Here is a 72,089-nt window from a genome sequence, read left to right as displayed (position 1 = left end):
ATGGAATATCATAAGGTTCCAAATCAAATACGCGACTTAATAGTCGCTACAAGACGGACCAAGTCACAATCCCTATCGGTGCACACCCACACGCTCGTCACCGCATTTATCAAAAACAATTCAAATACCGGGTTTTGTACCCTCAGTTCCAGATTTACAATGGTTACTTACCTCAAACCAGAAGAAAATACTACTCCGTGATGCCTTTGCTTCTCGCCTCGGCCTCAACTCGCGCCGAATCTACCCAAAATCAGAATCATAATATTAGAATACGCTAAAGGATCGAAGCCCAAGCGAAAATAATCAAATTATACCAAAAATCCCGAAATTGGCCAAACCCGACCCCCGGACCCATATCTCTAAACTCGATATAAATCATATCAACGGACTCCTTATCCTCCCACGATTTCATACATACCAATAATACCAAAATTCGACCACAAATGGCCCCTTAAATCCCTAGATTAAAGTCTCAAGTTTCCAAGCCCTAACTCCCCAATTTAAGTTTCAAATTCCCCAAATTTCACGTTTAATTAGGTAGAAATCACAATAGGATCGAATATTAAGTCCAAAATTCTTACCTCCAACAACTTCTCCTTGATTCCCTCTTCAATCTCTCTCAAAAAGCTTCAAAATCGAGTAAAAAATGGTGAACTTAGGCCAAAACTCGCCAAAATGGCCTTTTAAACATTCTGCCCAGCCATCAGAAGTCCTTCTTCGTAAACGCGGTCAAAGCCTCGCGTTCGCAAATCATAAAAATTCCATTGACCAAAATTCTACTACACTAACGCGACCGCATCATCTCGAACGCGATGCCTTAGCCTCACCAACCATCGCGAACACGGTCAGGCATCTCGCGAATGCGATGCTTCCCCATTCCGACCCTTCGCAAATACGGGACCCCCTCGCAAACGCGAAGGCCAAATTTGATGCCTCCCTTCCTGACCCTTCGTGAACGCGAGGGTCCACTCGTGAATGCGAAGAACAAAATGCCTGCAACAGCTGAAACCAAAATCTGCAACTTTTCTTTAACTTAAAATGGTCCGTTCAACCCTTCAAACTCACCCGAGACCCTTGGGACCCCAACCAAAAATACCAACATATCCCATAACCTTATTCAAACTTATACCAATCTTCAAAACACCTCAAACAATATCGAATCAATCTAAACAAATCGGATTCAAGCCTAAGTTTCCAAAATCTTCCGAATTATGCTTTTGATCAAAATGTATACCAAATCATTTCCGAATGACCTGAAATTTTGACAACACATCCCAAATGACACAACGGAACTACTACAACTCTCAGAATTCCATTTCGACCCCTATATCAAAATCTCACCTATCAACCGGAAAACGCCAAAAATCCAATTTCGCCAATTCAAGCCTAAATCTACTCTGGATCTCTAAAATATATTCCGATCACACTCCTAAGTCCCAAATCACCTCCCGAAGCTATTTGAACCATCAGAATTCACATCCAAGCTCTCTAACATATAAGTCAACATCCGGTTGACTTTTCCAACTTAAGCTTCCTCAAAAGAGACTAAGCGTCTCAAACCTTACCAAATCCTTTCCGAACCCGAGCCAACAAACTCGATCACATATAGAACCGATAGACAAAGCAATAAGAAGCAGAAATAGGGGAAACGGAGTGGTAACTCATGAGATGACTAGCTGAGTCGTCACATTCAAACTAGCCCATAATTGAAATGTATCTTTCAAGGTTAAGTATTCGCTTTTTAACTCTTCATCGAGATGATGACAAAGGAAAATCATGGCTTTTGCCTTATCCAAACTTGATGCTTCATTTTCTTCTTTAATAGTGTCACCAAGACCTTTAGCGTCAAGGTGAATTTCATCATCAAGTACCCATAGCAAATAATTATTCCCAGAGATGTCAAGTGCCACGAATTAATGTTTTGACAAATTCGACATAGTGAAAACTATAATAGAAAATAAGTGAATTAGAATGGTAAGAATTATTATCAATGAAAAATTCAGTGCAGTAAATAATTGTGTGTGTGTGTATATATATATAGTGAAAATTAGTTCTGCACTATGTCAAATTTGTCAGCACGAGGTTTATTACAATAAGCACTGAAGTATACATAATAAGCACCTCTTTTAGGAAGAAGATAATATTAGTGAGAATTATTACACACAATTATGTACTGCACTGAATATATATATATATATATATATATATATATATATATATATATATATATATATATATATATATATATATATATATATATATATATATATATATATATATATTCTTAATATTACACACAAGAACATTTGACATGTAAGTATATTCAATTCAAGAGAATAAATAAGTTGAAGTAATCTCATTAATAGTTACTCGCATATTTGTTCTACTTAGAAGACATTTCAATAAGCTAAATAGGCACAAAACTATATGATATTAATTCTACCAAGTTTCAACATTGAATACGATTCATCTAATAGTTAAGTCATTAGTTATGGAGTCATTAATTAGTTTGTACACTTAGGTGATAAATTCATTGAAGGGACGTTTAAACCTTTTGAAAATTTTGCAAGAATTCCTTCTAAATGCTTATTCTGTCAAAATATTCGGATGTGTGCTTAATTAGTCTAATTATTATAATTCAATTTAATACTTATCTATTTATGTATAGGTTTAAACTTCTTCATAGTTTATATAATGAAATAACAATTTGACAGAAGCTTATTATTTTCATATCAAAGCAATTATTATAATCATATTCAAAGCAATTATTATAATCATATTCAAAGCAAGTTATGCATATAGTAATTAAATTGTAGGTTAAAGAAGATACTATTAGAAACGTTATAAACATAGGAATGTATACCTGAATTGGAAAAGAAATTGACTACCTCTTTTAGGAAGAAGATAAAATTCGGATAAAGTAGATAACCTCAGTTCGTTAGAACCTCGTGCTGATAACATGTTAAGAAATAAGAGCAAAATATAATAATATTGAACAAGCAATAAAGAAAAGAGATAAAAGGGAGAATGATTTTGTTATTTTTATTTTTGGTGTGTTTTTCATAAGGTCAAAAGTCCCCATTTATAAAGGTACAAATACATTCAAAGATTATAAGTTAATGTACTTTTTAATTGAGTATATGAATACAAAGTACGTTAAATGGACAGACAAATACATTCATCTCAATCACATGCATTCATCTCATTTTATAACTTAATCTATAGTTTACGTGTTATATTAAAACTTGTTACTATTTTATGAAAAATAAAGGAGACATTTTAATAACAAAATGACTTTTATGTGATGTTTAAAAAATAAAGTACTAAAAATTAATTTCGAAAAGCTTAATTTTTATTATTCACAAAAAAAAATAGACTTTGATGTATAAATTTATGACGAAATCAAACATCCCTAACTTAGGATAGTCCTAGGCATTGTAAATCTGGATTAATTAGGCTAGTTTATAGCCTATTTGACCAAGCTTTTCCAATCCTAAAAGTACTTTTTTTTTCTTTTCAAAGTTGAAGTGTGTCACGACCCGAAATTTTCACCTTCGGTACTGTGATGATGCTTAACATTTCACTTGCTAGGCAAACCAACGTTAGAATAACTTATTCATTTTTTTACAGTTTAGATTAAATAAAGAGAAAAAACTGAAATAATTGCAAAAATCCAAAGTAAAATGTGGAAGCTAAAATAGCCAAATGTCTGCTACAATCCCAGAATCCCGTGTCACAAGTGCACGAGTTATTAGAATAGTAAAAACAAGGGTCTGAAATGAACATAAAGTTGTCTGAAGGAAAATACACACCTAATAAAAGGGAGGGGGACTCCAGGAGCTGCGGGCGCTGAGCAGCTTTACCTCAAGTCGCCGCAAAAGTTGATCAATCCAAGCACGTTAATAGCCACCTCTAGGACCGACTCCAAAATTTGCACAAGAAGTGCAGAATGTAGTATGAGTACAATCGATCCCATGTACTATGTAAGTGCCGAGCCTAACCTCCACGAAGTAGTGACGAGGCTAAGGCAGGTCACTTACACTACAACATGTACGCAATATATAATAAAATAGGAGGAAGAAATACAGAACAAAATAAGGCAGTTAACTGAAAAAAATAGCTAAGTTCTCAAAGGAAACCAATACCGATCAGAATTACCAATCCTTAGAGTTCCGTACAAAAATATCGAAAACCAACACAATATAGAGAAATAGAAGCACATAGGTTGTTGCGGCGCGCAATCCAATCCTACCGTACATCACAAGCCTCCCTTATTCCACCGTAATAATATCACAATCATAATCAGATAAGTATATGTTGCAGCGTGCAATCTGATCCCATCATATAACAAAATCGGTATCACAATTCACCCTTATTTCACAACACCAATCTACCCTTATTTCACCAGTTGCGGCGTGCAACCCGATCCCACCATATTAGTTCAAGTTCACCCTTATTCTACCATATCAATCCACCCTTATTTCACCTGTTGTGGCGTACAACCTGAACCCACCATATCAGTATAAATATTAACTAAGTGTAGTTAAATTCATAATTCAAAACACAAGAAAGCTCTACGATTGATGAATATAAAGCTAAATCAGAAAGAAAACCTTATACCAACTCGGAATCCACATCTATAATACTACATGTCAAGACAAGTCCAGTAATGACAATTAGAAGGTGCAAGTAATTCATTTAAGGCAAATAACAACGATTCATGAAAGCATGAAAAGTCCTAACATGTTTAACAGGAGAAACCATGATTAACAAGTAGCAAATAAAGCATGGAAGGAATTTAGAACATTTAACAGTTAAGGCATAGAAGGAGAAATTAAGGAAAACCGGAAAATGAGGGAAATAAGTAATTCGGCGGCGTATAAGCATTTGTCACCTTGGATATATGCCGCAATACATAAAATTCACATAGCACAGTCTGAGGTTTCCTAATTCCCTCAAATCAAGGTTAAACTCAACACTTACCTCACTCCAAAGACCAACTCAAAGCTCAACCACGGCTTTGCCTTTCGAACAAGCCTCTGAACCAACCAAATATAGCAAATTACCAACCAAACGATTGAAAATAGGCCCTTGGAACTACCCACGATTGCAAAAGATTCAATTTAGGTCATTATTGAAAAAGTCAACAAAAGTCACCTCCCGGTCCCGTATGGTCCAAACCCGAAATTCGGACCAAAACCCGATTACCCATTCACCCCCGAGCCCGATTATGTAATTTGTTTGGAAATCCGACCTCAATTTGAGGTCTAAATCCCAATTTTACAAAATTCCCAATTCTACCCAAACCCCCAATTTCCACCATGAAAATACTAGATTATAGGTTGAAATCTTATGAAATGGAAAGAAAGAAAATAAGTTAGAATCACTTACCAATGGATTGGGGAATAAGGACTCTTGGGAAATTTGCCTCTAGGGTTCTCTAGGTTAGAAATTTTGAAGAAATGAGAGAGATCTCATCTAACTCAACTTTTACACAGTCGCAGATGTCGCAATTACGATATCTTGTTCGCAATTGCCAACATCACAATTGCGAGAAAGAGGTCACAATTGCAAACTCCTCTTAAAATACCAGTAATCGTATTTGCGATAAAATGGTCGCAAATGCGAACCCTGATGCCCTTGCAGATGCGGACCTCTCTTCGCAAAGACGAAGATTATCACAAAAGATGTTGAGTCACAAATGCGACTCTTCCTTCACAAAAGCGAAAATGCCAAGTTCGCAATTGCAAACTTTTACGTAGCAAATGCGAGGATCCCCAGCCATGCCCAGGCTCGCAAATGCATTTCTTCGCAAATGTGAGATCTGCAGTAGACACCAGAAGCAGATATGAATTCTAAGTCCAATCCACTCCGTAACCTATCCGAAATTCACCCGACCTCGGGGCTCTAAAACAAATATACACACAAGTCTAAAAATATTATACGAACTTGCTCGGGCGATCAAATCGCCAAAATAACATCTCTAACTATAAATCGAACACCAAAATCAAATAAATTTTCAAAAAAACTTTAGAATTGCTATTTTAACAACTGGACATCTGAATCACATCAACCAACTTTGTTTCTCACCAAATTTGATAGAAAAGTCATAAATATAGTAATAGACCTATATCGGGTTTCGGAACCAAAATACAGACCCGATATCAATAAAGTCAAACATCAGTCAAACTTTTAGATTCGGTAAGCCTTCAAACTTCAATTTTTCAACAAAACATGATAACTCGAGTTAGGGACCTCAGAATTCGATTCCAAGAATACGTTCAAGCTAAATTAGCGATACGGGCCCAGTGGGACCATCAAAATACAGATCTAGGTTCGATTGCTCAAAACGTTGATCGAAGTCATCTCAATTGGATTTTTAAGGCAAAATATCATATTTTATCAGTTTTTAACATAAAAGATTTCTGGAAAAATACGCGGCACGCAAAATTGAGAAAGGCTAAAATAAGGTATTTGAGGCTTCGAAACACGGAATTAGTTTCTAAAACTCTAGATGACCTATTGGGTCATCACATTCTTCGCCTTTAAACAACCGTTCATCCTCAAACGGATATAGAAAAGTATTTGAACTGGTGAAAAGGTGTGGATATCTACTCTGCATGTCCGGCTTGGACTCCCAAGTATCTGCCTCGACGGGCTGACCTCTTTACTGCACTCTAATTAAAGGATATCTCTTAGATCTCAACTGACAAATCTGTTGGACTAGAACAACCACTGGCTCCTCCTCATAAGTCAAATCCTTGTCCAACTGGACTGAACTAAAATTTAACACATGGGATGGATCACCGTGATACATTCAAAGCAGGGAAACATGAAACACCGGATGGACTGCTGACACACTAGGTGGCAATGTGAGCATGTAAGCCACCTCACCCACTCTCTTAAGAATCTGAAAGGTCTGATATACCTAGGGCTCAACTTGCCCTTCTTTTCGAACCTCATCACACCCTTCATGGGTGAAACCTGGAGCAATACCCTCTCTTCGACCATGAATGTAAAATCACGAACTCTTCGGTCGGCATAACTCTTCTGCCCAGACTGAGCAGTGCAAAGTCGATCCTAAATAATCTTGACCTTATCCAAGGCATCCTATACCAAATCTGTACCCAACAATCGAGCCTCTCCCGGCTCGAACCATCCAAATGGCGATCAGAATTGCCTCCTATATAATGCCTCATAAGGAGCCTTTTGAATTCTTGACTGGTAGATGTTGTTGTAGGCAAACTCTGCAAGTGGCAAGAACTGATCCCACGAACCTCCGAAGTCTATAACACAAGCGTGAAGCATATCCTCCAATATCTGAATAGTGTGCTCGGACTGTCTATCCATCTGACAATGAAATGTTGTGCTCAACTCAACTTGCATGCCCAAATCATGTTGTACTGCCCTCCAGAAGTGTGAGGTGAACTAAGTATATTGATCATAAATGATAGACACGGGCACACCGTGCAGACGGACGATCTCGCGGATGTAAATTTCAGCAATCCGCTCTGAAGAATAGGTAACTGCCACATGAATGAAATGCACTGACTTGGTCAGCTTGTCCACAATGACCCAAACTACATCGAACTTCCTCTAAGTCCATCGGAGTCCAACAACAAAATCCATAGTGATACACTCCCACTTCCACTCAGGAATCTCTAACTTCTGAAGCAAACCACTAGGTCTCTAATGCTCATACTTCACTTGCTGACAATTTAGACACCGATCTACATATGCCACTATATCCTTCTTCATCCTCCTCCGCTAATAATGCTTCCGCAAATCCTGATATATCTTGGTGGTACCCGGATGAATAGAAAACTGGGAACTGTGGGCCTCCTCAAGAATCAACTCACGTAGTCAATCTACATTTGGCACACAAACACGACCCTGCATCCTCAAAACTCCGCCATCTCCAAAAGTAACCTGCTTGGCACCACCATGCCCTCCTGTGTTCCTAAGGACAAACAAATGAGGGTCATCATACTGCCGCTCTCTGATGCGCTCAAATAAGAAAGATCGAGCGATTGTAAAAGTAATAACACGACTGGACTTTGAAACATCCAACCTCACGAACTGATTGGCCAAAGCCTGAACATCTGATGCAAGCGATACTCACCGATTGGAATGTACGCAAGGTTACCCATACTCACTGCCTTTCTACTCAAGGCATCGGCCACCACATTGGCCTTCCCGGGATGATACAAGATGGTGATATCATAGTCTTCCAATAGCTCCAACCACCTTCTCTGCCTGAAATTGAGATCCTTTTGTTTGAACAAGTACTGTAGACGCCGATGATCCGTGAAAACCTCGCACGACACGTCGTAAAGATAATGCCTCCAAATCTTCAATGCATAAACAATGGTTACCAACTCTAAGTCATGAACATGGTAATTTTTCTCATGGACCTTTAACTACCACGATGCATATGCGATCACCCTGCCATCATGCATCAATACTGCACCAAGTCCAGTACGAGATACATCACAATATACCGTATAAGATCCTGAACCTATGGGAAACACCAACACTGCGCCGTAGTCAAAATAGTCTTGAGCTTCTGAAAGCTCGCCTCACTCTCGCCTGACCATCTGAACAGGGCACCCTTCTGGGTCAACCTGGTCAATGGGGCTACTATAGATGAAAACCCCTCTACAAACTGACGATAATATCCCGCCAAACTCAAGAAACTTTGGATCTTTGTAGCTGAAGTGGGTCTAGGTCAGTTCTGAACTGCCTGAATCTTCTTAGGATCCACTTGAATGCCCTCTATCGATATGACATGCCCCAATAAAGCGATTGAGTCCAACCAAAACTCACACTTCGAAAAGTTAGCATATAATTGGCTATCTCTCAAAGTCTGAAGTACATTTCGAAGATGCTGCTCATGCTCCTATCGACTGCAGAAGTAGATCAAGATATCATCAATAAACACAATCAAAATGGAATCCAAATAGGGCTTGAACACCCGGTTCATCAAATCCATAAATGTTGCTGGGGCATTTGTCAGCCCAAATGACATCACTAGAAACTCTTAATGCACAGGCCGACTCTAAAAAGCTATCTTAGGAACACCGGATGCCCTAATCCTCAACTAATGGTGGCCAGATCTCAAATCAATCTTTGAAATCACCTTGGCACCCTGAATCTAATCAAATAAGTCATCAATCCTTGGCAATGGATACTTGTTCTTGATGGTGACTTTGTTCAACTGCCTATAATCTATGCATATCCTCATCGATCCATCCTTCTTCTTCACGAACAACATATGCGCACCCCAGAGCGAGATGCTAGGTCTAATGAAGCCCTTATCAAGCAAATCATACAATTATTCCTTCAATTCTTTCAACTCTGGCGGGGCCATACGGTATGGTGGAATAGAAATGGACTGAGTGCCCATAGCCAAGTCAATAAATAAGTCAATATCTCTTTCGGGTGGCATCCCCGGCAAGTTTGCAGGATATGGTCGCAGCAAACTCAACCTCACACAACGGTAGGAAGAGCGGGCGCTAAGACTTTTACCCGAGTAGTGGTATCAGGGTCAATTTCCATAGGGAGCTTGGAATGGAGTTGCGTATTTGTTCAGACTAGGAATGTGTGTTTGCTCCTAATTGTACTTCTAACATTTTTTGGGGTTTTTGTTTAATAACTACTATTATCAACTACAAGTTTAAGCTAATTTATGCTGAAGGGATATGTTCTAAGTTGTGATTAATATAGAGAAAGGCACTAGGGTCGTGGCATCACCTAGGTGGTTAACTAACGGGTAGAGACTACTAATAATAGATTGACATATTTGGGATCAATGTTATAACCGTTGCACAATTGTACCCACTCTCACACCTCTCGGTAGGGAGAGCGAATTTGCCCAATTGACTCTCTCGAGACCAATTGGGTAGGCCAATTAGACCAAGCAACTTGGGTTCAAGTAGGATGATTACTCTCTCGAGGTTTAACCCGTTAATTGGGACTACCATTTCTCATGGGTCCACCCCAATTCCTTGTTGGGTCAATTTTGGGGTCATAGACTCTCTTTCTCAAGAAGAGTCAAGACCCACTAAGCTAGAATTAATATTTGCAACCATCAATCCTTAATTAAACCATAAAATTAACCCAAATAACAAACACCCAATATCAATCTATCATTAAGAAGCAACACCCATTAATTACCCACACTAGGGTTGAGCGACAACCCTAGCTAATGGATTTAGTTAGACATAATTAAAGAAGAAACTGAAGAAATAGAAGATGAAACAACCATATTAATTAATTAATAATGTTAAACTACAATAATCTATTATGAAACCAAGCTATAAATGCCCAAAATAGGCCAAAACATAAGTCTCACGAGTGCAACAGCTATCAGATGTACCAAACTTAACCTAAAAATGGTAAAATGTTCTATTTATAGTGGGCTGGAAAAACTGGACAAAAATACCCCTGCGGGGTTAGTGCGGACCGCACAAAGTTGGCACGCGGCCGCACTGGGTTGCTTGACCTCTGAATCTTGCTCTATGAAGATGGTGATGCGGACCTCACAAAGTTGGAATGCGGCCGCATGAAGACTGGCGCGGACCGCACAAAGTTGTTGTGCGGCCGCATAAATGGTTTTGGCAGCTTCTCTGAACTTCACTGACACGGACCGCGTGACCATAGAGTGCGACCGCATGGAGAGGGACGCGGGCCACATGAAGTGAGACGCGGCCGCATGGTTTGCTTCTGGAATATGACACTCTCTGAACTTCTTGGACGCAACCGCATAGCAAGATTGTGCGGCCGCATGAGTGAGACGCGGGCCACATGAACTGGGACGCGGCCGCATGAGTTTGACTTGTAGTTTCACAGTCTTTGAACTCCTATGGTACGGCCGCATGACATGATGGTGCGGTCCACACCAAGTTCTGAATGTCCTTACTTTAATGATCTTTGACACTTGAGCAGGTTTCACTCCGATTTGAGCCGATCTTTGACGATTTGTCACTTTATAGCTCAAACTTGCAATCAAGCGCAATCTGTAAGCATTTTGGGACTATTTTGTAGCAAATTAAACTCAAAGCGCAGGCAAGTATGGGTATAAAATATGTTAAAATCCTACTTATCAAGATACACCTCTGGAAACTCACGAACAATTGGCACTAAATCCATGGAAGGAACCTCCGCACTAGAATCGCGAACATAGGTGAAATAAGCTAGATATCCCTTCTCGACCATATGCTGAGCCTTCACATAAGAGATAAACCTGCTGGTAGAATAGTCAGGAGTCCCTCTCTACTCTAATCGAGGCAACCCTGGAAAGTCTAAGGTCACTGTCTTGGCGTGACAATCCAATATATCATGATAAGGTAACAACCAATCCATAACCAAGATAAGATCAAAATCTACCATATCGAGGAGTAGAAGATCCACACTAGTCTCAAGACTCCCAATGGTAACCACTCACGAACAGTAAACACGATCTACAACAATAGAATCTCCCACAAGTGGGGACACATACACAGGAGCACTCAAAGAATCACGAGGCACAACCAAATATGAAGCAAAATAGGATGACATGTAGGAATAAGTAGATCCTAGATCAAATAGAACTGAAGCATCTCTACGAAAACCTGAAATAGTACCTGTGATAACAACGTTAGATGACTCAGCCTCAGGCCTGGCTAGAAAAGTATACCATCGGGGCTGAGCCCACTACTCTGAACTACATCTCTAAGACAAGTTTTAGCTGGCTGGCCTCCACCTCTAGCGGCCTGACCTCCACCTCTAGCGGCCTGACCTCCACCTTTAACGGCCTGACCTCCACCTCTGGCTGCCTGACCCCTGCCTCTAGTTGCTTGAGCGGGTGGTGGTGCAACAAGTGCTGGAATCATGGTACGAGAACTCTGTTATGGCATTCTTCCCAATAATCTTGGACAGGTTCTCCTGATATGCCCAAAATTACCACACTCAAAACATCCATCCTAGTGTTGTGGCTGCTGGAGCTGAGATTGACCCGAACGGGCCGGATAACCACAGTGATAAATATGAATCGAAGGTGCATTGATAGGAGCTGATCGTTCACTGTAGGTTGGCTGCCCAAAATAAGGCACATAAGGACCACGACCCCCTAAAACACTGTGGGATGCCTGAAGCGCTGACTGAAATGGCCTGAGAGGATGGCCTTTACCAAAAGTACCCTTGCCTCCAGACGAGGCACCACTGAAACCATCGGAATGACGAGGCCTCTTATCAGACCCTTGGCCTCTCTACTGTGCCAGAACCATCTCAACTCGCCTGGCGACATTAGCAGTCGTTTGAAAAGAAATCTCACCCTCAATATCCTTGGCCATCTGTAGATTGATAGGAAGAGCGAGACCCTCAATAAACATCCTCACCCCCCTCTCTCTCTCGGTACAAAGCAGAAGAATAGCATGACAATCCAGATCCACAAAACGGGTCTCATACTGAGTCTAACATACTGCCCTGCTGGAGACGCTCAAACTACCTACGATAATCCTCTCTCAGTGTGATCGGAAGGAACTTCTCAAGAAATAGCTGAGAGAATTGGTCCCAAGTAAGAGTAGGCGACCTAGCTGTTCTGGTAGATACATAATCCTTCCATCATCTCTTGGCGAAACCCGTCATCTATAACATAGCAAAATCGACCTTATTGGTCTTATCTATATCCATGTTCCGCAACACCTCATGGCGCGGTCAAGATAATTATGTGGGTCCTTAGAAGGTTATCTACTGAAGTGATCTGGGAAGAGCTTGGTAAACTTGTCCAATCTCAATAAACTCTCGGAAGACATGGCATGACCATCACCGGCCTGTGCCGCAACAACTGGCTGAACTACCCCGACTGGCGGGACTGTTGGAGTTTGATACTAGGGAGCCATTTACTCCAGAGTGTGAGTAGCGGGAGTCTGTGATCTTCCCCCATCCCGATAGACTACTGGTGCCATAGGAAATGTACCGACCTAGGTCACACTTTCCATAAGACCCACCAAACAGACCAGAGCATCCTGAAGCACTGGGGAGGCGATGAACCCCTTTGGAACCTAAGCTGGTCCAACAGGTGTTGTCTGAGTTGGAACCTCATCATCAAAATGTACTTGAGGCTCTATTGCGGGTCTTGCTGCTCGAGCTCTGGGCTAAGCTCTTCCTCTGGCACGACCTCGGCCTCGACCTTTGGTGCGACCTCGGCCTCGACCTATGGCGCAACCTTGGCCATTACCTCTACCCCTAGTAGGAGCTGCCACTAGGTGCTCCGGCTGTTGTCCAGCTGAAGATACGGTGCGTGTTCTCGCCATCTGCAAGAGATCAAGAATATAAGAGTTCAATCATTAATGGTAGAATAAAATCGCATGACATAGAAGAATAGAAGTGAACTTGTTCCTAACTCCATAGCATTTGGAAGATAAGTACAGACGTCTCCGTACCGATCCTCCACACTCTACTAAGTTTGCTCGTGACTCGTGAGACCTATGAAACCTAGTGCTCTGATACCAACTTGTCACGACCCGAAATTAGCCAACGTTAGAATAAATTATACATTTTTCAATTGTTTAGATTAAATAAAGAGAAAGAACAATAATAATTGCAGAAATCCAAAATAAAATGCGGAAACTAAAACAGCCAAACATTTGCTACAATCCATGGACCCGGTGTCACAAGTGCACGAGCTACTAGAGTAGTACAAACAAGGGTCTGAAATAAACATAAAGATGTCTGAATGAAAATACACATCTAAATAAAAGGGAAGGGGACTCCAGAAGCTGCGGGTTATGAGCAGATGTACCTCAAGTCTCAGCAAAACATGATCAATCCAAGCACGTTAATAGCCACCACTAGGACCGGCTCCAAAATTTGCACAAAAAGTGCAGAGTGTAGTATGAGTATAACCGACCCCATATACTCTGTAAGTGACGAGCCTAACCTCAACGAAGTAATGACGAGGCTAAGGCAGGTCACTTATACTACAACTTGTACGCAGTATATAATAAAACAGGAGGAAGAAATACAGAACAAAATAAGGCAGTTAACTAAAGAAAATAGATAAGTCCTCAAAGGAAACCAAAACCAATTATATTACAAATCTTTAGAGTTCCGTATAAAAATACCGAGAACCAACACAGTATAGAGAAATAGAAGCACATAGGTTGTTGCGACGCATAATCCAATCCCACCGTACAACACAATCCTCTCGTATTCCACCGTAATAATATCACAATCATAATTATATAAGTATATGTTGCGGTGCGCAACCCGATCCCACCATATAACAAAATCAGTATCACAATTCACCCTTATTTTACAGTATCAATCCACCCTTATTTCACTTGTTGCGGCGTGCAACCCGATCCCACCATATCATTACAAATATTCACTGAGTGTAGTTAAATTCATAATTCAAAACACAAGAAAACTCTACGGTTGATGACTATAAAACTGAATCAGAAAGGAAACCTTATACCAACTCATAATCCACATCTGTAATACTACATGGCAAGACAAGTCCAATAATGACAATTTGAAGGTGCATGTGATTCATTTTAGGCAAATAGCAATGAGTCATGAAAGCATGAAAAAGCCTAACATGTTTAACAGGAGAAACCATGATTAACAAGTAGCAAATAAAGCATGGAAGGCATTTAGAACATTTAACAGTTAAGGCAGGGAAGGAGAAAATTAAGAAAAAGAGGAAAATCATGGAAATAAGTAATTCGGCGGCGTATAAGCACTCGTCACCTTACATATATGCTGCAACACATGAAATACACATAGCACATAGTCTACGAGTTTCCAATTCCTTAAAATCAAGGTTAAACTCAACACTTACCACGCTTCAAAGACCAACTCAAAGCTCAACCATGGCTTTGCCTTTCGAACAAGCATCTGAACTAACCAAATCTAGTAAATTACCAACCAAAAGATTCAAAATAAGCCTTATAGAACTACCCATGATTTCAAAAGATTCAATTTAGGTCATTATAGAAAAAGTCAATAAAAGTCAACTCCCGAGTCCGCTTGGTCCTAAAAGTCAATAAAAGTCAATTGAGGTCTCGGGAGTTGATTTCAAAATCTGATTACCCATTCACCCTCGAGCTCGGTTATGTAATTTATTTTGAAATCCGACCTCAATTTGAGGTCTAAATCCCAATTTTACAAAAATTCCCAATTCTACCCAAACCTCTAATTTCCACCATGAAAATACTAGATTTTAGGTTGAAATCTTATGAAATATAATGAAAGATTGAAAGAAAATAGGTTAGAATCACTTACCAATGGATTGGGGAAGAAGGACTCTTGGGAAAATCGCCTCTAGAGTACTCTAGGTTTGAAATTTTGAAGAAATGAGAGAATTCCGATCTAGCTCAACTTTTACACAGCTGCAGATGTCGCAATTGCAAACATCACAATTGCGAGAAAGAGGTCGCAATTGCGAACTCCTCTCAACCTCCTAGTAATCGCATTTGCAATAAAATGGTCGCAAATGCGAACCTTGATGCCCTCGCAAATGCGGACCTCTCGTCGCAAATGCGAAGATTATAACAAAAGGTGTTGAGTCGCAAATGCGACTCTGCCTTCTCAAAAGCGGAAATGCCAAGTTTGCAATTGCGAACTTTTACCTTGCAAATGCGAGGACCCGCAGTCATGCCTAGGCTCACAAATGCGATGGTTTCTTCGCAAATGCGAGATCTGCAGCAGACACCAGAAGCAACTATGAATTCTAAGTCCAATCCATTCTGTATCTTATCCGAAACTCACCCGAGCCCTTGGCGCTCTAAACCAAATATGCACACAAGTCTAAAACATCATACGAACTTGCTCGTGCGATCAAATCGCCAAAATAATATCTAGAACTATGAATCGAACACCAAAATCAAATAAATTTTTCAAGAAAACTTTAGAATTGCTATTTTCGCAACCAGACGTCCGAATCACGTCAAACCAACTCCGTTTCTCACTAAATTTGACATATAAGTCATAAATGTAGTATTGGACATATATCGGGTTTCGGAACCAAAATACAGACCCGATATCAATAAAGTCAAACATCAGTCAAACTTTTAGATTCGGTAAGCCTTCAAACTTCAATTTTTCAACAAAACATGATAACTCGAGCTAAGGACCTCCGAATTCGAGTTCGGGCATACATTCAAGTCTCAAATCACGATACGGACCCAACAGGGCCGTCAAAATACGGATCTGAGTTCATTTGCTCAAAATGTTGACCGAAGTCAACTCAATTGGATTTTTAAGGCAATATTTCATATTTTACCAATTTTTAACATAAAAGACTTTCGAAAAATACCCGGACTACACACGCAAATCGAGAAAGGCTAAAATGAGGTATTTGAGGCTTCGAAACATAGAATTAGGTTCTAAAACTCTAGATGACCTATAGGATCATCACAAAGTGTTTGGCCAAGTTTTTGGAAGAAAAAAAAAGTGCTTTTGAGGAGAAGCAGAAGCAGTTTTGGAGAACCGAAAAAAGTAGCTTCTTTTTAGAAGCACTTTTTTGAAAAGCGCTTTTGAGAAAAATATATTTAGAAGTATTTTTTTAAAAGCTTAGCCAAATACTAATTGTTACTAAAAAATACTTTTTAAATTAATTAGCCAAACACAAAAAAAAATTCACTAAAAATATTTTTTAGAAAATCACTTTTGAAAAAAATCAATTCTCAAAATAAGCTAAGTTTTGCGGCTAGACCAATAGCCCGTTTGGCCAAGCTGCAAAAATCAGCTTATTTTGAGAAGTGTTTTTTTTCAAAAGTGCCTTTCTCAAAAGTACTTTTTTGTGTTTGGCTAATTAGTTTGAAAAGCACTTCTGAGCAGCAATTAGTGTCTGACCAAGCTTTAAAAAACTGCTTCTAAGTGTATTTTTCTTAGAAGTGCTTCTCAAAAAAGTGCTTTTGGAGAGAAGCTATTTTTTTCTGCTTCTACTTCTCCTCAAAAATATTTTTTTTCCGTCCAAAAGCTTGGCCAAACACCTCAATTTTTGGCCAAAAGTGTTTTTGGCAAAAAAAAAAAAAAACACTTTTGGCTAAAAAGAAGCTTGGCCAAATAGGCTACAAACATGTTACTCCCTTCGTTTCATATTAGATGAGGTACTTTCCTTTTTAGTCTGTTCTAAAATAAATGACACATTTCTAAATTTGGAAATAATTCAACTTTAAACTCTTCGTTTTACCCATTTACCCTTAATGAGAAGTTTTTATAGCTACACAAATATTATGGCCCCACAAACCTTTTACCCCTTACGCTTTTAAGACCACAAGTTTCAAATCTCTTTTTCTTTTTTCTTAAACTCCGTGTCGAGTCAAACTACCTCGCCTAAACGGGAGTATTATAGCCTGTTTGGCCAAAAGTGCTTTTTTTTTTTTGGCCAAAAATTGAGGTGTTTGGCCAAGCTTTTGGAAGGAAAAAAAAGTACTTTTGAGGAGAAGCAGACGCAGGAAAAGTAGCTTCTCTCCAAAACTACTTTTTTGAGAAGCAGTTTTGAGAAAAATATACTTAGGAGCAGTTTTTTAAAGCTTGGCCAAACACTAATTGCTGTCCAGAAGTGCTTTTCAAACTAATTAACCAAACACAAACTGCTTCTCGCCAAAAGTACTTTTGAAAAAAGCACTTTTGAAAAAAAATACTTACCAAAGCTGATTTTCGCAGCTTGATCAAACGAGCTATTAGTTTCATATAGACTGAAAACAAACATACAAAAAAACTTCGAAAAATTTTATTTTGTGTCTCATACAAGTGACACTAGTTGTATTAGATAACTTTTATGTCTCACAATTTTGTGGACCCAGATTTCTGTGGATCCAGAAGGGTAAGATTGAGATTCACAAATTTGTGAGATAAAAAGAAGCCTCATACAACTAGTTTAAGTTGTACGATACACAAATTAAACTTTTCAAAAAAACTCCTCTATTACCCCTCGCACCCACAATACTCCACTTTTCACTCATCTGTTTCTTTGGAGTGTCAAATGGAGATGGAGAAGCTGAGGAAAATGGTGAACCAAATAGCCTATACACCAGCCCAAGACAGGCTCCGTACACTCTCTACACTTCAACTCTTTCTAATCCCTCTTCTCTCATTAGCTTCCACTCTCTATGGCTTCGCACTTCCCCTCCGTCATCGCCTTTACCAACTTGGTCTGCTTCACGCAGACAGGTAAATAAATCTCCCTTTATTATGATTTTGGTTTATACGGGACTTTGTTTCCTTAACATGTAGTGCTTTTTAACTGTAAGGTTGCCGGTGCCAGTGATTAGCGTTGGGAATTTAACTTGGGGAGGTAATGGGAAGACTCCAATGGTTGAATTTCTTGCACTTTGGTTGGCTGCTGCTGGAATTTCACCTCTTATTCTCACAAGGGTACTCGCATTTTTTTTTCCTCTCTCACTTTTTTTAGTATCTACTTTATTTCATTATGTATGATTGTATTTGATTGAACATGAAGCTTGAGCTGTTAAATTGACTTGTATATTATATTAGTGTTAGTAGAAGAAAATATCAAATTAATTCTGTAATAGCTAAGAAGTTAGGCCTCCGTATCTTTGGTCTAGTGTTAAGAGCGAAGCTCGTGACGTGTGGGTTAGGCGCACGTCACAGGAACCGTGCTGCGGACAAATGCCTCGTATTTAAGTGGAGAAGGGTAGAGTCCCATTATCCATCAAGTTTTGAACCATGTGCCACTGTCCCTCGGAGATTTCTCGGTTATAAAAAAAAAAGACAAAAAAAAAAAGCCAAGAAGTTAGTGTGATAAAAAAAACATCACATGAAGATTAAAATTTGAATTCTTAAATGAATTTAAATTCTAAAAGTTGTGAAAGTTGTATGAAGTAATCCTATTAGAGGAAAGGTATCAAATATTTTTGAATGTAATTATAATGACAAGCGTGTCATATAAATTGATACCTTATAATATTACTCCATATGTTTTGTTTTTGAAGTAATATTTTTGAAAATGAATGAATCCATCTCCCCCTTTTTTACCGCACTCAATTTGTTTGATATTCCATGGATTTATTATTAGCACAAGGGAACCTTGTAAACAGGCCACTTTTCTGGTTTATTGAAAGTGGATGATCTAGTGTTGCAACTGATATTTTATTCTCTCTCTGTGTTAATCTCGTGTTAGACTTACTGCCAAAGTTTGTCGAACATTAGTTACCTAAATCTTTCAATATAGGAAGAAATATTTTGAGCCTCTTATTTGGTTTGTTTTTGGTGTTGGTTTGTGATACGCAGTTGTTTTTGCTTTTTCTCCTTCCGGATGTACTTTGGACCATTTGCGATTACAAACACAAGGGTTGTATTTTGCGAAAATGTTTTCTTCTGCAGGGTTATGGTGGTGCAGATGAAGCAAAAATGCTCCAAAGGCATCTGTATGGGATATCTGTGAAGATTGGTGTAGGTGCAAACAGGGCCGTTACGGCTGCCAGTTTTCTGAAAAGATATGGCCACATCAGCCCTCGCAAGCATGGTAACTCAGATTTGGACAGACTTTTCTCTGATAACAAAAAGGGAAATAGTTCTTATTGTGACCAAATTGGGGTTGCAATCCTAGATGACGGAATGCAGGTCTGTGCCAAAACTGCATTTTAAGTGTTAACCACCTACTGATCGAACAGGAACTTTGTTGTTTGTATTTAGTAAAACTAATTCGTGCTATTCTTGGGTTAAATTGAGTTAAAAATGTTTCCCATCTTTTCTTGGAATATGTATACCTCTCGAATTCCTGCTGTTGTGCTTAGTTGCAAACCTTTCTTCTTCTTCCCTTTATAATTATAACTATTTGATCTTCCAAACAATTCAAAATTGGATACTCTTTTTATTTCAATCCCCAGACTTTATATCCCGACCTAAAACATGGCCTTGCTTCTAACTAGGATTTATTTAGGTGTATGATTGTGGGCTCTTTATTTTACTTGTGACATTAAACTTGTACTCACATTTTGTTAGCTTTAAAAATGCGAAAGCAGCATATCAGTTTGTGGCGTGACGTCGAGATTGTAATGGTGAATGCAATGATTCCATGGGGGAACCATCAGTTAATTCCACTTGGACCATTAAGGGAACCTTTGACTGCACTTGCACGCGGAGATATAGTTGTAATCCATCATGCGAACTTGGTATTAACACTCTCTTTCTTCTGTGTATCTGAGATAGCTTCTTGATACTTGTGAAGCATGACATTTGATTAGTAAAATTAGAAAATCAGATAGGATCACTGACGTCCATTTAATATGCTTGAGTCACGCAGGTCTCAGAAAAGGACGTTGAGGCCATAGCATCAGAAATTCGAACAGTAAAAAATTCTCTTCCTATATTCTTGAGCAGATTGGCGCCTTTATACTTTCTTAAAGCTCGCAACATGTCTCACAAATTGGCTTTGATGGACATCTGTAATACACTTGTCTTATGTGTCTCAGCAATTGGATCTGCTGAATCTTTTGTTGAAACAATAAAGAAGGTACAGGTTTTGAATTCTCTTGTTTGATGCTCATACAACCATCTATTTTCCTTCCTTATCTTTGAAGCTTTGAGGCAGTTGAGTTTTTATTCAACTTCTCGTTTGTTTTATTACCACTACTTATTATTCTCTTCTGTTCTAAAAAGTTGTTAAAACTTTGCAGCTGGGGCCAACATATGTTGATCGGCTAGACTTTAGTGACCACCATTTATTTGAAGCTAAGGTAGGTGACATCATCTATTTTTGTTTGGCTTCTCTTTTTACTCCCCTGTTTACTCATAGACTAGTAACGAGGACATTGTAACTGTGAAGGTCGACATTTAACGTGATTTCTCTCACAACATGGCACTCATAGATCTGTCATCCACCTATTTTCCGCCTGGATTCTATGAATTGATGTTTGTGCTAGACATTTTCATTTTTTTTTTCTTTTTCAAAAACTTGAGTATTCACTTTGGTCCATAATAATGTTAGGATATTGACATGATCAGAATGAGACTTTGGAATCTTCAATCAGACTTTGCTATGAAGCCTATTGTTGTTGTAACAGAAAAGGTAAGTAGATCTTGCAAAAGGTATCATCTTCTTTGTTTTGTTTCCTGAAAAGAGATTAATACATGATCAGAACTCAGAAAAGGTGAATAAATCTCACGAATAGGTATGATTTTGTCTGTAAAAAGATATCGTGATGTTGAGAATCTGGTCATTAGCAAACTACATGTGACAGAACCAAGTTACCTGGAGTTTATACACGCCAACATAAACAAGCTGGTACAGTTAATATAGCAAATATATTTTACTTAAATATTTTACAGGATCAGAAAATGCAAATAGTACAATTCTGATCCTAAGACAACTGCATTTACCTCAGTGTCTGTACTTGCATCTATAGTTTTTAGCAATTTGTATATAGAAATGGTCCAATCCTTCCGAAACTTGCTCATGTGGTAGATGGCACCCTTGTTTTGTAATGGGCTCGGCTGGCCGAGGTAGCCCTTGAATGAAAGACATGAAAACCCCTCGCTCTTCCCTCCTGGTGTTTTTTGTTAAAAAGATGTTAACTATCTGTCGACGTGATGGCTGTGTTAATTCAAAAAACATAGGCCATTAAATTTGTCGTTCATGACCTTCCTCTTGCTATTGAGAAACTATTGTCACTGGGTATGGAATTGGTAGTCAGTTTTAATTTAAAGAGTTCAAATCAAGGCCTCCTCTGTATAGTATGATTCACGTACACAGTAGCCAACAATTATTACGATTTTCTCACAATCACTGGTCTTGATTTGCTAGGACTATGATAGAGCTCCCGAGGTTCTTACATATTTGGATCCATATGAAGTGTTGGTTCTTTGCTCCAGCTTGCAAATTCTACCTCATAAAGGAAGCACAGAAGAAACATTTAAGAAGTGTCTGTGGCAGCATTTGGAAGTTAGCTGCAAGGTCTAAGAATGGTCTTCTGGCACTATTTTTGAAGGACATATAAGCTTCAATTCTTAATGCTCAGAGTAGGTAAGCTCGATAAGTTGCAGTTGAGGTGACGTCTACACTGAGAGTGACATTGAGGTATGCATTAAATTCATAAGATTAAAGTTTATTGTTGAACAAGCAGAGCTATAGTACCAGTGAACGGAAGGAGGACGGATGACAAAAGGAAAAATATGTTTTGAAGTATGTGCATGGTAGAACGATTTGCCTCTTGCTACAAAGTATTTCGAGCTATATTGAGAACATTCAGCACAGACTGTTCTCCCAGGGTCAGAGTATTTTTTCCTGCTGTGGGAATGTGACTTTGTTAGTCGTCCAGGGATGATCTTGCTTTTACAGGCTGAGAGTTAAAAGGAAGGGAAATTACCAGTTATGTCCGTCCATAAGCAAATTAGTACAAAAATTAGTCAATTCATAAAATATTATTAATATTAGCTAAATGCTACTAATATTAGCCAATTAGCTATTTGCAGCAAAATATGATCAAATTTTTGCTTTCTTTTGAGTAAGTGTTGTTGGAATATGTTGGGTACATTTTGAGGAATTTGAATCTCGGTTTTGTGATGATTTAGTGAAGTTTTGAGGAGGGTTGAATTGAAAATTCGAAAAGAAGGTGAACATGGGAAAAGATGATTTGTGTATCCACGTTGTGTATCATTTGCGTATCACATATGTATCATGTATATTAACGTATACCTGTTTGTGAAATACATGCGTGATACATGTGTCACAAAAAAACTTTTTAAACTGGATTTTAACTATGAATTTTGATACCAAACTAGTCCAAATCATCTTCAATCTTGCTCAAATTTTGTATATCACCTTCAATGTTTTAAACGAATTTCAACCATACCCATTAAAAAAAATCTTTTTTGCCTAATTTTTTAAATATTGTATATCATTTGTCCTTATGTTGTGGGATATTATTGGGTATGTTATTGTTGTTGTATATCATTTGTATGAATTTGACTCCAAACTAGTCTAATTTACCTTTAAACTTCGCTGAATTATATATATATATATTATCTCATCTATATATTTTCAACGAATCGCAACAATACCTATTAGGAAAATAATCTTTTTGTCATGACCCAAACTAGAGGGACATGATTGGCACTCGGGCCATACCTGCCGAGCACCAGCGTACATTTTATCTAACCTTTCTTATTATCTATAAGGGCTGACGAGATCAACATAAATGGTAGACATGAATCATGAACAACCAATAATGATAGATAATGGCATGAACATACACACCATGGGCCGACAAGGTTGTCATGAAGCTATATATAAGGTAAGAGCCGAAAAACTGCCATGAGAGACTATACAACAAGAATCAGCCGATAAGGCTATCCAAATGATACATGAGTCGACACTTATCTATAAGCCTAGGAACATAAGTGCTGCAACATTGCCGGAACATGGCCTCGACATACCCATAATGTTTATAACAAAAATGCATACCAAGACCACGACAAGTCCGGAGAAGTGATCTCGCCAACAATCGTTGAACTGGGCAGCCTACTGTGGTGGGGGAGCTTCGTCTACCTGTCTATCAGAACGTGGAGCACGACATGCAACGTCCACAAATAAAAGGGACGTCAATACGAATAAAGTACTGAGTGTGTAAGGCAAGAAGCATAAATAAGAATATTAATGTAAAGAGGGATAGATAATATACAACATGTAATATCTGAGTGCCTCTGAGGGCGAATGGCATGATCTACAAAGATACTATATATATATATATATATATATATATATATATATATATATATATATACACACACACACATATCATCATCATCATATTGTACCCGGCCTCGAAGAGGACTCGGTAAAAATGTACCCGGCCATCATAAGACTCAGTAGAATCGTACCCGGCCACGTGGAGCTTGGTAAAACCCAATTGATTAGTGGTTGCACAATAGGTGTCGTACCCGACCGACTATATCGCGGCTTGGTAGAGTAAAATAGAAACATATATATAATGTATGCTGGACTCATGGGATCACGTTCTAAACCTTTCGGAGTGACATAAGTTTGGTAACCTACGTATACATTATTAAAGCTAATTCGTCATCATAAATCTTATTGGAACCATGAAATACCAACAACATTTGATACGAATAAGAGGAGCAACATCAACATCAATATTTCCATAAGAAGGGAAACAATGAGTACTACTAGCTTGTAAGAGTGGAGTATCTTTGGAAGCGCATTCGTTATATTATGTACAATCGGAGTCGTGCAAAAGAAAGAAAGAGATAGCCTCACATACCTAGCATATACTGCCCAACCTCAAGCTATGCAAATCTCATGGCTCCTTAGTCTACAATAAGATAAATGATACTATCGTTATCGTTTAAGCGTCATAACTAGCATATATCAACCGCAACCTATTTTACGATAAAACAGACAACACCTCCCATATTTATATGACTTCCCCCAAGTTACAACAATCGCAAAACAGCCCAAACAACATCCACAATATCAACAACACCAATATAATTCAATATGAGCTTCTCCGATTTTCTTAACAATCATATTGAGCGACAAACTCGTTTTTACTAATAACAAAACATAAATTGAATCCAACTTATATTCCATAAATTGGTTCACAGACTTCAGAACATCATACATATATGTACGATATGATTGCTTGTTTAAAACATCCACAAAATAACTTCCAAAACAGCCTCATACGCCTCGCACCCTAACTTTTATTGTCAATCACTTGTGTTTCGTGTTTTCTTCTTCAATAAACTTAGTTAACACCTAGAAAATCTTAACAACAACAGCTACAATATTATCAAATTATTTTTCATAATTTCCAGCCACCCCAAATCATATATTTGGCCAAAAACAGTCCAACCAAAAAGATAATCATGTCTCATGTTCTTTCAAGTGTTATCTTGTGATTTTTCACTCAAGCTACACAACAAACACAAGATTAAACTTAGGAACAATCAAAAGATGTTATACATACCTTGGACAATAGTTACAACTCGAAACCTCATCTCAACTTAGCTCACAATAGCCCTCAATCACACCACAACATCATATGAGCATTCTCTTGTAGTCTTTAACATTTTTGATGATGAACTGAGTTGATTTTCCTTGAGTTTGGTTCTTGAGATCTTAGGATATGTTAGAGAGGGTTTTGGAGAGATTTGACGAATTCTGGGTGAGAAATGACCCGAAATGAGGCTAAAACATCTTTTAAAAGAAGTAAGGTCTGTGACCATCTCAAGTGGGTCCCAACAGGACCGTCTCGAGTGGGTCCCAACAGGAACTGCTTGCGCAGTCTCGCGAAAAGACGAATATCTCTCTACTCCGACGTCGTATCAACAAACCATTTAATGCGTTGGAAACTAGATTTATAGATCTTTAATTTGGTGGGTATATCACCCCGTAATTCCAAGTAAATTGGGAGAAAAGCTTAGTAACATTTGACCTAAAGTTTAAGTAAAATTATGAACATAAGTTGCGACAACTTTTGTCGACTTTTGTTTCATAACTCGTTTGGTTTCAAGACTTATGATATAGATATTATATGATTCAAATATCTTAAAACACTACCTCCTTATCATATTAAGCACCTCTAGTTTTACCTGAAAATACGGATTATAACATCCTTGATTCGTTTAACTTCTAATATTTGTTAATCATTCTTATACACACTTGTATCATTTAAGACCAATATTGTTAACTTCTTATCTTCTTAAAGATAATCTCTTCTCGGATTTACATCGACTAGCTTACAATGTGATCTAACATATGCGAATATGGGTTGTATCACTTTTTTGCCTATATTTTGAATGTTGTATATTATTGATAATTTTATTTTTGGCTATTTTTGGTAGCATAACTAAAATGGCTAGTTGTTGGTAAATAGTATCATTTTTTATATATTTCCTTATGATTTCCTAAAAGTAATCCATGTATATCGATAGCGTAAAAATTGCACCGGGCGCCTTATTTGGTCGCCCCCAGTATACCCATTTTTTAAAAAAACTTTTAACTTGTACCCACTTTTTAAATAACTTCAGTCATCTTTATCCTCCTCCTTCTCCTCCTTTGTTTTCTTCTTCAAGTTACAAAACAAATTGATATTTATTTCCAGAAGCAACGCTGCTTTAGTTATAAGGTCAATTTTTTTAATTGAACAGTTCGGCAGTTGTACTTCTGCTCCAAATTTACAGTAAATTATTCTTAGGAAAAAGTTTAAGTTACCAGTTGGGTTTGTTTTGGATTGCTCACTGTTGGAAAGCGTTTTTGTAAGGCCAATTGTTTGTGTGCCCTTTGGAAATATATATATTTCTTGGTATGATTTTTGTGCAGTATATATTCATACGCCTCTCTACTTATTTTTGTTTGTTTGGGCACCGTTATTCCTTCTTTTGTCTCAGAGGACATATATCGAGCATCTTGTGGCTTTCTTAAAAACATAACTTGCTCATTCTAGTCCACTTCAGCTAACAACCACTAGCTACAACTAAGGCAAAACAACAAAAATATAGCTAAAAAATTATAATTGACAAATACAGCAAATTAACAAAAACTTCAGCTCTATAGCTGAAGTTTCCCAGTTACAACACAAAAACTAAGTTTCCCAGTTACAACACAAAAGCTTCAGCTCTAGAGCTGAAGTTTCCCAGTTACAACACAAAAACTTCAGCTAGCTGAAGTTTCCCAGTTACAACACAAAAGCTTCAGCTCTAGAGCTGAAGTTTCCCAGTTACAACACAAAAACTTCAGCTCTAGAGCTGAAGTTCGCCAGTTACAAAACAAAAACTTCAGCTCTAGAGCTGAACTTCAGGCCCGGCTACTAGAATACTGAAGTTTTGCGTGATTGTCTTTGCTACTTCAGCCCTGTGTGCTGAAGTTATGCGAAAAAGCGGGTACGTTTGTAATTTTTTTTTGCAAAGCGGGCACAAGTTAAAATGTGACACAAAAGGCGTGTATAGATGCAAATGTCCCATCGATAGCAAGATTTCTTTAATGGGCTCATTACTATTAGGCTCATTTTTGTGGGAATTTTCATATATATACCCACTTTTAGGGTCACCATTAAAGTTCTACCCATATTTTATAAAATTTTGCAAAATATACCCGCTCGGATATGAAGTTGTTCAATCTCTTTAATGCCTTTCAAATACAACTTCAGAAATTCGAATTTTAAATTGTTCAATCTCTTCAATAAAACTTCAGAAATTAAATCTGAAATTCTTCTATCTTTCAAATGTAACTTCAGAAATTCGAATTTTAAATAGTTCAATCTTTTAAATGAAACTTCAAATTTCAAATCTTAAGTTCTTAAACATAAACTTGTTCTTCAAATTATAACAATCCAATAGACAATTCAATGTCCAAATCTAATACAAATGAGTTCAAATTTGAAACAAAACTTTCAAATATCATAAAGAACAAATCTCGATCATCAAATTGTCAAAACAACAACAATTTTAACAAATCCATTTTGCAATTAAGAAGAAGAAGAAACTCTAAGCACAATGAGGAAGAAAATAACAATAAAGAAGAAGAGAACTCTAATACAGTGTATGAATCTGGAGTTATTCAAAAATTTGTTATTAGTGAACTTTTTAAAAAATGTGTGCAAATTTAATGGGTGAGGAAAAACTGGGCGCTACATTAAAATTTTACCATTTCAGCTAGAACTAAAGAATAGACCAAGAATCATATGGGCTTTATGAAACTAAAGATTTTCTGGGCGTCGACACGATACTGCGATGCAAAGGTGGGGTCTCAACTTACTGAGTGGAAGACCCATCTAGAAATTGCATGAATTTCAACAAGTTGACCTGGAAAATGAAAGTAATGGATTACTATAATTGGAAGGCTCCGAGTAGACATTAATTCCATTTTCCACTATGATCGGAAAAATTGAGGTGGGAATAGCCTATTTGATGAAGTTAAAATGTGAAACAACTAAAATAAATATAGAGGCAGTGGAGCCTACAGTTCCATTGACCCAACATAGTACAAACTAACTAAGACACATATTTCAACTTCAACGAGGAGTTTACAGCTATATGATGGACCATCCTTGCATTCCTTTTTTTCTGGTCCCTCTTTTTTTTGATGTTTAGGTGAAAAAGAATTTAATGTATTTTGCCATGCTGTTATTACGTAATTACGTATAAGTTTGGATAGAAGACTAATAACCCATTTGGCCAAGCTTCTAAAATCAGCTCATTTTGAAAAGTGTTTTTCTCAAAAGTACTTTTTAAAAAAGTGTTTTTGGTGAGAAGCAGTTTCTGTTTGGCTAATTAATTCGAAAAACACTTTTGAGCAGTAATTAGTGTTTGGCCAAGTTTTTTAAAATTATTTCTAAGTGTATTTTTCTCAAAAGTGTTTCTCAGAAAAGTACTTTTAGAGAGAAGCTGCTTTTTTCTGTTTCTCCAAAAATGTTTCTGTTTCTCCTCAAAAGTACTTTTTTTCCTTCCAAAAGCTTGGCCAAACACCTTAATTATGCTTTTGGCCAAAAAAAATACTTTTGCCCCCCCCAAAAAAAAAACTTGGGCAAACAGGCTATAAGAATTAGTACATGTAACTAAAAAAAAGGGTTTGAAGACTCAAAGTCTCAAACAAGATGTACCTCTCTTTGTCCTCAAACTACATAAATATATGTCTTCTCCAAAAAGTTATTTGCAAAATCTATTTTCCCCAAAATTACTTTTCGATAATCTCCAATAAAAGCTAAACCATAACCAATTCAAACTCCACCTAAGTATTCTCAAGTTATATAGTTAAGGGTGAAAATCATTTACACCTTCTAACTTTGTTCTAAAAATCAAACTCCCCCGTTAACTTTGAACAATAGTCATTCTCCCCTCTTATTCTATGCATTATGCAATATCAATTTTGCCCTTGACATTTTTAATTCTCTATCTATATAATATATTTTTATATTATATAGAATAATATTTGATTTTTTAACCTAAACATTTTACCTTTAGTTTAAATATTTTTCTATCTTAGTATAGATCTGTCACGATCCGAATTTTCCACCCTCGTGAGTCGTGATGACGCCTACTCGTAGAAGCTAGGCAAACCACGAAATTCAGAAATCTTTAATTCCTTTATTTTAATCTTTTTAACAACTTGCATTTAACAGGTGATAAACATTAAATAACAGCGGAATGTGAGATTAGCGGAAGACTTAAGCAAATATAAAACTAAAATAATACGAAATTCAATATATGTCTCTACCCAGAAACCGGTGTCACAACATTCACGGACTAACTATGATTACTACATACAAATGTTCGAAAGAAAGAAACACTGTCTGTCTCGGATACAAGTGATACAAAACATAATAAAAGATGGAGGAAACGCCGGGGCCTGCGGACGCTTGTAGGACTACCTCAGAGTCTCGATGAACTGAAGGCTGGCTCCCCTACTGCTAATGACCAAGCACTGCTCCGGTATCTGCACAGAGTGCAAAGTGTAGTATCAGCACAACCGACCCCATGTGCTGGTAAGTGCCTGCCCTAACCCCGACGAGGTAGTGACGAGGCTAGGACCATACTCCAGATAAACCTGTGCAGTTATATAATATACAGCAGAAATATAAACAGGTAATAACAATTTAAAAGGGAGGGGAGAAACATGCTTCGGGGAAACATACTAATTCTATCAGAAACTTAATAAAGTATGAAAGAACACTCGATGTCTATAATCAATACGATAACAATACTGTTGCGGCGCGCAACCCGATCCCTTATTATTTAATATTGTTGCGGCGTGCAACCCGATCCACATATATAACTGTTGCGGCATGCAACCCGTTCCAATATAATATCTGTTGCGGCGTGCAACCGATCCAATATAATATCTGTTGCGGTGTGCAACCCGTTCCATTATAATATCTGTTGCGGCGTGCAACCCGTTCCAAATATACAGTCAACAATAATCATAATTAACTGTACCGGCAAGGGATCAACAATAGACTACACTATCCCGGCAAGGAAACTCAACAGTACAAGTATATACGTCCCGGCAAGGGAGAAGCAACCATAACTAAACTTGTTCCAACATCTAACTATCTCAACTATAACTCAACTAGTTTCAACATCTAACTACCTCAGCTATAACTAAACTGGTTACAACACCTAACACGAAGAATCATCAACCTAAGCGTCCGTAATATCAATTAAGAACACAATGCAAGGGAACCTCAACTCAACAATAGTCCGGCAAGGGGGTAACATAATGATCTCTTCTCTTTCTCACTTTTACCTCACAATTCACTTCACAACTCGAGCCAATGCTCTAGAGTTTCGATTATCACTTATACTTTCACAATTCGTTATACAACTGGAGCCAACGCTCCTCAATGTTCATAGGTCACAATTCTTTCCACAACTTTACACAACAAATAGAAATCTTCACCAAGGCATGAATAATACAACGAGATCATGAAAATCACGATATAAGACTCACGGTCATGCTTGAGACCAACGCATAGATACTCGTCACCATGCCTATACGTCGTACTCGACAAGAAACAAATAGCAAATAGGACACAACTCCTAATCCCTCAAGCTAAGGTTAGACCAAACACTTACCTCGATGCAACGAACACAAATCAAGCCTCAACTAACGCTTTACCTCTTGTTTCCACCACCAACTCGCTTGTATCTAGCCATAATTTGCTTAACAACATCAATAAACGCTAAATGAATCAATTCTAATGCATGAAAATAGGTTTTATAAAGATTTCCCCAAAAAGTCAAAAATCGACCCCGGGCTTGCTTGGTCTAAACCCGAATTTAGGACCAAAACCCGATTACCCATTTACCCCCGAGCCCGGATATATAATTGGTTTTGGATTCCGACCTCAATTTGAGGTCTAAATCCCCAAATTTCAATATTCTTAGGTTTTACCCAAAATTCCCAATTTCCACCATGAAAGTAATTGATTTGAAGTCGAAATCATGTTAGAAGATGTTAATGATTGAAGAAAAGTAGTTAAAAATGACTTACAATTGATTTGGAGAAGAAAGGTTGTTTGAAAAATTGCCTCTTATGTTTTTGGGGTTTTGAAAAATGAAAATAACTGAAAATCCCGTCTATTTATATCCCTCTCAGACCCCTTGTGCGGACCGCACAAAATGGACTGCGGCCGCACAGGCCTTCCTGAGGTACTGCGGTCCAGTGCCCTATGCAGACTGCATGAAATGGACCGCGGCCGCACAGGTCTCCACCGCGGACCGCAAGAAATCGAGCGCGGCCGCGAAGGTTTGGCCTTGCTCACCGCGAACCGCACAAATCCCACCGCGGTCGCGGAGTCCCCACCGCGGACCGCGAGACCTGGCTTCACAGACCTGCAACTTCTATGAATCTGCAACTTTTTCCTAAGTGTAAAAACATCCCGAAACTCACTCGAGTCCTCGGGGCTCCAAACCAAATGTCATACTATCTCAAAAACATCATATGGACTTACTCGTGTAATCAAATCATCAAAATAACCTCATGAACATCAAATTAAATCTCGAGATCAATGAAATTTTCTCAAAACTTCTTTAAACATAAATTTTGCAATTTAAGTCCGAATCACGTCACATGACATCCGTTTTTCACCAAATTCCACAGAAATATCTTAAATCATATATAAGACCTGTACCGGCCGCCGAAACTAAAATACGGGCCCGATACCATCATGTTCCAAGCAAATTTCATTTCAATTTTTCCTTAAACAGTTTCAGAAAATAATTTCTTTTAAAAATTCATTTCTCGGGCGTGGGACCTCGGAATTCGATTCCGGGCATACGCCCAAGTCCCATATTTTCCTATGGACCCTCCGGGACCGTCAAATCACGGGCCCGGGTCCGTTTACCCAAAACATTGATCCGAAGTCAAATTAACTCATTTTATAATCAATTTTTTTTTATCATTTTTCACAGAATTTCATATTTAAGCTTTCCGGCTACGCGCTTGGATTGCGCATGCAAATTGAGGTGGCTCTAAATGAGGTTTTCAAAGCCTCATAACACAAAATTTAATTTAAAGCAAGTGATGACCTTTTGGGTTATTACAAGATCTTTACTTAAGTTCATTAACATTATAAGTAACATAATCATTTTATATATTTATTACAAAATCTAACGCTATTTTTTTTATAATTGTAATTTAAATATTACATGCATTAAGAAAGAAAGTAAGTAAGTATGTATGTAAGTTTCACTCTCTCTTATTCTCTACCATCTCTTTCTATATCTATATCTATATATATATATATATATATATATATATATTAATTAAACAAAGAATATCGTTGATGAAATAGCTTTTAAATTATAATTTAAAATGTATTTACAATATAAATAGATACTCTTTTAGAATTCTGTTATAAAATTTAGCTCTATTTTTATTTCATTAATGGAGATCATAACTCATTTATCAATATAAAATTATGTTATATATTTATCTCTATTTTTAGTAATTATTTTTGTATTACTCGCATTCAAATATGTTTATAAAAATTTTAATCCCTTTTATTATATAGAATAATATTTGATTTTTTAACCTAAACATTTTACCTATAGTTTAAATATTTTTCTATATTAGTATAGATCTTTACTTAAGTTCATTAACATTATAAGTAACATAATCTTTTTATATATTTATTACAAAATCTAACGCTATTTTTTTGTAATTGTAATTTAAATATTACATACATTAAGAAAGTAAGTATGTATGTAAGTTTCACTCTCTCTTATAAATAGATACTCTTTTAGAATTCTGTTATAAAATTTAGCTCTATTTTTATTTCATTAATGGCGATCATAACTCATTTATCTATATAGAATTATGTTATATATTTATCTCTATTTTTAGTACTTACTCCCTTTTATTATCACTTTATAAATATATATTAGAACTTCGATTACTATAAATAAAATTAAACTATTTTTATTCTGCCCATTTATTTCACTATAGAACATATTACTTAATTACTATTTCTCACTCTTCTTTTTTCGTCTCAAAAATAATTTTTCTGCTTTCTACAGGTACTTTTGTTATATAACTTTTAATAAACAAAAGAAATTTTTCATGATTTTAAAAAATTTAAAGAGAGAGAGAGAGAGAGAGAGAGAGGGGGGTTGGTTGATATGTAAGAGTAAATAGGTATTTGAAAAAGCCGAAGGACATAAAAGGGGAAGAATGATTATCGTTCAATGTTGAGGGAGGAGTTTGTTGTAAAGAAAAGTTGAGGGTTATAAATGATTTTCACCCTATAGTTAATGGTTTCTGTTAATCTCTTAGAAGTTTACTTAGAGATAACAAAAAAGAAAATATGATGTTTTGAATAAATTATATAAAAGAATGATGTCTTAGCATATGGTTTAGGCAAGATTATGGAAGCATACCAAAAATCATATATTTAGTATTAAAGTAGAGGTGTTCAAAACCGAATCGAAACAGAAAATCGAATCGAAACCGAAGCTTAATGGCTTATTAGTATCGGATTAACGGTTTAACGGACGGAGAACGGATTGAATTTTTTTTATTAGCGGCTTATTGATTTGGGGGCGGATTATTCAATTTTCTTAACGGATAATCCGTTAACCCGTTAATAATATATATATATATATATATATATATATATATATATATATATATATAAAATTTATTTTTATCCATATATATCTCTAATCCACTACTAGAATTCTGGGAAAAAGAGACCGCAAAAAGTGACCAACTTTGGTCGCTTTTTGGCTAAATAGCGACCAAAATGCGACCAAAAGTGCCTGGTAGCTATATTGATGGTCCCTTTTATTTAGGGACCAAAGTTGGTCGCTAATTAGCGACCAACTTTGGTCTCTAAGCTAAATAGACCCATTTTTCGGATATTGACTATAGAGACCAACTTTGGTCGCTTTATTAATTTAATAATATAAATTTGGCGATCAAAGTTGGTCTCTAAATAAAAAATACATTATTTATTTATTTATTATTAATCACTAAAAAGCGACCAACTTTGGTCTCTAAACCAAATATTATATTTTAAAATCTAGAAACTAGAGACCAATTTTGGTCGCTTTTGTATTCAATTATTTATTTATTTTATTAAACTAGCGACCAATTTTGGTCCCTAAATACATGGATTTAATTTATTTTTTAAATATTAGCGACCAACTTTGGTCGCTATATCACCAGAAATTTTATTTTTTTAATGAAATAGCGATCAAGTTTGGTCGCTTTTTGTAGAAATCTGGGTAAATAGCGACCAAAGTTGGTCGCTATTCTCCAGAAAATTATTTTTTTTAACATGAAAAGCGACCAAATAGAGACCAACTTTGGTCGCTTTTCTGTGTATTATTTTGCCAGAAACTGCCTGTTTTTGCAGCTACACCACCTGCGAGCCATACCAATTTCCTAAATAGGCATTTTATGCCAACAACAACAACAATAAAAAGCAATTAAAAGCAACAAAGAATAAAGTTCAATAGAACTAACACATTAAGCTAACAAAACTAAGTTAACGCTTATTACAAGCCCATTCGAACTAAAGAGAACTAACACAATAGTAAATTGGTATGTAAAGTAGTTCTAACACAATAGAACTAACACAATATAAATTAGTTCTAACACAATAGAACTAACACAATGTAAATTAGTTCTAACACAATAGAACTAACACAATAGTATATAAAGTACTGAAGGAGTGTTCTTTCATCATCCTCGTCTGCAAGTTGGATTTCCTCGCTCGGTTCATTAGGTGGTTGACTGCGTATGAATTCCCCCACGTCAGATGTGAAGCGAATTGAACCTATATGAAAAATTATATTGAATTAGTATTTCAAAATTTATATAAAAGCAAATCAAAATATTTAATGAAAAGTAAAAAACTTACATGTATGTAGTCGAAGCTCGACCCTCCTTTCTGAATCAGTCTCTTTCTTCTTCTTTACAATACGAGTTTCATTGAATAGCTCATCTTGCTTCATTGGCATTATAAAGTTGTCTGGTGGCTTTGGTGATTATCCTCGTGGTACTATTACTCGAGATGAACTTTGATACAGAGAATAACTTGGATACGGTACATGACGGAGTGTGTCTTTGATCAATTGTTTATCTCATTAGCTATAATGATAATAAGAAGGCAACGACATGTGTTTCAAAAAAGTAATAGTGTAGGTAGGATTTAACATTTCCTAAGTAGATAAAAGAGGTTATAGAGGAATTCTGTACTTCATTTTCCATGAGGAAAAGAAGTTTGATTGAGAGTGACAAGGTTGATGAAGACGGATGGTTTTCCGTTGGTCGTTGTAGTTCCCATAAAACGTGGATCATAAGACTTTATGATGACAAAGATTATAGGAAGTTTTGTGCTCAACTTTCTTCCAAGTCTGATCCGTACAAGCTTAATGTGATATTGGATGATATTTCTTCAGATTCAGACAATAATTTGACCGATAAAAGTATGGAAATGCTCTTAAAAAGAATTAAAGGTAAAACATTTTTCTTGGTCGAGAAGGAAGCTGAAAAATATTTTACCTTTAATTCTTTTTAAGAGCATTTCCATATTTTTGTCGGTCAAATCATTATCTGAATCCGAATCAATATCACATTAAGCTTGTACGGATCAGACTCGAAAGAAAATTGAGTACAAAACTTCCTATAATCTCTATCATCATAGAGTCTTATGATCCCCATTTTATGGGAACTGCGACGACCAACGGAAAACCATCCGTCTTCATCAACCTTGTCACTCTCAATCAAACTTCTTTTCCTTATGGAAAATGAAGTACAGAATTCCTCTATAAGCTCTTCTTTTATCTACTTAGGAAATACTAAATTCCTACCTACACAATCACTATTTGAAACACATGCCATTGTCTTCTCATCATCATTGTCGCTAATGAGAATAACAATTAAAGGCACATTCTGCCAGGTACTTTATCTTAGTTATTCTTGGTGGAAGTTCCATTGCATGTCTAATAACGTCATCAACCTCTTCTACAAAATCCTCCCGCAATCTAAAATTCCAAAACATAAACCAAAATTTCAATTCATATCCTAAAGGTTCAACTCATACCTAAAAGGTTCAATTTATATCCTAAAGGTTCAACTCATACATAAAAGCTTCAATTCATATCCACAAAAGTTCAAGTCATATCCTAAAGGTTTAACTCATACATAAAATCTTCAATTTATATCCTAAAAGTTATATTCATATCCTACGAGTTTAAACTTAAACTAAAAGTTCAATTTATATCCTAAAAGCTTCAACTCATACCTAAAAGGTTCAATTCATATCCTAAAAATTCAACTCATATCCTAAAAGGTTCAATTTATATCCACAAAAGTTCAAGTCATATCCTAACGGTTCAACTCATACATAAAAGCTTCAATTTATATCCTAAAAGTTATATTCATATCCTACGAGTTTAAGTTCAATTTATATCCTAAAGGTTCAACTCATACCTAAAAGGTTCAATTCATATCCTAAAAATTCAACTCGTATCCTAAAAGGTACAATTTATATCCTACAAGTTCAATTCACAATAACAAAACCTAAAAACTATAAGTTATATTCGTATCCTACGAGTTTAAACTTAAACTAAAAGTTCAATTTATATCCTAAAAGTGGGCGACTCGTTGTACTCAAACAAGAGCCACGCAACGATTCGCTTAAGGCCTTAAACATTAACATTGTCTTGAACTTTAAGAGAAAATCCAAATATACTATCATGTGTCTATATTAAATATCTACCTATAAACTAATCAAGATTAAACTAAAAGTTCAATTTATACCCTAATATATATCTACCTATGAATCAAGTCTTTGACGTTAAATTAGTGTCTATTGCTTACTAAAATATTGAAGGAGAAATACTCAATAAAGCCTAGCCTAAATATTCAACCCATACCCTAAACCCTAGATTTCTATAAAATGTTAAATAATGATAAATACAATCTAAACCCTAGGTTTCTATAAAATACAATGTTAAATAATCAATTGAAACACTAATTCTAGGTTGAAACAATAAATAATTGAAACACTAATTGAAACCCTAGGTTTGTAATTCTAACCTTGAATTTTTAGGAGGTGGAGAAGGAGAGACGCAATAGCGGCAGAGGCGACGGCGACGGCGACAGCGGCAGCTGAGCGGTGGTCGTTGGTGGCGTGAGTGGGGCCTGGTGGTGGGAGTTGGAAGGGGGGTGGGGTTTGAGTGTGAGAGAGAAAAGAGGGATTTTGGGAATTTTTTAGAAAGAATGGGAGGGGATCCCGATTTTGAGAGTTATGTAATTAAAATAGCGACCAACGTTGGTCACTATTTTGGTGGGTAAAACAAGTTTGAATTTTTAGAAATAGCGACCAACTTTGGTCGCTATATTCTGACCGTTTGACCAAAATAGCGACCAAAGTTGGTCGCTATTTCAAAATATATTTCAAATATATATATATATATATAAGCTGTATTCGATACGCTATTACCTAATACACTTATAGTTAGTGCATAGTATAGCGTAAGTATATATATTATATATATAAGCTGTATTCGATACGGTATTACCTCATACACTTATACTTAGTGTATAGTATAGCGTAAGTACATATATTATATATATATAAGCTATATTCGATATATATATATATATTATATATATATATAAGCTATATTCGATACGGTATTACCTCATACACTTATACTTAGTGCATAGTATAGCGTAAGTACATATATTGTATATATAGACACACACGCCCGCTTCGTAGTACTATTCATCCCTTGTATTACAAAATTATTAACGACTTACATTTATATTATTTACATAGTAAACACAAAAGTGATTTTTAAATTTGACCATATAGAGACCAACTTTGGTCGCTAACTTTAAATGAATTTAATTTAGCGACCAAAGTTGGTCACTAAATGTACATGAATTTAAATTAGAGACCAAATTTGGTCACTAAAATTTAATCAGATTTATTTATATTTTATATAATATTTAAATTAATAATAAAAATTGTTAAACGTTAGAACTGGGTCCCACATTGGCGACCAACTTTGGTCGCTAAATTTTGAATTATATTTATTTATATTTTATAAAATTTTTACATAAATATATATTTATTAAAATATTATAACTGGGTCCCACTTTAGCGACCAAAGTTGGTCGCTATCTTCTTATCCTTCAGTTAGCGACCAACTTTGGTCGCAAGTTTTAAATTATATATATTTATATTTTATAAGTTTTATAAAATAATAATAAAATTATTAAAAAAAATTGTGTGGGTCCCACTTTTGCGACCAACATTGGTCGCTAAACTCAGTGTATCTTTGACCAAGCAAGTCTGACCAGTCCAGTCAACAGTTTGACTAAATTTGCGTCCAAATAGCGACCAACTATGGTCGCTAAATTATTTCAATTTTTTTATTTATTATTTTCGGTAGTTTGGCGACCAACTTTGGTCGCTTTTCTTAACAGACCAAATTTGGTCGCCAATATTTGGTCGCTTTTTGGCCGAATTCTAGTAGTGATTATTATAAAAGTACGAATGTTCCACGCTAAATGTTGATCGACAAAAATATCCTTAAAATATTAATAGACTTTTATGCCCTTATAAGCCTAAATTCCTTCAACGAGATAATTTATGTTGGATAGAATTGTAATATTGAACTTTACCAACTATTTTCGACGTTTGAATTCAACTAAACTTCTGCCTACTTGAATTTTTGTCAATTCACCAGGAATTTGAAATCGTTCCCAATTCAAATTGATAACTATTTCAAACTCATATTTCTCCTCTTCACTGTTTTCGAGTATTAAGGTTTAGATGCACTAATAACTTTTATCTTATTTAACATAATATCAAGACACATGATTTTCTTTTCAATTGTTTTGAATTATTAGTAGGTAATAAATTTATAAACTTTTTGTAATCCTACATTGTTTGATTCGTAAAGAAATCTCTTCCTATTCATTTTATATATAGTCGTCGTATAGTAACTTTTTATATGTTTTATTTTTGTTCTATACAATAGGATTAAGATTTTAATGTATGATTTTGTATTAATTGACATGAAATTATTTCTATGACTTCTACGTCTATAAATTAGAGATGCTAATTTTCACTTTCAGCTAAAATTACATTTGTTTTTTCTTATCTTGGGCAAATATATCTTTGTAAGTTCTAACTAACAGAACTCTTGGCCTAGCAATTCTGTCCAAGCGGATGACATGTTAAAATATACAATATGCCCACTTCTAATCGTAATATTAGTACACCAAGAAATCTTTTACATGGACTAAGGCCAATGTGCATAAATATAAATAAGATTCTAGACAGATGATTTACCCATCACGGTGTCTCTTCTGCTTCGTCCCTCTTAGTACGTCGACCACCTATTTAAACATATAGAGACTAAATTTTATTTTATTTTGATTGAATTAGGCCGATAAACCGCCCAATAAGAGCTAAACCGATACAAATCCGCCCGATATCTTATCGGATGGCTAGCGGATTAATACATTTAAAAGCCGATAACCGATAAACCAAACCGTTAAGAGTAAATAACCGCCCAATCCGCATGATAAGCAGCCCTAATTAAAAGACAAGAAGGAAGTGAGATGCGTGTGGGAAAGTAGCTTTGAGCTCTTAAAATTAATAAAAAAAATTAATATGGTTGGTATGTGATGGATCCCTCTTTATGGCAAAAAAGGGCAAAATATTATTCCACTTTGATCTTTGAAGAACATGTCGGTGCTTTTATTTCTAATTAATGAACCACATATTTATTATTTAGACACAACAATTCGTTTTCTCTATTTTCGCTCTTTCATTCTTATTCTTTTACTCGAGAATGGATATGCACGACATGATTCCCTCTCAAACAGAGATGGATCCAAAATTCAAATATAATGAGCTCGATCTTTAAGATTTTTATGAGTTTAAATATAATATTTATTGAATTTTTCTTACAGAAGTTTTACATATAAATATCAATTTACATCAAAAATATTGAATTAAGATGAATGTGCAGCTTAAGAACTATGTTCGCCCACAAAATGCTACTAAAAGGGATAGAAGAGCTAAAGATATTTGATGAAACTAAAACCACCAAAAGGAGCTTTTGATTTAGGTCCAAAACGTGTGAATCTGATTCAAGAATCATCAGCTTTACAAAGATCACTGCATCATTTGAAAACTAAAAGCTATCCCATCACTTCAATCTTCTCCTTAAGATTAGATTTATTTATTTATTTATTAAGTGTTTTACCAGTCAGGCAATTTTCTAAAATTTAGAATATTTTTGGAGCAGCCAAAACATAAGTCTTACTTAGAAGAAAGAATTAGTTATATTTGAAAAATAATTTAAGTATATAAATTTTATTTCAAAAAATTAAATAATTAATTTCTAATTAGTTGATATCAAAATTAAAATAATTAACTCAAATCAACATATAGGCGAATTCTAGAGCAGATTCAATGGGTTCAACTAAACCTCCCCTTACTTTCTATTTGATCTATAAGTACATATATGAAAAAATTAGACTCAATTTTACTAATGGACACAAAGAAATAAAGACGAATACATTATATATGTTGGAACGATTACGAAAGTTTACGACAGTTATACTGTTTGAGAGCCTTGCAAGACTTTCGAAAGTTAACGACATGAGAAAAGGAAAACGATTGAAAGATTTGATTACGACCGTTCGAAATTCGTGTTAGCATACTCGATATCGCACAGACCAATTGTAAGGGGATCTAGATTGAATAAAAAAGATCGGTTCATGCTTGATACGATCTTTTTAAATCTTTATTAAAATTAAATAAAATTTTATTTCATAGTAATAAAAATTAATATATAAACACAAGATTAATAGTATATATTCCAACGCACATCCTCTTTTCTTTCTTTATTTTAGACGAAGGAATTACGATTAATTAGTCAAGTAAGTTTAAAATAGAGTTCTCATTGTAGATAGTGACACAAAAAGGTAGCTCCGTTTTAGAAGGGCAATAAGATAGACAAGCTGTTAATTCCCTATCATTCAAAAACAAAAAAAACAAAAAAATCAACTCGTTCACACAACAAATTTTGTAACTTGTAGACTACTTGTGCGTCTTCTTTCCTTTCACCAACACCAAATCATGTTTATATATACTACTCTTTTCAACCTATTTTTCCAGTACTGGAGAAGAAAGAGCCATAAGTCATAGGTCCTTATTATAATTGACATATATCAATGGCTTCTTCTTCTTCTTCTTTGTTGAGTTTCTTCTTGTTGTTTTCTTCTTTCTTTCTCTTATATTTTAAACTATGTGTAGCACAGTCAGTCCCAGCAGCGTACATGTTTGGTGACTCCCTTGTAGACGTTGGCAATAACAACCATTTTGGTACAGTTATTAAAGCTAATTTTCCTTACAATGGTGTTGATTATCCTGGTGGAAAATCTACTGGAAGATTTTGCAATGGGAAAAACACTGCTGATTTTCTAGGTAATTAAGCAAACACTCATCCTATGTTAATAGTAACAGAATTTTTAGCCACCATAATGATAAAATGGTGAAATTTGTCACAATTCAGTTTTGCTAAAGAGTTTAGACTGAGATGATTTTAAGGTTTTGCTTCATGCCTCAAACTGAAATTCACCTTTTATTATTTTCGAGCTTTACCATCATTTATAATAACAACAACTATATAGTACGTATTTCCTGTTAATTTGAAGCTTCTCCTGTCCTTTCAAATATTTGAAGGAATTAAGCAATAGCACCTTATAAGTTATAATTACTAGTATTTCCATCTTCATGATTTGTTATTAGGTGAAAGGAAAATACGTGCACTTCATGTTGATTTTACATAATATATAGTAATAGCATTTTTTTTACTGTATTTGGTACCACTCATTCTACTGTATGTCGCTACTTTTTTTTTAATTGTAAAATGGCACTGTCACTAGTGGGGTACTGGTAAAGTTGCCGTCACGTGACTAGGAGGTCATGGGTTCGAGCTGTGGAACAACCTCTTGCAGAAATGCAGGGTAAATCTGCGTACAATAGATCCTTATCGTTCAGCCCTTTCCTGGATCCCACGCATAGCCGGAGCTTAATGCACCGGGCTGCCCTTCCATTGTCACTAGTGGGGTACTGTAATTAGTTCATGAAAAGCAAACTCTTCGAAGGCTTAGGTTTTTTAAGGGTAATTTTTAGTATATGTGCTAATTTTTTTAAAAAAAATTCTGTGCTAATTAAATACGTTCATATAAAATAAAACGAAAGTAGTATAAAATAAAACCTTAATAAATTGTTCTTTTTTGGAAATGGGGGGTTAATTGCTCCTTAAATACAAACACAACTGCGGCCACTTTCAACTTGATGGTGAAGAGTCGATGCGTTTTGGGTGATGGAGCAAACTTTAACTTTTTCTTTATTTGTTGATAAAATATCTCTTCTTTTATCCCTTTTCTTGCTTGACATCCATTATTGTATTGTTTTATGCATGTGGAATTATGGGTGCACATTTTGGAACATAACGTAACTTTTTTCTTTAAATTAAACATCACGTAACTAATAATTCTTTTTTTGTTTATTGTTTGGCAGCTGAGAAATTAGGAGTACCAACGCCTCCCCCATACTTGGCCGACAAGAACAATGTGTTCGCCAAAGGTGTAAGCTTTGCCTCTGGTGGAGCTGGAATTTTTAATGGCACCAACGATGATTTTCTTGTAAGTTAAAATTCAATTTTTTTAATTCTTTTTTATTTTTCTCCTTTTAACGCAATTATATATCCCTGAGTGCCTCTACCACTATTAGAGATGAATTTAGGATTTAAAACTTATGAATTTATAGCTATATCAAGTTAATATACACTATTGACTGTGTTCACAATTAATTATTTATAAATATTTAGTACTTTTTTTTATACATACTCCATATAGAGTCTTTGGGTTCATATGAACCCGTAGGAAACATGAGAACTCCGCTTGACTAGCATATGCTAATTAGATATACTCAAACTAGAAATCATTATGTTATGGATTTGAATTTGAATTAAATAGCCCTACTATTATTTTTCAATTGGTCAATTCTTATTTTTCCCTAGAGTTTGATAGAGGAGGTACACGAAAATAAAGTTAAAATAGCGCGGACTAGCCAGTTTCGGATTGGTCATTCAAAAATAGTCAGCGTTTGTAAAGTCATTGAAAAATAATCACTATTTTGCTGCAATAGGGACCGGTCCAGCATAATATATTGGAGATAGGTGCACATGTGTATGAACTTCCTGCATATTATGCTAGAACTCCAACACGCGAAAAGTTCCAGTATATTATGCTCGAGTTCCACTATACTTATGCTCGAACTCCATTATAATATGTTGGAGTTCCAGTATATTATGCTGGAGTATTTTCCAGATTTTGAACAGTGTTTTCGTTCAAATTTATCTTTACATAAAAAATGGTTAAATTTCGATTACTTTTGAAACTGTGACTATTTTTGAATGACCACTTGTAAATCTGACTATTTTTGAATTTCTCCCGAAAATAAAAAGTTATTGGGCCTCACACCTTGGCTCAAAAAGTTGATGAAATGAAATAAAAAATTTCTTGGGCCGGATTATACAATACAGCATTAGCCCATTATGTCCGACTCACACACGATGAGTTACAATCTATAAATGAAACGAAAAAATAAAAATGCGGTGAATGTGGATCGAACACGTGACCTTCAGATCTTCAGTCTGACGCTCTCCCAACTGAGCTATCCCCGCTTTGCGTTAACTCTCCTCTGTTTATTACACTTAACTAATTATATTAATGCTGAAATTACTTTTTCGATGATAATATTCATATTAACGATTATTTTCTCTATTTGCAGAGCAAAGCACTTCATATGTCACAACAAGTTCAGTTTTTCTCCATTGTTCAGCAAAGATTGGTGACGCAATTAGGATCTGATGCTGCACAAAAGCAACTATTAAAGTCTGTTTTTGGTATTGTAATTGGAAGTAATGATATAATTAATTATTTCAAATCCGATTCAAAACTCCCTAAGACTACAACACCCGAGCAATACGTCGATCAAATGGTTTCCTCTCTACAGGGCCAGCTCAAGGTACATTTTCTATCACCAATTTTCAAGTCACATTCAAATTTGATAACAGTTAACTCACACGGTGTTTACACAAAATCATTGAAATATGCAAAACATATGACACACATTTATCACCTAATTATAATTAACTGATATGTTCATTAAGTTTTTTTTAGTTTAGTATAAACACTGAGTGTCCAATTTTATTTTATTTTATTTTTTTGGATTCAGCAATTGTATGGTCTAGGTGCACGAAAATTTGTGATTGTTGGGGTAGGATCAATTGGATGCATTCCATTGCTAAGATACCAAAGTTCCAATAAATCTGGTGAATGCTCCGAACAAGCTAATTACTGGACAAACAAATATAACCAAGGACTTCAGTCCGTGCTACAAGGGTTGCAGTCTGAGCTGAAAGATTTCAGTTATTCATATTTCGACACATTCAATTTGTTGCTCGATGTCATCCAGAATCCAGCTATTTACGGTAATTCCGATTCCAATAATTGCAATAACCACTTCTTCTTGTCAATAGGAGACATCTAGCATTTTAAATAAAATACTACTGCATCTGTATGCAATGGCGGAGCCAGGGGGTGTTAAAATATAAAAAAATCAAATATACCAAAAAGTTAAAGGAAGTCAACATATAGTCAATATACATAAAACAAAAAAATATCTAGCAATATATTCAGTATTGATTTGGTTGAGATGATATGTTTTTTTTCAGGTTTTAGTGAAGTGAAAGCTGCTTGTTGTGGACTGGGAAGACTAAATGCTAATCTTCCTTGCACCCCAATTTCCACGTTCTGTTCCAATAGAAGTAGCCATATTTTTTGGGATAGATATCATCCAACTGAAACAGCTAATCGCATAATTATTGACTCAGCTTTTGATGGCAAACAATATGTTTTTCCACTGAACGTTAAACAACTGATTACCTTGTAGTTTACAGATGGAAAGTCCTCAAATTTGCAATCAATTTCATTCTACAGAAACAAAAAAACCAAGTTATCTATACAGGATTGTTCTCATATATACCATCATTGTATTACACTTTGTCGTAATTTCTTGCAACTATCTAAAGAAGAACCTTTACATTATTATATTTTTGAGCGACTGCCTCCTTATTTTATTTACTGCTTCTATCAATTCGGCGTCTGATTATGGAGTTTGATAAAATATAATAGGAGCACTAGTAGTTATCTGTTTGCCCTAGCGCGAATAACTATTTTAATGAATGGGTCTCTTCACATTTAATCAAAGGTTTCGGATTCGAATCCTGAAAATATATATATTTTTAGTATAGTGGATATAGGCACTTCATGGTGCAATATATATATATATATATATATATATATATAGTGCCATGAGATCCTAACTGGTTTGCTATTCCATTATTAACTAGCTCACAAGAAGTATTGAAATGAATAAATAAAAATTCTTGTACCTCACACATTAACCCGGAGAATAAAGGAAGAAAGCTGGTTTCAAATAATTTCTGGGGCTGTGTTGGATCATACCGCATTAGATACAAATGATGGATCGTGAATCCATAAAGCATAAAATTTCCTGGGCAGCATTGTACCAGACTACATCAGCCCATTATGTGTGCTTCACACTGTCACAGAAGATGAACTGGATGAGGTCTATAAAACCGAAATAACATTGTAAAAGTAAAAATAACCTATGCGGTGAACGTGGATCGAACACGTGACCTTCAGATCTTCAGTCTGACGCTCTCCCAACTGAGCTATCCCCGCTTGGTTTAGAAACCAAATATTCTTTACTTATTCACTAATCTGTAGAACCCCCAGGACACGCCTTACCTTTCATTGACCTTTTCTCAAAATCTAAAGAATTAATAGATGAATTGACTTCCTGTCTTGGACGTATAAAATGAGATAGCACGACACGCGACAGCCAAGAATACACGAAAACATTCAGTTAAATATGGCAAACATCCATACAAATAGGGGTGTTCGTAAAAATTCGAAAAATCGAACCAAACCAAATCGATCAAAATAACCGATATTTTTTTGTTTGGTTTGGTTTTGGTTTTGAATTTTAAAAATCGATCAAATTTGGTTTGATTTTGGTTTTAATAAAAAAAATAACCGAAAAAAACGAACCAAATCAACTGTAGAAATAACTATTTCAATATTACACCTATATATATGTATATTTTTATACAACGTTTCTAAAATTTTATGGTATATATTAATCGTTTGCACTTTTAGTACAATTCTTTGCCTTTACATTCTAGTTTGATCGGTAGTTTTCTTTTGCTAAGTATAAGAATCCATTTCATGTTAAAATTAATCTATCTTTAATTGAGACTTTAAATTATTCATCACTATTTAATTCAATTATTATCAATATATCTTGGTAAATGATAGATTTCTCAAAGGGCAATTGATTTGATAGTGTTACGTTGAAAATGTAGTCGCCGGAATATGTGTTTGGTAGCTTATGTCTCATATTTAAGAAAAAATCAATAAATAACCGAAAAACCCGATATAAACCAAAGCGATAAAAACCCGACTTAATTGGTTTGGTTTGGTTTTAATATTTGAAAAACCGACTTACTTGGTTTGGTTTATTTTTATGGAAAAACCGATCCAAATTGAACCATGAACACCCCTACATACAAATATTAATTAAGTTGTTGATTTCTTGTTCCTAAGCTATTCAATAAGTGACCCACAATTGATGTTTATACAAGACCAATAAATACATAACATGTGTTTATATATAAACTTATTGTAACGACTTGATCGATCGTTTTGCTTTCTAGATCCCGTTCTCTTAATTGAGACTCTTCGTATGTGCTTTTACTATTTTATGACTTGCGGGGATGGTTGGTTTAGGTTTGGAAGGGTTTGGATTGAAATTGGAACACTTAGTTGCTTAATAGTGGTCTAAGATTGCCAAGTTTGACTTGAGTCAACACTTTTAGTAAACGACCTCGGAACTGGGATTTGGTGGTTCCAATAGGTTTGTATGATAATTTTGGACTTCTGCGTGTGTTCGGATCGGGTTTCGGGTGATCCGGGAGCGTTTCGGTGCTTAATGCTGAAAGTTGGCTCATTGAAGGTTTTCTAGTTCTTTAAATTTGGTTTGGAGTAGACTTTGGTGTTATCGAGGTCCGTTTAGGATTTTGAGACTGGGAATAGGTCCGTATGATGATTTATGACACGTACACAAAATTTGGTGTCAATCCGAGTTGTCTAAGTATGATTCAACGGGTTCGGAGTAAGTTGAAAAACTTGGAAGTTCATAAGTTGATTCAATTGGGTTTTGGGGTGTGATTTTTGATTTCGATGTTGTTTTACGTGTTCTAAGGGTTCAAACAGGTCTGAATTATGTTTATGGACTTGTTGATGCAGTTGGACAAAGGGCCGGGTGGCTTGGGTGTGTTTCGGATCACCCGGAGCTAAGTTCAAAACTGTTGATATGCTGGTTCTGGTTTCCTTCTTCGCGAACGCAGAGGTGATGTCACATTTGTCTAGAAGGAATTGGGGGGCTGGGCAATTTATCTTATGCGTTCACGATCAACAGGCGCGTTCGCGAAGCTTTAGGACCTATGGCCTTCGCATTCACGATGGCCATGTCTCGTTCGCTTAGAAGGATTAGAAAGCGAGGGGTCAGTTGGTCGTTTCCCTTCACGTTCGTGAAGGGCAGGTCGCGTTTGTGATGCTTGGGCTGGTCTAGCCTTCGCGATCGAGAGGACCGGTCGCATTAGCGATGAAGGTTTTTCAAGGCCTGGGCAGGCTTTTCTTGCACGATTGCGAGGCCCTTTTCATGATCGCAAAGAAAGGTCAACTGGGCAGAGTCCTGTTTTAAAGTCGGGACTTAGGCTTATTTCTCCCATTTCTCATTGTGTTGGCCGAATTTGGAGCTTTTTGGAGAGGGATTTTCATTAAATATTATAAGGTGAGTGATTTCTACCTAATGTAAGTTAAATACATTATGGATAGATTTTAATATGTAAAATATGAAAAATTTAGGAGTTTGTTGAAAAACCTAGGTTTTAATAAAAATGAGATTAAACCACGAAAATGATTATGGGATTGGGTAGAAATTATATATTTGTGTTCGTAAGGTTATGAGAAATATTTTCAAAATCCGGGCACGTGGGCCCGGAGGTGAATTTTAGGAACCTTTCAAATTGGGTCGGGTGATTACTCTACTAGTTAAGTTATGAATTTTTGAGTAAATATTGATTAGTTTGTACAATCTTTGGCTAGTTTTGGATTGGTCGGCACCAACTTGTGGCTTTTTGTGTGATTTATGGATCGGAAAGTGGACTTGAAAACAAGGTAAATCTCTTACCTAAGCTTGTAAAAGAGAATTAACCATAAGATATTCAAATTATTTTTTGCTACTAATTATGGGTGTTACGTACGCACGAAGCGTCGGAAGTCCATACGTAGCTAAAATAAAAGTTATGTCCGGGTAGACATATGACTTTATTATGCAATTACTTGCACTATTTGAACTCAACTTGTTAGTTTAATTGCTTTTATTAATAAGTAAAATTTGGTTAAAGACTATGCTAAACCGAGCATCATTACTTAGTGATTTGGCAGAATGTTTAATTATTGATGGAAATTTATATTCTTTTATGGGCTTACCTTGGAGTTGTAAACACTTAATTCGTAGTCCGAAGAGTTTCCTTTTTCTGTGGATCGAGCCAAACACCTAGACAATATTTATATGTAATGTGATGCATCCATAAATTGGGCCGTACACCTCGATAATGCATGTACATGATTGTTATGAATAGGACCGTACGACATCGGCTTAACTCATGCTTGTTGTTGCTAGGAGTCCGATTACTCTTGATATATCTTTTATGACTGGAGAAATTGTAGTTACTTGTTGGCTGTTGGAATGTGATATTTTGAGGATTATTTAACTTATTATTTTGTTAAAGAATCACTTATTTATTACCTCTTATTCTATTATCACTGTTGTATTTCATGCCTATTTATAACTCTCACACTTTATGTATATTAACTACTAGTAAGTGTCGATGTCGATCCCTCGTTACTACTTCTTCGAGGTTAGACTAGATACTTACTGGCTACACATTGTTTACTACTCACGCTACACTTCTGCACAAAATTGTGTAGATTCTGAGGCAGGTACATCTAGTGTTCGTCCAAGTGCGCATCCGCATTACCCGGAGGCCTAGTGGTGAGCTGTTTTTCATGCTTAGTTCTGTAGCACCCAAAGCCTACTCTTATTATATTTACTATTTCTGTCTATCGAATCAGACAGTAGTTTTAGGGAGTTTTGTATATTCTACTAAATGCTCATCCACTTGTGACATCGGATTTTGAGAAATTCTAGTAGATACTCATGTTTTTTTTATTATTTTTAAATTCACTATTTTACTCTATGTCTAGTTTACGCTTTACCTTACTCGATCACTTACTATTTATTTCTTCATTAAATAAAAATCAATGACATTGAAAATACTGAAATGAGCAATAAATGGAAGTTCATCATTGGCTTGCCTAGCGGTGATGTTGGGTGCCATCACGGCCTATCGTGTAAATTGGGTCATGACACTTATGTCACTTAAGCATGGTTAATTAATGCATATTTTATTCACTTTATTAAGAGCATATTTGACCAAGCTTCTTGAATGTCACGACCCTAAACCACCCCAGCCGTGATGGCGCCTATCGTAGTACTAGGCTAGCCGATTCGACATTTATAACATAAACATGCCTTTTTCTTAATTTATTTACTAATCAGATATTATCACAAATCTTTCATTTGAACATTTCAAAACAAGCGGATAAATATGGAAAACATCAAACACTGCCCGATCCCGAAGTCACTAGTCATGAACCACTAAATATAACCTGATACTCTCTACTCAATACAAGATGAGTTTGGTAAATACAAATATTAAAAGATAGGAAGGAGAAAGGCAGGGCTGCGGAGACCGTGCAACTACCTTGCTAACTCCGGAAATGCTCTAAAGGAAAAGATCAGCTCTCACTCAGATGCCCTAGCACCTGGATCTGCACACAAGGTGCAAAGAGTAACGTGAGTACACCAACTCAGTAAGTAACAATTATAAATAAAGGTTGAGTGCAATGACGAGCATTTAAAATCATATACATCTCACAACATAAAAATCTCAATGGAAATAACAAAGTCAAATCAGTAATAATTTTCGAGCATCTCGTAAAAACTCCAATTTCAATGAAAGTTGTTTAAAATATTTGTTCAACATTTTCAATAGAGGCTCAGTATAAAAGATGAGTGAAAACAGTAATTTCATAAAACAAGCCCCTCGGGCAAAGTATCACTCATATATATATAGCCCCTCGGGCAAGCCTCTCATTCACTCTATATAGCCCTTAGGGCAAGCCTCTCAATCACTCATGACTCAACTCTTATCAATCAGCACTCACACTCAGCACTCACGCTCAATAGGTACCTTATAATAACTATTGCGGTGTGCAGCCCGATCCATAAATATATAGTCGACTGTGCTCACTGGGGCTGTGCAGACTCCGGAGGGGCTCTTACAGCCCAGTGCTATATCGCTGCGGAGTGCAACCCGATCCAACATATCGCTGCGGCGTGCAACCCGATCCAACATATCGCTGCGGCGTGCAACCCAATCCCTAGCTATCCTCACAATCCGGCCCTCGGCCTCACTCGCTCATCAACCTCACAAGCCACTCGAGCATTTCAGTACAAACTCAGGGAACTCAGCCCAAAACACCTTTATATATTAAAATAGAGTGATGAATAAGATTAAACAATAAACAGATATAAACCATGGCTGAGGATAATGCTTTCTATCAAAAATAATGTGAGGATAATAGTAAAATACCCCTGAGGGTCTAAACAGTACGACGCAAGGCCCAAACATGACACCCAGCCCAAGTTAACAGAATCATCTTTAAAACACATAGATATCATATAGAGTTTATCAAAATATGCAATTCTATAGTTGCCACGGGACGGACCAAGTCACAATCCTACTGGTGCACGCCCTTCACCTAGCATGTACGTCACCGCATTTATCAAAATAGTACGAAATTTCGGGGTTTCATACCCTTAGTTCTAGATTTACAATCGTTATTTACCTCAAACCAGACAAAAATCTACTCCACGATTCCTTTTCCGCTCGACTCGACCTCAAATCGCCCCGAATCTATCCAAAAATCAGAACCATATCATCAATACATGCTAAAGGAACAAAGCCCATGCGAGAATTATCAAATTAAATCAAAATCCCGAAATTGGCCAAACCCGACCCCCGGGCCCACATCTCAAAATTCCATAAAAGTCACAACACTAGAATCTGTATCCCCTCACGAGTCCATACATACCATATTTACCAAAATCCAACTTTGTTTGGCCCCTCAATCACCCAATTTTAACTCTCAAGTTCCAAGCCCTAATTCCCCAATTTTCACCCTTAAACCCGACAAATTCCAAGCTTAATATACTAAAAATCATCATATAATCGAGTATTAAGTTCAAAAATCTTACCTCAACGAGTTTTCCCTTGATTTTCTCTTCAAAACCCTCCAAAAGCTTAAATCCCGACTTAAAAAATGGTGGAATGGGCCAAATTTCGCGAAGGGTAACTTATATATACTTTATGCTCCAGGTATTCCGCACTCGCGGACAATACCGCGCACCTGCAGACTCGTATCTGTGGTCCCAGATGCGCACCTGCAAAAATCACTTAAAGGACCGGGACCGCACCTGCGCCCAGTCACCGAACCTGTGGTGCCCGCAGATGCATCCAAATAACCGCATCTGTGGTTCTTCTCCTGATGGACAAAACACACACCTTCAATATCCTTACCGCATCTGTGTCCTTGCACCTGCGGCCCCCAATCCGCAAGTGCAGAAATGACAGAAGCAGCAAAATCTACAACAACAACTCAAAGCCAAACTTCCCGTCAATCACTCAAATCCATCCCAAGGCCCTCAGGACTTCAACCAAACATACTAAAAAGTCACGTATCATCATTCAAACCTATACCAACCTTCGGACCACTCAAAACAACATCGAAACACCAAATCACCCTCGGATTCAAGCCTAAGGATTTCCAAACTTCTAAATTCCGCAAACGATGCCGAAACCTATCAAGCCTCGTCCGAATGACCTGAAATTTTGCACACACGTCACAAATGACACTGCGGACCTACTCCAACCCTGATAAGAAGATTTTCACTGTCTATCGGAAACTCCAAATTTTTTCAATTTCGCCAATTCAAGACTAATTCTACCACGGACCTTCGAATAACATTCCGAATCTATTCCTAAGTCCCAAATCATCTAACAAAGCTATCCGAACCATAAAAACCCAATTCCGAGATCATTTACCCACAAGTCAACTTCCGGTTGACGTTTCCAACTAAATAACCAACTTTAGAGACTAAGTGCCTCATTCCACTCCAAGACCACTCTAAACCCGAGCCAACTAACCCGATACAACACAAAACAGCTGAACAATATATAAAGAAGTAGAAATGGGGAAAACGAGGCTATAACTCATGAAATGACCGGCCGGGTCGTTACATCCTTCCCCTCTTAAACAAACGTTCGTCCTCGAACGAGTCAAGAAACGTACCTAAAGCCTCAACAAGTGAGGATATCTGATCCGTATCTCCCACTCGGCCTCCCAAGTGGCCTTCTCCATGGGACAACCTCTCCACTGCACTTTCACTGAAGCTATATCCTTTGATCTCAACTTTCGGACCTACCGCTCCAAAATAGCCACTGGCTCCACATCATAGGTCAAATCACCGTCTAGCTGAACCGTGCTGAAATCCAAGACATGAGACAGATCGCCAATATACTTTTGGATCATAGAAACATGAAATACCGGATGCACACTCGACAAGCTAGGTGGCAATGCCAACTCATAAGCCACCTCCCCAATCCTCCGAAGCACCTCAAAAGGCCCAATGAACCGAGGACTCAATTTACCCTTCTTCCCAAATCTCATAACACCCTTCATGGGTGATACCTTCAGTAGAACCTTCTCCCCAACCATGTAAGACACATCACAAAACTTCCTGTCAGCATAACTCTTTTGTCTTGACTGCGCTGTACGAAGCCGCTCCTGAATCACTTTCACCTTGTCCAAAGCATCCTGCTCTAAGTCCGTACCCAAAAGCCTGGCCTTGTCCGGCTCAAACCATACTACTGGAGATCTACACCGTCTCCCATATAAAGCCTCATATGGATCCATCTGAATACTCGACTGTTAACTATTGTTATATGCAAAATCCGCGAGTAGTAGAAACTGGTCCCATGAGCCCCCAAAACCATTGACACAAGCGTGCAACATGTCTTCTAATATATGGATAGTGCGCTTGGACTACCCGTCCGTCTGAGGGTGAAAAGTTGTGCTCATCTCAACCTGAGTACCTAACTTTCGCTGCACGGCCCTCCAAAACTACGATGTAAACTGAATACCTCTATCTGAAATGATAGAAACTGGGACACCATGCAGGCGAAAAATCTCTCAGATATAAATCTCTGCCAACCGCTCTAAAGAATAGGTCGTACACACAAGAATGAAGTTTGCATACTTGGTCAGCCGATCCACAATCACCCAAATAGTATCGAACATCCTCAAAGTCCGTGGGAGTCCAACTACGAAATCCATGGTGATCCGCTCCCACTTCCACTCTGGAATATCTATCTACTGAAGCAAGCCACCCGGTCTCTGATGCTCATATTTCACTTGCTAACAATTGAGACACCGAGCTACAAATCCCACAATGTCTTTCTTCATTCTCCTCCACCAATAATGCTGTCTCAAATCCTGATACATCTTCGCGGCACCCAGATGAATGGAATACCGCGAGCTATGGGCCTCCTCTAGAATCAACTTCTGAAGCCCATCTACATTTGGAACACATATCCGGACCTACATCCTTAATACCCCATTATCACCAATAGTCACATCTCTGGCATCGTCGTGCTAAACTCTGTCCTTGAGGACAAGCAAATGAGGATCATCGTACTGGCACTCTCTGATGTGATCAAACAAGGAAGACCGAGCAACCACACAAGCTAAGATCTGATTGGGCTCCGAAATATCCAACCTCACAAATTGATTGGCTAAGGCCTGAACATCAACTACAAGAGGTCTCTTCCAATAGGAATATATGCCAAACTGCCCATACTCACCGCCTTCCTACTCAAGGCATCAACTACTACATTGCCCTTCCCCGGATGGTACAAGATAGTGATATCATAATCCTTTAGCAGTTCCAACCATCTCCGCTACCTCGAATTGAGATCCTTCTGCTTGAACAAGTGCTGGAGGCTACGATGATCAATAAACACCTCACAAGACACACCATAGAGATAATGCCTCTAAATCTTCAACGTATGAACAATGGCAGCCAACTCCAAATCATGAATAGGGTAGTTCTTCTCATGGGGTTTCAACTGACGAGAAGCATAAGCAACAACTCTACCCTCCTACATCAAAACACACCCAATACCAACTCTAAAAGCATCACAATATACTGTATATGAACCTGAAGCTGATGGCAAAACTAACACTGGAGCTGTGGTCAAGGCAGTCTTGAGCTTTTAAAAGCTCGCCTCACACTCATTCGACCACCTGAAAGGAGCACCCTTTTGAGTTAATTTGGTCAAGGGTGATGCGATAGATGAAAATACCTAAACGAACTGATAGTAATAACGCGCCAAACCAAGAAAGCTGCGAATTTCTGTGGCTGAGGACGGTCTGAGCCAACTCTGAACCGCCTTTATCTTCTTTGGATCAACCTAAATACCATCACTGGACACCACGTGCCCCAAGAAAGCCACTGAACTGAGCCAAAACTCACACTAGAAGAATTTTGTATAAGGCTTCTCCTTCTTAACCGCTGCAGTACAACTCTCAAATGCTTAGCGTACTCCTCATGACTACGCGAGTACACCAGAATATCATCAATGAATACAATAATAAACGAGTCAAGATAAGGCCAAAACACGTTATTCATCAAATGCATGAATGATACTAGGGCATTGGTAAGACATCACAAGGAACTCATAATGACCATATCGGGTCCTGAAAGCCATCTTAAGAATATCCGAGTCCCTGATCTTTAACTAGTGATACCCTGAGCGGAGATCAATCTTGGAGAACACCCTCTCTCCTTGAAGCTGGTCAAATAAATCATCAATACGAGGCAAAAGATACTTGTTCTTGATTGTGACTTTGTTCAACTACTTGTAATCAATGCACATCCTCATCACGCCATCCTTCTTCTTCACAAATAAAATAGGCGCACCCTAAGGCGACACACAAGGTCGAATAAACCCCTTATCAAGGAATGAATTTGCTCCTTTAACTCCGCTGGTGCCATGCGATATGGTGGAATAGAAATGGGCTGAGTAACCGGCACCAAATCAATACCAAAGTCAATATCCCTGTCTGATGACATGCACAACAGGTCTACAAGAAACACATCCGAAAAGTCCCTCACTATCGGGACTGAATCAATGGTAGGAGTATCTACACTAACAACCCTCACGAAGGCCAAATAAGAAAGACAACCCTTCCCAACCATCCGCCGGGCCTTCAAAAATGAAATTACTCTACCGGGAACAAAATCAGTCGAACCTCTCTATTCAATCTGTGGCACATCCGGCATAGCTAACGTCATTGTCTTAGCATGACATTCCAAAATAGCACGACACGGAGATAACCAATCCATGCCCAATATCACATCAAAATCAACCATACAAAGCAACAGAAGGTCCACTCGGGTCTCCAAACCCCCAATAGTCACCACACATGATAGATATACACGGTCTACAATAATAGTATCGCCCACCAAGGTAGATACACGAATAGATGAAACAAGAAACTCATAGGGCATATCCAAATAACGAGCAAAATATGATGACACGTATAGAAAAATGGAAACAGGATTAAATAATACAGAACCATCTCTGTGGTAAATTGAGACAATACCTGTAATCACGGCATCTGAAGCAATAACATCTAATCTGGTTGGGAGTGCATAAAAACGGGCCCGACTACCACCTGATCAACCCCCCCTCCCCGGTGTGACCCCTAGCTGACTGACCCCCACCCCTAGCTGCCTGGGTGGGTGGTGAAGTAACTGGAGCTGAAGTCGAGGGCTGACTATCATGACCCTAAACCCGGACTTGATCGTGATGGTGCCTCTCATGAAGACAAGGCCAGCCGACACTTACCCATTTCAGTTTTTAAGCAATTAAACAATAAGAATTAAATCTTAAACTCAATAAAATCCCAAATAATAAGAAGTTAATTGTACAACTTGCGAAATAAAACCAAACACAGCCTGACATTGGGGTGTCACTAGTCATGATCATCTATCAATTCTAACACAAGTCTGGAAAAAAAGTCTACAAAGCTATGACAAAGTCACTAATAAGGGAAAAGGAAGGAGATAAGGGGGAGAAACACGGGACTGCGGACTCCAAGCAGCCACCACGTGAACTCCGAAGTCTGTCGGGAGCTCTCAACTCTCCCTAGCTGGATCAACAATGCCTGAATCTGCACAGGGGGTGCAGAGAGTAAAGTGATTACTCCAACTCAATGAGTAATAACCATAAATAAAGACTGAGAAATATGAAATCACGTAAGGCACATTACAGGCTATAATGAAGTAGTAAAAACCAGTAAAATAGTGAATCAGTAAAGATATGTGAAAAATCATTTTAGTTCAGTTTAAACTTCATGAAATGCCTTTCTAACTTTTAAGCATACAAATGACAGGCAAATAAGAAAGATAAACACATAAAGGTCCGCCCATCGAGCACAATGTCAACAAATTCGCCCCTCGGGCAATATCTCATAACAATACCAGCCACTCGGGCTATATCTCACATCACAATGGGTACCCGCGCTCACTGGAGGTGTGCAGACTCCTGGAGGGTCCCCTTACGGCCCAAGCGCAAAATCAAGCCATCTCATGGCATCATCACTAGGCTCTCAGCCTCATATCAATTCTCGTGGCGTACATATCTCAGACCCTCGGCCTCATACTCATAATCCGGTGTTTCCTCACAACATAGGCCCTCGGCCTTACTTAGTCAAAATCCTCACAAGCCACTCGAGCAATAGTAAAAGATGATTCTCATCCCAAATATCATTTAAAAGATCATTTAAGTGTTAAAACAGAGTAAACATGGCTGAGTATGAAAATAGTGGAATATAACATGACTGAGTTCAAGTATAAAGTCAAAACAGTGAGGAAATATCAATAAAAATCCCATAAGGGTTCAAATAGTTGGCACTAGGCCCAAATACGGCATTCCGCCCAAAACAAGATGATAGCAAACAATTTTCAATCAAATATGCGGTAAAACAATCATTCGGGTTGGACTAGTTCACAATCTCCATCAATGCACGACCCCATGCTCGTCATCTAGCATGTGTGTTGTAAGCACGTGATTTTTTGCCTCACAAGAATTACTCCAAAAAGAATTCCCAAAATTAGATTTTTATCCAATTATTTGTTATTTAAGGCATTGTCACACCTCCTTTTTCACCTACACCCCAGGGAGGGTATAATAAATGGAGTTTTTTCCAATTTAAGTGACAATCGAAACGAGATTATTTTAATTAAAATTCATAGTCGCCATTTGGGATAATTAATGGTGTCCTAAGTCACCGGTTCAAATTCCGAATCGAGGAAAAGATTGACTCTATATTACAGTCTGCGAACACAGAAATCTGGGTAAGGAATTCTGTTAATCCGAGAGAAGGTGTTAGGCATTCCCGAGTTCCGTGATTCTAGCACGGTCGCTCAACTGTTATAATTGGTCTATTATCTGATTTTAGTACATGTTTAAACATATGTGCAAATTTTAACTTAAACCGCTTTTATTTATTTAATTTTTTAAGAAAAATTCAATGTCATCTAAAACACGTCTTGAACCCCGTCACATAAATGCACCCACGGTCCGTGACGTATTTTATCCAACATTGTTGAGATTTAGATTTGAGTCACATAAATGCGCACCCGAGTTTAGGAAGATAAATTATTAAAATAACGCGCCTAAAGCGACTACGCACTTTCAAATTTGCGAGGGCCATGAAAAATTCAACTAATGACACGCCTCGATTTCTAAAGGATTAAAATTAGTTATATGCGGGCTATGGATTATGAACAAAATATATTGTGGAAAACCATCTTCAATAGGAGAATTATTGTGGATACATCTGCGGTACATTACTGCTAAAGTAAACATTTGCTCCAATATGTGCAGAAAACAAAGCATATCAAAATTGTTTGACATAGGTTCAGGTGAAACCAAAATAGAAGAGATCAAAAGATATTAAATTCTTTATTGACAAAATATCGTGAGAATATTCATAGGATTTAATAATATGAAACATGGCCATTTCACAAGTAGATATACGATACAACACATCATTCAGGCATCTTAAAAGTTAACCGCTAATATTATAAATAAAGGCACTAATTTGACAACTACAGACAACACATCGTTAAAACATATCTAAATGACACAATGATATAAATAACAATATTTTTCAACTTTAGCTAACAATTTCCATAGCTTTTGTTGTTTACTTTCTAAATAATGAATTTTAAATTCAAAGGGAAATCATGTACTTCTTCAACAACCTTCAAAGAAATCAAAGGGCCTTCAACTTAAACTCACGTTTCCAACTAACCAAAGATAATAAAATATTTTATGTCAAACAAATACAGGGATGCAAAATCGACAATAACCAAACTAGCTGAGAAGATCAACACTGATACAGTAGTATTATCAAAGTGCTAGAAAATAGGAGTTGACCTTATCTTTCAAATTCAAACAAAACAACAGCGGCAAAGTCAAACAGGAACCGCAAGCAAAATTGAGACCTCGAACCGGAAACCTCAGAACTACGTTCTTCGACGACCTCGAAACTCGCCGGAACAGTTTTGGAAGTGGACTATTTGGGGCGTTTTATGGGGTGTTTTTCAGGTGGAGAAGATGAGCTCTCATGGCACTTTCATGGTGGATGTTAAGCTCTAGATGTAGAATGTTTAGGAGGAAGAATACCCTCTTTTCGTTGGCTGTCCATGTATATCCTGTATATATCAAGAGTATCTCTAGTGTATATAGAATGTATACGGACTGTATATCGAGTGTATATCCCCTATCTCCGTTAAGAAGAAGCCATCTTTTTTTCGTCTGTATCTTTTGAACTTCTCCTCCCATTTTTTTCTCTTCCTCATTTCCTCCTAAATTTTCTTCTATTTATAGCAAAATTTTCGAATTTTTTTCCAGATTTGTTTTATTTTTTTTTAATTTTTTTTTAATTAAAAGAAATCCCACTTTCAAATTTTTTTTATAAAAAAAAATTTCACCTTTCTTTTCTTTTATTTTTTAAAATCCAAATTTAATTACTTTTATCTTATTTAAATCCCACTTTTTTTTTACTTTTTAAAAAGAGAATTTCACTTTATTTAACTTTTCTTAAAAAAACAATCCACTTTCTTTTGCTTTTCTTTTAAAAATGCTACTTTCTTTTACTTTAAATTTTTTTAATTTTCAGATACCTTTATATTTATTTTTTAATTCCAACTTTTTTTTACTTTTTATTTTTTTTAAAATTTTTCACAAAACTTTACTTTTATTTTTTTTATTCAATACTTCCCTTTTTCTTATTTTTTGAATCACTCCTGAAAATTAAAAAAAATTTAATATTTTTCGGAATTTATTTTTTATTATTTTAAAATAAAAATAAAAATAAAATAATATTAATAGTAATAATTCACCTTTTTAAATTTTTTTGTATTTTTACCCTATAATAAAAGTGTAGCAAAGCTAAAAATTGTAGGTTAAAACCCCTAAAATATTTACATAGAAGAGTGATAAAAAAAATTAAATATTGTCAAAAATTAGGTGCTCACAGCTGCCCCTCTTTGTTTGGAAACATGAAGAGTTTTCAAGCAAAGATAAGGTGAGCCATGTGACTAATTTTTGAATATATTTTTATTCAAAAGGGAAGAGATAAGGATAAGAGAAAAGAGAAAGGGTGCAACCGAGTCTTGGTTTTGGACAGCCTACATATCCCGGATTATAGGGGAATCAGGTCGCCTGTAGTTCGAGGAATGAGTGATATGACGGAGTATGCCGAGGTGGAGATCCGGTCAAGGTGCCGTTCTGCCGAGGTTCCGGTCCGCGGTCCTGTTATTACACCAAAAATCAAAATGAAAAAAGACTAACTAAACCTGTCAACTACGAGTTACAAGATTCCTATCTATAAGTCTTCTGAAGTTTGATTTTGAGTCTTGAATGATTCTTCATACAGACTTTGGATTTGAACCTTGATGCTTGCTAGTTGCAGGTTCTAGCTCGTTCTTCTATAGCTTTTGGATCAAGACCGGACATGTAGCGCTTGTGACTTCCACCATGTCTTAAGCACTTCACATCTTTCATCAACTTCTGCATTTGGATTCACTTCTTGCCTTTCTCTCTTTTTATTTATTGTGACTAACTTCTGTTGATCGCCTCGGATTGTTGACTCGCATTCTTGCCGCAAGATCCTTTGGTTGCTGACTTGAATTGCATCTGAAATGTTTTCCCTTTCTTCAGGTAGACGCCTGATTGCTGAATTTGAAATGTATTCCCATGTTCTCCAGGCGGGCTCCTCACTTCAAAATAGACAAAACAAAGAATTTGAAATCTAAAACTTAAATTGTACTCCCTTGTTCTCCAGGCGGGCTCCTGACTGCTGCGCTTGAATGTATTCCTATGCTCTCCAGGCGGGCTCCTGACTTCAAAATAGATAAAACAAAGAATTTGAAAGCTAAAACATAAATTATACTCCCTTGTTCTCCAGGCGGGCTCCTAACTGATGCGCTTGAATGTATTCCCATACTCTCCAGGCGGGCTCCTGATTGCTGAACTTGAAAGTATTCCCATGCTCTCCAGGCGGGCTCCTGACTTCAAAATAGACAAAACAAAGAATTTGAAAGCTAAAACTTATATTGTACTCCCTTGTTCTCCAGGCGGGCTCCTAACTGTTGCACTTGAATGTATTCCCATGCTCTTCAGGCGGGCTCCTGACTGCTGAACTTAAATGTATTCCCATGCTCTGCAGGCGGGCTCCTGACTTCAAAATAGACAAAACAAAGAATTTGAAAGCTAAAACTTAAATTGTACTCCCTTGTTCTCCAGGCGGGCTCCTGACTGCTGTGCTTGAAAGTATTCCCTGCTCTCCAGGCGGGCTCCTGACTGCTGCATTTGAAAGTATTCCCTGCTCTCCAAGCGGGCTTCTAACTTCAACTTGAAATGTATTCACTGCTCTCCAGGCGGGCTCCTGACTTCAAAATAGACAAAATAAAGAATATGAAAGCTAAACTTAAATTGTACTCCCTTGTTCTCCAGGCGGGCTCCTGACTGCTGCGCTTGAAAGTATTCCCTGCTCTCCAGGCGGGCTCCTGACTGCTGCATTTGAAAGTATTCCCTGCTCTCCAGGCGGACTACTGACTTCAACTTGAAATGTATTCCCTGCTCTCCAGGCGGGCTCCTGACTGCTACATTTGAAAGTATTCCCTGCTCTCCAGGCGGGCTCCTGACTTCAACTTGAAATGTATTCCCTGCTCTCCAGGTGGGCTCCTGACTTCAACATAGATAAAACAAAGGAAATTTTCTACCCCAGTTGGTAGCTGGGCACATAGGTCAGTGTTAAACTGAATCATTCTACCAACTATTATTAAGAATCTGAAGGCTAAGTCCTATTATTCGGAGAGGTCCTGACAACTCTTAATTAAATGATAATGTATCTTCTGAAGGTATTACTTCCGCTAAGTCCTGTTATCTAAAAGGGTCTTAAACTACATCCTATTATCTATGAAGGTCCTGAAAACTCCTAATTGAATCCTATCTTAAATATGCAAACATTGAAACTAACTTATATTCCTTTAGGATACATTTATGCTAACTTATGCTACTCATGATTGTTTTGAATTTTAACTAAGCCACATTTTTCAGGAGGGTCCTGAAAATAAAAAAGAATCAAACCTGTTTGGTGACTGCCTTTCTCTACGGAGGGTTTCTCTGAAACAATCAAAATTTCCTGCCCCTGTTTCAATCAAAGAAAAATCTTGTCAGTTTAAAATGTGGTGGTTGGTTTGTGGCCTTGACTTTGAGGGTGATTGCTCCTTCACTTCTCATGATAACTGATTTCCACTCGAGGACCTTGCTTGCTTATGAACCAACCACTTTCTTTGTCATCCTTAGCACAGAAACTACCCCTTCTCCGTTCAGACCCAATTCCCTCTATCTGTTGCATTGCTCATGAACTGACACTTACCAATCTTTGTGTTTTCCCGAAAATACATTTGATCCATCCACCTAACACCCTCCATCTGTTGCATTGTGTTCTTATGTTGACGTGTACTGCACCTTTGTGTTTCTCATGAATTCCAAAGCACGTTAATTTCCATCCACTTAGAGCGTCTGTTGTTCTTTCTTGACTTAAACCACTACCTTGGCCTTGAGGTCTTTTGTTCCTTCACTTGCTGTGATAGCTTTGATATCCACTCAAAGACCCTGCTTGTCACTGGTTTACCACCATTTTTTGTCAATCCTACCACAGAAAACACCTCTGATCCGTTCACCAAACACCCTCCATCTTGTTGCATTGTTCATGAATTGATATGTACCAAACCTTCGTGTTTCACCAAAAATACCTTTGATTCGTTCACCTAACACCCTCCATCTTGTTGCATTGTTCATGAATTGATATGTACCAAGCCTTTGTATTTTACAAGGATCCCAAAACATGTTGATTATTACCAGCTCAATGCACTTGTTGTTCTTTTCTGACTTATGACATTTTGATGTGCTAGCCAGATCCCGTTTTGTGCAATTGGAAAGCTGGTGGCAACTTTTGAAGTCATTTCTCACTTATTTTGACCAAACAGACTCAGGAAGAGAAAGTAAATAAGACAAAAGGAACAAAGTAAAGGACAAAGGAAAGAGGTGATTCCTAACAAGAAAACTATAAAGTAGAAACCTATCAGATGTGGATACCAACTCTAATGGCCATGACATGCACCTGTGGCCTGTTCTGTTGAGCAAGTCTGATGTTCAACTCCTATTATACCTCTAAACTGTGAAACTGGGCTTCATTGCTCTGATCATCCAATATGATTCACAATCCTTATTCGACTTGTAGTGCCCGAAGGGTTTTCACCATCAAGCCTCTCTCATTTTGTTCTTTCTCTCAACTTACCGTCGTCTTACGGTGCCCGCGAGGGTTTTCACCAATAAGACTCTCTTATTTTTGACTTCTCTCAGCTCCCGTCGCCTTACAGTGCCTGTGAGAGTTTTCACCAATAAGACTCTCTCATTTTCAATATTTTTCTGCTTTGACCAGAGTGTTGCCCCTGATATGAATTACCTCTCCTTGCTTGACTTGGAATCTCTCGAAGACTGATCGGAAGGTCTTTCTTTGGACCGTAACGTGGGTTTTTGGATAAGGTTAAAAAAGAAAGGATATCAAAGGCTCAAAATAATTCGCATGGGTTCAAAATTACAACTTTCGGAACTAGATTTTTTTACAACAAACACAACTTTTGCCCCAGTTTCTTACTTGGGGACTTTTGGATTTTTATTTTGATGGGACCGAACCGTGAGGCTTCCTACGTATCCTTGAAAGGAATCAGGTTGAACGTAGTTCATGTCATAAGGATTACTTTGTTGTTGTGATTTTCTCTTTTCTCTTTCTTTTCTTTCTCTTTTTTGCTTTCTTTTTCTCTTTTTGTTGTTTTTCTTCTCTCTTTTTTTCCTTTCTCTTTTCATTTTTTCTTTCTCTTTTTCTCTCTCTTCTTTTTCTTCTTCTTCCTTTACTTATCTTTTGCGCTCGCGTTTCTGAACTTTGATACTGATTCTAAAAGAGGGGTATGAAAGAAAATAAATGACTCAAAGGGGTAACGAAGGATAAGGTATTTAGCAGAACAAAATGACTTCGTCATTCCAATCTTCAAAACATGCTAAGTACAAACAACACAATTAAACAAACCAAGGAAAACATTCGTAATATCTTTTGATTGCACCAGACTTGATGACCATATCCACACATTCGCCTTCTACATCTGTTACATACAAAGCACCATGGGACAACACTCTCACTCTCACTCTCACTACCAAGAACGGCCCCCTACAAATTTGGGGCAAACTTTCAGTTATCTTCCCCCGATGCAGCATGATGCATTTCAATAATGTATTTTTATGTTCTATCTGCCCCAGTTTCGCACAATTCGGGCTTGAAGTGATCTCAAAATACCTTCACTTATTTCCCTCAAATGTCCCTACATCTTCAACATTGTTTCGTTGCTTTGTGACTAAACTGATTTTTAAAACCAGGTTGAGAATCACGCGTGCATGTCATGTCACTAGAGTCAATCAAGAAAAGAATTATAAAAAGAAAAGGGAACTAAATAAAAATGACTAGAAATTACAGAAAACAAAAAATTGCATTAGACAGATGGTGAAAGGGTTTGAACAACAAAACAAACAAACTAAACTGGGGACACAAACCTAGATAATGCTAGACGGGCTACTATGACTAAACAAGCTAGGCAAGATAAAAGGATAGAAGAGTTTGAGCCACAAGACAATGTCTGGATTACAACCCTAAAATAACCCGGACAACAGAAATGACAACAAAATAAACCACCAAAACTCCTTCCTGGCTAACCAAGAAAGGAGCGCCTTTCCAATTGCCAAGCTTGGCATCTTAGCCACTAAATTCCGCATCAACATTACTAGGACCTTCACAAACTTCCATCATATTATTCTTAACAAATTGCTTTTGGGTTCCCTTTGCTGGATCGTTCTTAAGATCAACCTCTGATAGCACTGAAAACTTTGCAGCGCGTGGACCTTCAAGGATCTCAGAAGAATTCTCATATTCCTTTTCGAAACAAATCATACTCACCATATGCGTCTCATTAAGAACAGGCGATGGACTTTTGCTAGTGTCCGCTGCATCTGGAGTTTGCACGACAATGTCGCCTGCATCAATAAGCTTCTGAATCGCATTCTTCAGATTCTGACACTTTTCTATGTCATGACCCAGGGCATTTGAGCAATACGCGCACCTTTGAGAAAAATCAAACTTCTTTGACAGAGGGTTTGACATTTTTATATGAATTGGCTTCAACATGTCCAATTGCTTTAACTTTTGGAACAAACTGGCATATGACACTCCCAATTGGGTGAAAGCCTTTTCTTTTTTCAGCAACCTCTCATTCTTAAATGCTTGATTAGGCCAGAAACATGATCTAGGAGGTTTTTGATAGGCTCGTGGGGGTGGATAGGCATTTTGTAGAGCTAGGTACTGGGAGAGTGATGTACGATTTTGGGAGTTCCGTGGAGAGAAGTGGAATTGGGGAGGATTAAAAGTATATCCACGGGGTCGACATTGAGGCTGGAAGCATTTAGCAAGAATGACCATTGGACCCTATCGTCAGCGGGGCTCACCAACATCTTTTCTATCAATAGGAGGACTATCCCGAGCAATTTGTTCGTTCCATCTGAGCCAAAAATCTCTAAAACTTTTCACTGGTTTCTTTTCCATTTGAGATAGGGAGGAGCGGTCTGGGACAACACCTGATCTGTATTGATTATGCCATTCCAACACCTGAGCCATGTCACCCAATGTAGGCCTCTTACCAACATCTTGACGATTATGCCATTCCAAAGCTGCCCTAGTCAGGCTCTCACTGAAGTACGCCATTAACAAATCATCTTTCTTGCCAACACTTCTCATTTTACTGCAATAATCCCTCAAATGGACTACCGGATCGCTACACCCATCATATAAGTCAAACTTTGGCACTTTAAACCTCGGAGGCAGATGAATGTCGGGGGACATAGACAATTCTTTGTAAGACATGCTACATGGTCTCCCGTTCCTTGCTTGTTAATTGAAGATTGTTCTATGCCTTTCAGCCTCATGGGTATCCCATCTCGCCCTTTTCTTCCTATGAACTCTTCATTTACAACATGAGACCCATCCCGCGGACCCTGCTTGTATGAGTTGGGAACCTTGTGGGCAACTTCTAAGGGGTAATATTGGGCATCATGAGCTTTGAATGAGTATTCATTGTCGGGGATAGTAGATGTGATAGGAGGGCGATTTTGGGGAGAGGTAATTGGAGGATGAGTGATGGAGCTACTAAGACGGTTGGGAAAGTTGTGATAAGCGGGTAGATATGGAGAGTATGGAGGATCATCTGCCATTGTGTTTGGAGCTTGAGTAAGGACGACATCTAGGAGGCTAGGTGGTGGCGGGGGTGGTACCTTCCCAGTCATCCAAGCCTGATACATGTCAGCCATGTGTTGTTTTAACATCTTTACCTCTTCAACCAATCCATTGTTCTGTTCAACCAACTGCTTTCGAGCGCCGGTGTCAACCAACTCAGTTCCATTATCATTTGCCATTGCCTTTTGACCTTATATTGTAGAGAAGAGTTACCACTTTAAACCACAAACCAACCAACCTTCTGCTATGAATATAACAAAATGAACTCATCACGTTAGTGTTAGGGCATTTAACATAAGATAATCTCACTATATGTGCAATGCACCTAGCCACAGTTATCAGTTCTAAAATGACTTCGAGGGAATAAAGGTCAGTTGGCATCATCCCAATTTGTTCATTTCAACCTCTCTTTTCTTTGCTTTTCTAGCACTTGTTGGCTTGCCCATTTCCCTTCATTTCTTCTTTTTTTAATCATCACTCTTTATTTCTCTCATATCTCACATCCCACAATTTCGCTATCTTTTTTTTCGTTTCCTTTTCTTTTTTTTTCTTTTCTATTAATAATAAATAAAAAATGATTCGATCGAACTCTATGTAGGTTGCCTACGTACCATGACGCCACATGAATCAGATCTTTGCGTAGTTCGGGAAGATCGGGAATAAAATAAACAAACTAACGCTTCCATTTTCTTTTCTTTTCTTTTTACCTTAAAGACTACTCTGATGAGAAAAGAGAAATAAAAGAAGAAAAGCCCTTTTTTTTGAATTTTCTAGAATGAATGTTCTATAACCTATTCTAAACTCAAGCTTAACGAGCATGTATTTTTCTTCTTTTTTTTTGAAGCAAATACTCTATTAAGGAAAAATCATAGAAGAGAAAATATTTTTTGATCCTTTTTTTAGGAAGAAAATCTAAAGAATAAACCATAGAAAAATATTTTAAAATTTCATTTGATTCGTGATGCGAGACTTCGAAACAAGCAATGAAAAAGATAAAACAAAATATTTTTGGATTTTAACTTGATTACCTAAGGGAGAAACTCTGAAATAAACCAAAGATAAAATACGTTATTTTTTCTCTTTCTTCTATGTACAATATCCTAACATTCTAGTAGAAATAAAAAGAATTTTTTTCCATTTTTTGTTAATTTCCCAAAGAAATACCTCAAAAGAAAATCTTTTTGGATTTTGGAATTAATACCTTAAAGAAAACTTTTAAAGAAGTACTAAAAGAAAATTCTCGTTTTTTTTGAATTTGGTCCTAATATACTAAAGGAAATACAAATACAATTCATCTGAAGTCCTAGATATTAATTTCCTAAAGGAGAAACAACCTCAAATTTTTTTTTCCATTTCTAGAATTAGTATTCTAAAAGAAAACTTATAACGAAAATATAAAAACGCGAAATTTCTCTTTTTTTTTTTTTGGATTTTTGACTCATAACACACTTTTTCCAAATGCAAAATAGTATGTACAATAATAATAATAATCTCGACATTACTATACAAAACTAGAAGGTAAAAAGAGAAAATAAAAAGAAAACAAACTGCAAACTTAAAAAAAAACAGAAAATCTTCTTTTGATCCAATCCTGAATGAACGATCCTGACTAGATGGTCCTGAGGTTCTATAATGCCCAAACTCCGACAAGTAAATTCACACCTGTATGAGAAAACTTAAACAAATACTATGTGAGACAAAAACATTCCCTACTAGACACACGCAAGACATGATTGAGGTTATTTTTGCAAAAATGGCTTATTTGGCCAAAATATGGCTAGAAGTGCAAAATTTGGCTAAGACCCCGCAAAGCCAAGAACCTAAGATTTACTAGAAAGACTGGACTCTATGTGGGTTGCCTATGTATCACGCCCCTAAAGACGAGAATCAGGTATGCGTAGTTCGGGCAGATTGGATACGGGCGAGAAATAAAAATAACAACTAATTTAGAGAAAAACATTTTTTATCTTTTGTTTTGAAAAATGATGAAACATGTAAACTCTTTTTGGATTTTCTTCTTTTTCCTTTTTTTGATTTTCTGATTTTCGGAAAACGATGAAAAAGTCCAATTTTATTTTTTGAAATTTCAAGCTCTTTTTCTTTTCTTAACAACAATGTGACAGAAAATATAATTGGCCCCCCCCTCGCTTTATCCTCACACTTCACCTCTCTTTTTCTTTTTTCTTTTTCATCTACCCTCAACTATCATTGGTCCGCCAAATGACCCTTTTACCCTTGAGAAATGCAACATGTAGCACATAGGATGCATCAAGATGGTCTGTCATTTTGGGTACACCTGTCCTAGACGGACCCAACCCCTGTGTTGAGTCCCCAAAGTCAAATGCACGTGATGCAACAAACGTTCCTACTAGGGATCCGGCATGAGGCTATGTTATTCTAAGTTTAAAAACCTGGGTTTATTTGTTCTAGACCTGGCTTACCCGAGCGGACAGCTCGAGCCGAGCGGGGGCAGCGTACCGGGAATACAGAAGCTTCACCGGCTTTGCAACTTGTCTGAACCTCGTTCTAAAATTGGGATATGACTCTAACAGAAAAAAGTCACACGAAGTGCACACTTCCCAAATGATTTAGAAGACTCAGAGAGAAGATGGTTTCGTAACAATTTATATACAGTCCAACCAAATATCAAAGCGGTAAAAGCAGTATTTAGCACATTAGGCCCAACCATGTAAATAAAACCAGACAATAAATAAAGCCAAATATAACAATTATTCTAAGCTCGAATTCTTGAACCCTGAACCAGAGATTCTGGGTTCGATCCCCAGCAGAGTCGCCAGAGCTGTCACACCTCCTTTTTACCTACACCCGAAGGAGTGTATAAGGGAGTTTTTTTCAATTTAAGTGACAATCAAAACGAGATTATTTTAATTAAAATTCAGAGTCGCCACTTGGGATAATTAATTGTGTCCCAAGTCACCGGTTCAAATCCCGAATCGAGGAAAAGATTGACTCTGTATTACAGTCTGCGAACACAGAAATCCGGGTAAGGAATTCTGTTAACCCGGGAGAAGGTGTTAGGCATTCCCGAGTTCCGTGATTCTAGCACGGTCGCTCAACTGTTATAATTGGCCTATTATCTGATTTTAGTACATGTTTAAACCTATGTGCAAATTTTAACTTAAACCGCTTTTCTTTATTTAATTTTTTAAGAAAAATTCAACGTCATCTAAAACACGTCTTGAACCCCGTCACATAAATGCACCCGCGGTCCGTGACGTATTTTATCCAACATTGTTGAGATTTAGATTTGGGTCACATAAATGCGCACCCGAGTTTAGGAAGGTAAATTATTAAAATAACGCGCCTAAAGCGACTACGCACTTTCAAATTTGCGAGGGCCATGGAAAATTCAACTAATGACACGCCTCGATTTCTAAAGGATTAAAATTAGTTATATGCGGGCTATGGATTATGAACAAAATATATTATGGAAAACCATCTTCAATAGGAGAATTATTGTGGATACATCTGCGGTACATTATTGCTAAAGTAAACATTTGCTCCAATATATGTAGAAAACAAGCATATCAAAATTGTTTGACATAGGTTCAGGTGAAACCAAAATAGAAGAGATCAAAAGCTATTAAATTATTTATTGACAAAATATCATGAGAATATTCATAGGATTTAATAATATGAAACATGACCATTTCACAAGTAGATATACGATATAACACATCATTCAGACATCTTAAAAGTTGACCGCTAATATAATAAATAAAGGCACTAATTTGACAACTACATACAACACATCGTTAAAACACATCTAAAGGACACAATGATATAAATAGCAATACTTTTCAAATTTAGCTAACAATTTCCATAGCTCTTGTTGTTTACTTTCTAAATAATGAGTTTTAAATTCAAAGGGAAATCATGTACTTCTTCAGCAACCTTCAAAGAAATCAAAGGGCCTTCAACTTAAACTCACGTTTCCAACTAACCAAAGATAATAAAATATTTTACGTCAAACAAATACAGGGATGCAAAATCGACAATAACCAAACTAGCTGAAAAGATCAACACTGATATAGTAGTATTATCAAAGTGCTAGAAAATAGGAGCTGACCTTATCTTCCAAATTCAAACAAAACAACAGCGGCAAAGTCAAACAGGAACCGCAAGCAAAATTGAGATCTCGAACCAGAAGCCTCAGAACTACGTTCTTCGACGACCTCGAAACTCGCCGGAACAGTTTTGGAAGTGGACTATTTGGGGCGTTTTATGGGGTGTTTTTCAGGTGGAGAAGACGAGCTCTCATGGCTCTTTCATGGTGGATGTTAAACTCTAGATTTAGAATTTTTAGGAGGAAGAAGACTCTCTTTTCGTTGGTTGTCCGTGTATATCCAGTGTATATCAAGAGTATCTCTAGTGTATATAGAATGTATATTGACTGTATATTGAGTGTATACCCCCTGTCTCCGTTAAGAAGAAGCCATCTTTTTTTCGCCTCTATCTTTTGAACTTCTCCTCCCGTTTTTTTTTCTTCCTCCTTTCCTCCCAAATTTTCTCTTCTATTTATAGCAAAATTTTCGAAATTTTTTTCAGATTTTTTTTTTTAAATATTTTATTATTTTATTATTTTTTAATTAAAAGAAATCCCACTTACAAATTTTTTTATAAAAAGAAATTCCACATTTATTTATTTTTATTTTTTAAAATCCGACTTTAATTACTTTTATCTTATTTAAATCCCACTTTTTTTTTTACTTTTTAAAAAGAGAATTCCACTTTATTTAACTTTTCTTAAAAAAACAATCCACTTTCTTTTGCTTTTCTTTTAAAAATGCTACTTTCTTTTACTTTAAAATTTTTTAATTTTCAGATACCTTTATATTTATTTTTAATTCCAACTTTCTTTTACTTTTTTTTTTAAATTTTCACAAAACTTTACTTTTATTTTTTTTATTCAATACTTCCCTTTTTCTTATTTTTTGAATCACTCCTGAAAATTAAAAAAAAATATTTTTCGGAATTTATTTTTTATTATTTTAAAATAAAATAATATTAATAGTAATAATTCACCTTTTTAAATTTTTTTGTATTTTCACCCTATAATAAAAGTGTAGCAAAACTAAAAATTGTAGGTTAAAACCCTTAAAATATTTGTATAGAAGAAGTGATAAAAAAAATTAAATATTGTCAAAAATTAGGTGCTTACAAGCATTACTGTGCGATTTTCCTGATTGTTTGCATATGTTCGTGTGCATGTTTAATTTTATTAATGCATTAAAAAGACAAAAAAATACAACATCTGCACTTAGGATTTGATTTTACATTTTTTGGTTAATTTAATAAAATGTTGTTTACAAAAATGAAAATTTCACAAAAAATAACGCATTCTTGCATTTTTAGTGTTTAATGTCGAAATTTTGTGATTTTTTTTAGTTCTGATAATCTTTTTTAATTTAGTAGAATAATCTGATTTAAGGATTAATTAAGGTTTTATTTTTTATTTTTGAGAAGAAAATACTTTTGAAATAAAAAGAAAAGGAAAAGAATGAAAGGAATTAAAGTTTTGGGCAAATTCAATTAAAATTCTCCCAAAGCCCAACCGATTTTCGTCCAAACCACGCCCATTACTCATCCAAACCGGCCCAAATCCGCTCCCCTACCCGATCCAGCCCCACCCCAACCTAAACGACGCCGTTTCGAACCCTTTTCATCAGAGCCGTTGATTCCATTCAATCCAACGGCTCGCGATCAATCCTCCATTTAATTACCC

The 72,089-nt window shown here is 36.7% G+C and overlaps 2 protein-coding genes and 2 non-coding genes across 5 annotated transcripts; 2 read left to right on the top strand and 2 right to left on the bottom strand.

The window, feature by feature from the left end:
* The first annotated feature begins 17,921 nt into the window (after nt 1-17,921).
* LOC107773775 (putative tetraacyldisaccharide 4'-kinase, mitochondrial) lies at nt 17,922-22,430 on the top strand. 2 transcript variants are annotated; one of them, XR_012695645.1, is made up of 9 exons: nt 17,922-18,162; nt 18,243-18,366; nt 19,336-19,575; nt 19,977-20,126; nt 20,258-20,467; nt 20,631-20,690; nt 20,942-21,022; nt 21,758-21,976; nt 22,077-22,214. XR_012695645.1 is itself a non-coding variant. In XM_075223141.1 (8 exons), the coding sequence occupies exons 1-8, from the start codon at nt 17,975-17,977 to the stop codon at nt 21,911-21,913; spliced, it is 1,209 nt and encodes a 402-aa protein (XP_075079242.1). In that variant the 5' UTR covers nt 17,922-17,974; the 3' UTR covers nt 21,914-22,430. The 2 variants fall into 2 exon arrangements, 1 of the variants encoding a protein (XP_075079242.1); XM_075223141.1 differs by having other exon boundaries at nt 21,758-22,430.
* Nucleotides 22,431-41,113: 18,683 nt separating this feature from the next.
* On the top strand, nt 41,114-45,138 carry LOC107797835 (GDSL esterase/lipase At5g55050-like). The gene is made up of 5 exons (XM_016620759.2): nt 41,114-41,438; nt 42,540-42,664; nt 43,815-44,051; nt 44,262-44,517; nt 44,761-45,138. Exons 1-5 carry the CDS (start codon nt 41,186-41,188, stop codon nt 44,976-44,978), a joined length of 1,089 nt encoding a protein of 362 aa, XP_016476245.1. The 5' UTR covers nt 41,114-41,185; the 3' UTR covers nt 44,979-45,138.
* On the bottom strand, nt 43,635-43,707 carry TRNAF-GAA (transfer RNA phenylalanine (anticodon GAA)). The gene has a single exon. It is a non-coding gene; the product is annotated as a tRNA-Phe (tRNA).
* Nucleotides 45,139-45,720: 582 nt separating the features above from the next.
* On the bottom strand, nt 45,721-45,793 carry TRNAF-GAA (transfer RNA phenylalanine (anticodon GAA)). The gene has a single exon. It is a non-coding gene; the product is annotated as a tRNA-Phe (tRNA).
* Nucleotides 45,794-72,089: the final 26,296 nt, after the last annotated feature.

The sequence above is a fragment of the Nicotiana tabacum genome, chromosome 10, assembly GCF_000715075.1.
Source record: "Nicotiana tabacum cultivar K326 chromosome 10, ASM71507v2, whole genome shotgun sequence".
Lineage (NCBI taxonomy): Eukaryota > Viridiplantae > Streptophyta > Magnoliopsida > Solanales > Solanaceae > Nicotiana > Nicotiana tabacum.
The sequence above is the reverse complement of the archived record's forward strand: the minus strand, read 5'-3'. Positions and strand labels throughout refer to the sequence as shown.

Coding starts and splice junctions, on each gene's coding strand:
- LOC107773775 (XM_075223141.1), top strand. CDS start 17,975: ATGGAGATGGAGAAGCTGAGGAAAATGGTGAACCAAATAGCCTATACA. Junction 18,163..18,242: donor GGTCTGCTTCACGCAGACAG/GTAAATAAATCT, acceptor TTTAACTGTAAG/GTTGCCGGTGCCAGTGATTA. Junction 20,127..20,257: donor TAATCCATCATGCGAACTTG/GTATTAACACTC, acceptor TGAGTCACGCAG/GTCTCAGAAAAGGACGTTGA.
- LOC107797835 (XM_016620759.2), top strand. CDS start 41,186: ATGGCTTCTTCTTCTTCTTCTTTGTTGAGTTTCTTCTTGTTGTTTTCT. Junction 41,439..42,539: donor AAACACTGCTGATTTTCTAG/GTAATTAAGCAA, acceptor ATTGTTTGGCAG/CTGAGAAATTAGGAGTACCA. Junction 44,052..44,261: donor CTCTACAGGGCCAGCTCAAG/GTACATTTTCTA, acceptor TTTTGGATTCAG/CAATTGTATGGTCTAGGTGC.